At 40.4% G+C, this 72,089-nt stretch overlaps 1 protein-coding gene and 1 long non-coding RNA gene across 2 annotated transcripts; both read right to left on the reverse strand.

The window, feature by feature from the left end:
* Positions 1 to 30,681: 30,681 nt before the first annotated feature.
* On the reverse strand, positions 30,682 to 33,079 carry LOC131705097 (uncharacterized). The gene is made up of 4 exons (XM_059007308.1): positions 32,763 to 33,079; positions 32,036 to 32,335; positions 31,126 to 31,231; positions 30,682 to 30,834 (listed from the first exon to the last, which is right to left on the reverse strand). Exons 1-4 carry the CDS (start codon positions 32,995 to 32,997, stop codon positions 30,810 to 30,812), a joined length of 666 nt encoding a protein of 221 aa, XP_058863291.1. The 5' UTR covers positions 32,998 to 33,079; the 3' UTR covers positions 30,682 to 30,809.
* Positions 33,080 to 51,694: 18,615 nt separating this feature from the next.
* On the reverse strand, positions 51,695 to 52,308 carry LOC117970547 (uncharacterized). The gene is made up of 3 exons (XR_004662904.2): positions 52,193 to 52,308; positions 52,066 to 52,087; positions 51,695 to 51,748 (listed from the first exon to the last, which is right to left on the reverse strand). It is a non-coding gene; the product is annotated as an uncharacterized LOC117970547 (long non-coding RNA).
* Positions 52,309 to 72,089: the final 19,781 nt, after the last annotated feature.

The following is a 72,089-nucleotide window of genomic DNA, read 5'->3' on the forward strand; positions in this document are numbered from 1 at the left end:
CCGTGCCACACATTATATTTTAAATGCACGTGCGTGATGTGCAATCCCGTGCCTAAATACAAATATACACTTTTTAAATACACGTGAAACACAGACCCGTTTATATCCCGTGTACCAATGACTATACACCAACATTTACACACGCAACATACATACACAGAACACAAATGCACACAGGGGCGGGGCGCTTTGCCACATATACCCCCCCTTGTGCGCAGCACACATGGCCTCAACGGCCACCTCCCCCCTTAAAAATCCAGCAGTCCAGGACAAAGTCTCGGGCTGGGAAGGGAGGCTTCAGTGGGCACATGGCTGGCCATGCTGTCAGCACCCCTGCCGGTAGTGGCACGGCTGACAGCCTGTTGGTCCCGTCCTGCAGCGAAAAAGCTGCGGGGGCAGGTGGTCCCCCAACCTCCCCCTTCTTCGTAGCCGGCAGCTCCCTCCTGTGGGGCTCCGGCCACAAGAACTCCTGCAGCGAAACTGCTGCTGGGGAAAGTGGTCTCCAGACCTCGTCCCCCTTCTTTGTAGCCGGTAGCTCCCTTTGGTGGGGCTCCGACCACAGTACTGCCGGCAGCGAAGAAGCTGCAGTGGGAGCAGGTCTCCAGACCTCCCCCACGATCTCCGGCAGCGAAACTGCTGCAGTGGGAGCAGGTCTCCTGACCTCCCCCACGATCTCCGGCAGCGAAACTGCTGCTGGGGTTGGTGGTCTCCAGACCTCCTCCCCCTTCTTTGTGGCCGACAGCTCCCCTTTCTGGGGCTCCGGCCACCGTACTCCCTGCGGAGGTACGGGCAGCAGAGGCAGCTCCTGCTCCTCTGCTCCGGGCGGTGGCGGAGGCAGAGGCAGCTCCAGCTCCTCTGCTCCTGGTGGTGGTGGAGACAGAGGTAGCTCCAGCCCCTCTGCTCCTGGCGGTGGTGGAGGCAGAGGCAGCTCCAGCTCCTCTGCTCCTGGCGGTGGTGGAGGCAGAGGCAGCTCCAGCTCCTCTGCTCCTGGTGGTGGTGGAGGCAGAGGCAGCTCCAGCTCCTCTGCTCCTGGCGGTGGTGGAACCAGCAGGTATTCACCCTCTGCTGGTGGAGGTGGGAGAGGCCAGCAGTCCTCCCACTGCGGTGAAGGTGGAACCAGCAGGTATTCACCCTCTGCTGGTGGAGGTGGGAGGGGCAAGCAGTCCTCCCACTGCGGTGGAGGTGGAACCAGCAGGCATTCACCCTCTGCTGGTGGAGGTGGGACCAGCAGGTATTCACCCTCTGCTGGAAGCTTGGGTCCTAGGGCTGTGGAAGCCCCGACTTCCCTCTCTTCGGGCTGTGGACGCACCGACTCCTCCCTTTTGGGCTGTGGACGCCCCGACTCCTCCCTGTTGGGCTGTGGATGCACCGACTCCTCCCTGTTGGGCTGTGGACGCACCGACTCCTCCCTTTTGGGCTGTGGACGTTCGGGCTCCCCCCACTCAGGCGTAGGACGTTCGGGCTCCTCCCACTCAGGCGTAGGACGTTCGGGCTCCTCCCACTCAGGCGTAGGACGTTCGGGCTCCTCCCACTCAGGCGTAGGACGTTCGGGCTCCTCCCGCTTGGGCTGTGGACGCTCAGGCTCCTCCCGCTTGGGCTGTGGAGGCAAAACCAGCAGGCATTCTTCCTCTGCTGGTGGAGACGGGGACAGCAGGCATTCTTCCTCTGCTGGTGGACCTGCTACCTGGGCTGCTGTTCCACTTATAATTGCCTCCAGGTAGCTGAGGACCAACCCCACACCTTCCTCCCAGGTGCTTACAGTCTGTTCCCTTGCATATGCCTCCCATCGCTCTCTGTCCATAAACTCCAGGAACTGGACGACTACTGGGATAGACTGGGCCTCCAGCCCAGCATTTTCCAGCATCCAGTCCCGCACTTTGATGGCGTCTTCTGCCATTTTTTTTTTATTTTATTATTTTTTTTTAAATCCAAAACTGCGGTTCCTGCTCTGGCCTGAGTCCTGGAGGCGCTGTCGATCCCACGCAGGACACCACGTGTCACAAAGACGGCCGGAGTGGGTGGCGTCAGACCAGAAACAGGAACACAAACGACAGAGAGATGGGGTTTTGGTGAGGCTGAACGCGTGATCGCGTTCAGCATTTAATAAACAGAACAGAAAATAAAAGGTTGGAACAGACAAAAACACTGGACACGGCACTACACGCCAAAATAAATAGACAAACAAAACGGACTACACAGACAAACGGTGCACGGAGACAAACAAACACGGTGAGTGAAAACACGTTAACTACTACTTTTACTTTTACTATTATTATTATTATTTCACCTCCGTCTCCAATCCCGTTCTCCACTCACCGAACACCTAACCACCAGTGAGTGAAAATGTGTCTCTATATATACTGTTGTGCTGGGATTCAATTACTAATTAATTATTCACTTGAATCCCAGCACGTGAATTAATTATGTGCAACCCCGTGCCACACATTATATTTTAAATGCACGTGCGTGATGTGCAATCCCGTGCCTAAATACAAATATACACTTTTTAAATACACGTGAAACACAGACCCGTTTATATCCCGTGTACCAATGACTATACACCAACATTTACACACGCAACATACATACACAGAACACAAATGCACACAGGGGCGGGGCGCTTTGCCACAGTACCATACACTGCGTTAACTGCGTACCGTACGCACTGTGCGTAACTACACTTTAGAATGAGCACAACACTGCTTGCCTCGAACGTTCTAGACGCCTCGCGCAGCGGGAGCGTAAACTGCGTACCCTGCGCTCTGTGCATAACTTTTTGGAAGGAGCAACGAGCACCTGCACGTTATGTGCGCTGTGAATATCGTTCTGCGTACTGGGAACCAAGTACCGTGTGCGTTACGCTCCTACGCTGGCGTTGGATAATATGCAGCCTGTGCCAAGAGAAATCAGGCTATGCGTGCGCCGCGGTACCGCAGCACCAGAGAAGACGCTACGCAAAGTGCGTACCCAGACCGCGTGGTCAACACACACACCTGGTCAGTGCAAAGCGTGTACCAGGGGGGGACAGAGGCCGAAGCCACGGTGGGTGAAGTTTTTGTCAAGTAAAAATTACAGTTTATAAGAAGGAAGAAAAGAGAGAGAGAGAGTACACCGAACGCACATGAACCGACTCACCGCAGCAGTCAGGTTCGGCCGGCGACTCCGCTCGTACGGGGATACGGTAGTACCTAGCCCCGAGGAAGGGAGTGTGGCTGGGTCACTCGACAGCGGGGATACGGCAGGCCTAGCCCCGAGGAGGATACTTGTGTAGCTCTCTATAGGAAAATACAACTAACTCGCGGGTGGCTGCACAGACAGCTGCTCACATACAACAGACAGCAAAGAGAGAGTGGCCAGCCCAGGGGGTGCCGCTGAAAGACAAAAAGACAAAAAACTCAGTCTTTTTCAAGAGTCGTTGATTCCAGAAAAGCGGCAAGCCAGCTTTCAGCACAAATGCTAGGAACTACAACAGACCCGAATGGACTCGAGGACTCTCCCTATCAACATGCTCAGTTCTAGACACAGAGGTCTTACCTTACCATCTTGAGAAGGAAAAAGAGGGAGATCTTCTGGTGAGTGACGGTTTTATACCCTTGGTAGGCGGGACCAAGTGTGTCATCACAGGAAGGGGCCTTCGGCAGCTCTGATATAGAGAGCTCAGTATTACCTACCTCAAGGGCAGGGAATATCTCATACTTAATGTTGGTGGTCGTCTTCGACTTGACAGGGAAATACTGTTTAAAAATGTAACTGTTTATCCAGAAAACATGGATTAGAAACTCTTATTAAGCAGTAATTGTATCTGTTTTATCACCATAGGAGGCTGCGTTGTCCAGTGGTTACAGAAAAGGGCTTAAAATCCCACCTCAGCCACTGACTCATTGTGTGACCCTGAGCAAGTCACTTAACCTCCTTGTGCTCCGTCTTTCGGGTGAGGCATAATTGTAAGTGACTCTGCAGCTGATGCATAGTTCACACACCCTAGTCTCTGTAAGTCGCGTTGGATAAAGGCGTCTGCTAAGTAAACAAATAATAATAATAATAATAATAATAAAGTGGTCTCGGGGTGCACAGGAGTAATTAAACATAGAAGGCAAGATTTTATTCAGCATTATTGCTCAGAGATTGTCAACTTACCTATTAAAGAACTGCTTCATTGACACTTCAATACAAAAAGTGGACATTCCAGGTATCCCAGGATGCTTAGAACACGTCAGTGTGATCTGGCAACAAATTCAATCAGCTAAAAAGTAGAGGAAGGAGCTCCATGTGACATTCCTGGATTTGGCTAATGCATATGGTTCAGTGCCACATGAACTTCTTTGGTCAGCATTTGATTTTTTCAGTGTACCGATGACAATAACAAATTTAATGAAAGCCTACTTTGGAGACTTGCAATTTAGTTTTTCAACTTCAGAATTCAGCACTACATGGCAATGCCTAGAGGTTGGAATAATGGCAGGATGCACCATTTCTCCACTGGCTTTTACCATGGCAATGGAAGTAATCATTAGGGCATCAAAATGAGTAGTAGGAGGAGAGCGCTTGGCTTCTGGAATGCGACTACCACCAAATCGAGCATACATAGATGACATGACAACCATGACTACCATGGTTATTCGGCAAATTAACCAATAACATTGAATAGGCACGAATGCAATTCAAGCCCACTAAATCAAGGAGCATCTCTATAATTAAAAGTAAAGATGTAGATAAAACATTCTTCATTAATGGTGAGGCAATACCAACAGTGTCTGAGAAGCCAGTGAAGAGTCTTGGGAGATGGTACGACGGGGATCTAAAGGACACAGTTCGTGTGGGAGAAGTTAGACAACAAGCAGTGGAAGGGTTGAAGAGCATAGACAGCAGCGCTCTACCAGGCAAACTAAAACTCTGGTGCTTTCAGTTTGGTCTACTGCCGAGGTTGCTGTGGCCACTGACTGTGTATGAGGTTTCTTTTACAACAGTAGAGAAGCTGGAAGCTTTAATCGGTTCATACATCAGGAAATGTTTGGGAGTTCTACGCTGCCTAGGAAAGTGGGACTTTATGGTAAAGGAATACTGCAGCTACCAGTCTCCACTCTAACCGAGGAGTTTAAGTGCGCCAAGGTCAGACTGGAAATGACATTAGTAGAGTCATGCGACAAATGCGTAAGGGAGGCAGCACCTGTATTGAAAACTGGAAGAAAGTGGGCGGCAAAGAAAGCTGTGGAAGATGCAAAGGCTGCCCTTCGAATTGGTGATATCATGGGGCAAGTTCAGCATGGAAGAGGGGGTCTTGGTCTCAGTTCAGCTCCTCCTACATGGCACAAGGCAGCCCCAGCTCAAAGGAGGAAGCTGGAAGTCAATGAGGTGCAAAAGCAGGAGGAGAGGATGAGGTGTATAAAGGCCATTTCCCAGGCCAAGCAGGGAGAATGGATGAGATGGGAGAGTGTGGAACAAAAGCAGGAGGAGAGGATGAGGTGTATAAAGGCCATTTCCCAGGCCAAGCATGGAGAATGGATGAGATGGGAGAGTGTGGAACAACGCAAGATTGGCTGGCAAGACCTATGGTCAATGGAACAGAGCAGGATCAGTTTCCTCATCAGGTCAACATATGATGTTCTCCCATCACCACAGAACCTAAACCTCTGGGTAGGAGAGGATCCCTCATGTCCTTTGTGTTCATCACCTGCAACATTAAGGCACATTTTGACAGGATGTAAGGTGGCTCTTAGCCAAGGACGGTTTACTTGGTGCCATGACCAGGTGGTGTGATGTTTGGCCTTAGCATTGGAAGACAAGCGTAACATGACCAATAAGTTGCCACCTGTTCCATCAAAACATTACAAACAAAAGACAACATTCCTCTGCCCAGGAGAGCAACCGCCAAAAAAAGGTGTTAAAACCAATCCTCGTCCAGGACAACTGGAAGCTGCTAGAGACTGGAAAATGCTGGCAGATGTTGGTCAACGGCTTATTTTTCCACCTGAGATTGCCACCACTAACCTTCGACCAGATATTGTCTTGTGGTCTGGATCAGCACACCTTGTTCACCTGGTAGAGTTAAAAGTGCCATGGGAGGATGCTGTAGATGAGGCATTTGATAGGAAGAAACCACGGTATGCTCAACTAGCCACTGAAGCGGAACAGCGAGGATGGAGAGTTCGGGTTTACCCAGTGGAAGTGGGTTGTCGAGGATTTGTGGCACACTCTACAACCCAGTTTCTCAGAGACGTCGGATTCAGTGGCCAAGAGTTGCGTCACACAGCGAAGAACTTATCTGAAGCAGCAGAGAGGAGCAGCAACTGGCTGTGGTTGAGACGGAAAGATTCTGGCTGGGGATCTTAAGCACAATAGAAAGAAAGAAACGCTGATGTACAGGTAAGTAAGCTGGGCTGAGTTGAGTGGGGGACGGAGGGGGGTGATGCTGGGATGCCAGAATCACCGTCGAGCCCTCTTGAGGTGTCGTGGGCTAGTCGACGAAACACTGAGGATGGAAGGTGCCGACTTGAAGACCCCAGAGATGTATGCTACTTAGCTCAATCCAGATGGTTGTCATGCTGATGCACTGTGGAGGCCGCACTGTGGTTGATCCCCGGAGCCAGCATCGCAGCTGTTGTGTGCTGATGCGCCAGGGAGGCAAAATAAGCTGATCCCTGGAGCCAGCATTAAACTTCAGCCATTAACACCAGACAGAAGGATAGCTACATCATCATATGGAAGGAAGTGCAAATGGATGGAGACACATATGGATCACATTAGTTTACTGTAAAGCTACGTCTTAGTTGGTGCTTATCTTGGCGGGAGCCGAGTTCAAATCAGCATGAAGTTTTAACATCTACTCTCGTGTAATGGAAATCATGGGTCAAAGGTCAAGTATAATCATCTAGAAGGATATGACATTTTGACGTCACTGCTGCAGTATTATCCCGTATGGTTCGGGATGCAAATAGTCCTCATCCATGCATTATATATTTATATTATTGCAGAGTGGGTCACTATACTTAAGTTTGTATTTGGCTGTGGGAACTAAAAGAAAATACATGGAGTGTATTGATGTTAATAATATTCTTAGTTATATATTTAGCCTCTGTAACTCGCTCTCCATCTATTAAAACATTATAATTCTCGTTTTTCAGGTTTTATTTACAGTTTTGGTATGGTTTTGATTAGAAAAAAACAAAACTGTTAAGTATGCAGCATTGTGGCACAATTAATTCCTAGGAAAGTTTCCCTCACTACATCTTAATAACTGAAAGACAACCCGAAAATGTGAGTTTCATTAGAGACCCGTGGGCTAATTACAATTTAAAATTAAATTGGAAAAAAAAAAAAAAAAAAAAAAAAAAAAAAATGAAGCTTGCTTCAAAGAGCATCACTGAGTTTGATAATATATTATGATCCACTGAATAGATAATATAGCCTGATCCACTGAATAAATAAATGAGACATTTCGAATATGAACCAGGGACAGTAAAAGTTATATTGCACCCGATCTGATTGAGATCAGTCGATTGAATGGGACAATATCAAGCACAAATCATCCCACAGGAATGGGCCGGTAGTACCTACTAGCCCTCCCAACAGGTAGAGTAGGTCCGGATCAAGAGCTTTAATGGACGTCGGATGTAGTAGCCGCTAGAGGGCGCTAAAACAATTCTGACATAATATAGGATAATTTTAGTGATTTGCATAACAAATGGTTTGTCGCGCATCTGTGTGTGTATATATATATATATATATATATATATATATATTTTTTTTTTTTTTTTAAATTGTACACAAAAGGTTTCAAAGATTTAAAAAATATATATTTTCAAAACGTTTCAGGCAAAAGCCCTTCTTCAGCAGAGAGAGAGAGAGAGAGAGAAACATGGAAACCCAAGAAAAAGAATCGCCTCGCCTTTGTATCTGCACTGTAAACAGCACGTTGCAAGAAGTCATACAGTGACTCTTTCAATCTTTTCTCAGGCAGAACTGCTTTAGATGCTGTTCCAGCTTTACTGGGAACACACTATGCATTACACTTGCAGTACCTCAGAGTATACTCCCAGGTGCTTGGATTCCTGCAACATTAGAAACCCATACACTGGATGTAAATCCTATCAATACAAATTATTTTCAAAAGCGTTTAATGAACTACAATCATAAAAAGTCATTTTGAGAGTTTTAAGAATTGCGCTATACAGCAAATTTATGGCTTTTATAAAATAAATAATTGTAAATATTTGTAAAATGTTTTTAACAAGGAAATTTATGAGGATATGATGCTTATTGTATTGGGTATTTCAATTATTTTAAAGGGGGATTACATTGGGTACTTTTAATTATTTTGATACTATTAAACATATGTATTGAATACATTCATCTATAATGCAAAGCAGTGCTGCTTTTTGCACATCAAAGTATTCAGTGCTACGAGGGACAGTGCAGTTACACAGAAGTGTGTGCTACATGGCACAGGTGTTTCTAATAATCTGTCCAGTCCCAGTCTTCATTTCCGTCGCCCGCGCGACTCGAACTGCAGACTGGCATACTGCACGTCATCCCGGACCTGCTAGAGGGGAAAACATAGTCGTGTTGCTGTACAGTATATATAGGTCTGTTCAAAATAAGCTGTGTGAGATTACCATGAATTTATATTAATTCATTGTTATTTGATAGGAAAAAAATAATATTTTAGTTAAGATGTAATTGTATGTATGTTACGGTCTGTCTGTCTATATATACAGTACTGTGTAAAAGTTTTAGGCAGGTGTGAAAAAATGCTGTCAAGTAAGAATGCTTTCAAAAATAGACATGTTAATAGTTTATATTTATCAATTAACTAAATGCAAAGTGAGTGAACAGAAGAAACATCTAAATCATATCCTTATTTGGTGTGACCACACTTTGCCTTCAAAACAGCATCAATTCTTCTATGTACACTTGCACAAAGTCAGGGATTTTTTAGGCATATAGTCAGGTGTATAATGAAACAATTATACCAAACAGGTGCTAATGATCATCAATTCAATATGTAGGTTGAAACACAATCATTACCTGAAACAGCTGTGTAGGAGGAATAAAACTGGGTGAGGAACAGCCAAACTCAGCTAACAAGGTGAGGTTGCTGAAGACAGTTTACTGTCAAAAGTCATACACCATGGCAAGATTGAGCACAGCAACAAGACACAAGGTAGTTATACTCCATCAGCAAGGTCTCTCCCAGGCAGAAATTTCAAGGAAGAAAGGGGTTTCCAGATGTGCTGTCCAAGCTCTTTTGAAGAAGCACAAAGAAACGGGCAACGTTGAGGACCGTAGATGCAGTGGTCGGCCAAGGAAACTTACTGCAGCAGATGAAAGACACATCATGCTTACTTCCCTTCGCAATCGAAAGATGTCCAGCAGTGCCATCAGCTCAGAATTGGCAGAAAACAGTGGGATCCTGGTACACCCATCAACTGTCCGGAGAAGTCTGGTCAGAAGTGGCCTTCATGGTAGACTTGTGGCCAAAAAGCCATTCCACCGACATGGAAACAAGGCCAAGCGACTCAACTATGCACAAAAACACAAGAACTGGGGTGCAGAAAAATGGCAGCAGGTGCTCTGGACTGATGAGTCAGAATTTGAAATATTTGACTGTAGCAGAAGGCAGTTTGTTCGCCGAAGGGCTGGAGAGCGGTATACGAATGAGTGTCTGCAGGCAACAGTGAAGCATGGTGGAGGTTTGTCACAAGGTTGGCTGAGTGGTGACACGTCAGACCCGGAAGAAACACACAGACAGATGTGTGGTGATGAGTAATGCTGAGTGCAATGGTGGCATTCAGCGTTTATTAAACGAAATCAAAGGGTTTTAAACACAAAACAGGACACGGCACTGGAGCCAAAATAAACAGGTAAACAAAACGAACTAACACACAAAACAAGCGGACAAACGTTTAAACAAGTACCGTGCTGGCACTTCCAGCACGCTGTAGCAATTGTTATTCTTTACTTTCTTTTTAGTTCTCCTCTCTCTCTCTCTCTCTCTCTCTCTCTCTCTCTCTCTCTCTCTCTCTCTCTCTCTCTCTCTCTCTCTCTCTCTCTCCCGTTCTCCACTCACGAACACCTAACACCGAGTGATTGAAACGTGCATCTATTTATACTGTTGTGCTGGGATTCAATTACTAATTAATTATTCACTTGAATCCCAGCACGTGAATTAATTACGTGCAACCTCGTCCGCGCATATTACTTACTTTAAATGCACGTGCAGTGATGTGCAATCCCGTGCCTAAATACAATTTTACATTTTTAAATACACGTGAAACACAGATCCGTTTATATCCCGTGTACCAATGACTATACACCAACATTAACACACGCACCATACAACACATAACACACAAATGCACACAGGGGTGGGGCGCATTGCCACAAGGTTCCTTGCAAGTTTGGGGCTGCATTTCTGCAAATGGAGTTGGGGATTTGGTCAGAATTAATGGTCTCCTCAATGCTGAGAAGTACAGGCAGATACTTATCCATCATGCAATACCATCAGGGAGGCATCTGATTGGCCCCAAATTTATTATGCAGCATGACAACGACCCCAAACATACAGCGAAAGTCATTAAGAACTATCTTCAGCGTAAAGAAGAACAAGGAGTCCTGGAAGTGATGGTATGGCCCCCACAGAGCCCTGATCTCAACATCATCGAGTCTGTCTGGCATTACATGAAGAGAGAGAAGCAACTGAGGCTGCCTAAATCCACAGAAGAACTGTGGTTAGTTCTCCAAGATGTTTGGGCCAACCTACCTGCCGAGTTCCTTCAAAAACTGTGTGCAAGTGTACCTAGAAGAATTGATGCTGTTTTGAAGGCAAAGGGTGGTCACACCAAATATTAATTTGATGTAGATTGTTCACTCATTTAGCATTTTGTTAATTGATAAATATAAACTATTAACATGTCTATTTTTTAAAGCATTCTTACTTTACAGCATTTTTTCACACCTGCCTAAAACTTTTGCACAGTACTGTGTGTATATATATATATATATATATATATATATATATATATATATATATATATATATATATATATATATGCATGTGTGTTGTATATATGTATTTAGACCTAACAATAAAATGGCGCAATAATAATAATAATAATAATAATAATACTGTACCGCTGCTCTTATCTTCGGTCTGGCGTGCCTTCCTCCAGAACCGGTGTTTTCACGTTGCCCTGTGAAAAATGATCATTTTAAACATCATTTTGATTTTGAACAAACCTAATTAGAAGGCTATGTAAACCAGGAATCGCCAGTGGCTTGTTTGTAATACCTGCTATTTGTTTGTCTGGCGCCCTCCCTGTAACGCGAATCTCGGAATACATCGATCTGTGGGTTCAAAACAAGAATCTACATGGTATCATATTATAAATACTATCCGAAAGGTCTATCAGAAAAGTGAATGTGAACAATATGAACTCTAGCTTCAATATTCATGGAACCTGTGATAAATATTTAAAAAACATACATCTATCAATCGATTAGGATTCAGTCCGTTTAAAAAAAAAATAAAGAAAAAAAAATACTTTGCATTATTTCGTGGTAAATGGGTTATATTTCATAATTGTATAAGTTTACAATATCTAAATAGATACATAAATAAATACATTATTCTGTGTTGGCTGATATTTAAATACATACTTACGGTTCATTTGCCAAATACGCATCTGTTTGGTAAAAAAAAAAAGAAACCAAATATTAATTTACTTATAAATTCTTAGTGGTTTTGCTCTATTTCGAATAGCTTGTTAATAATACACATGAAAAGGTTACCTGGTTTATTCTGTCTTCGATAGCATATTACAAGTGTAATTAACAAAGTAATCAGAAGAAATGAAGCTGCCGCCAGCGACCCATAGAGGAAGAGTGGACCTGCACCGCTCCCTGTAACACAGTTAAACAGGTGAAAAGAGAACCGCGCACCGGTACCAGGGGCGCAACGGGCGGGCTCAGGCGACTCGAATATGCACGCCCAGAGGTTCCGGGAAGCCCGGCACGCCCCGGCACAAATTAAGCACTGATAATAGGTAACGTTACTCTGATGCGATCTGTTACTTTTTACTCTACTGTAAACCGTGGTTGCGCGTTCTCATCCAGCAAGACTGCATAATTGAAAAGCTTATATTAAGTTTACACAATGATGTACTGTATTATTAGCCTCCTATTTCTATGTGTTTCTGGATGTATTGCTGCCTTGTTTATAATATCTCAGGCCCACGATATACCGAGTTTGATTGTGTAGTATTTTTAATAACAGCGCTTACTAACAAATCAGAAATGGTCTTGCGTTTTAATTATATTTATATAGTATTACAAGTAGCAAATAAACACACACACACACACACACACACACACACACACACACACACACACACACACTACAGTACAAGTCTATACATACTAAAACTTCATGTCTTACTTGATGGTGATTTTATTTACAAAACATTACTCCACATTTCAAAGTGTATTAAACAAGACATAACCTAATTTCAGTGTATTTGTTTATTTATTTATATATTTGTTTATGTATTTATGTATTTAACCGGGAGATTTACCCATTGAGACCGAGGCTTCATTTACAAGGGGGTCCTGGAAACAATAAAAAAAGGACAATCGCACAAACAACACAATACAAACATGTGCGGTTCAGACTTAATCAGCTGCATACAGAGGTCAAGCACTGAATCAATAAAACCTCGATCTGTTTGTGAATGTGGGCTGAAGGAGAAGCATTGGCAGCAGAATCTAAGTAATTCACAAATCCGATCTTAAAACCAGAGAAAGAAAGATGATCAGATTCCATCTTCACGATTGGATGTTAATAATCCTACATCTTCGGGAGTTGACATTAAAAGATCATTCTCATGTTAACTGGCTATTCGATAATGTTATTTTATGTATTTATTTAAGTATGAATGGACTGGACTTCGCCGTCTGACTCTGGACTGGACTGGACTGTGGATTTCATTATAAGAGCGATCATCGGAGCGTTCTGTATTCGAAACCAGAAGAGCGAAGTAAATATATAAAACAATAAGAACAACATGCTGGATAATGGGGGGATATATACCACTGTAAACCACTGAGTACATTTTGAAGACTAAAGTTTAGCAGCGTTGTACCAGCCCGTTTATCCTAGCGCATTTGATTAGAAATGCCTACAGTACATTGTATTGACGCGATTTATATCATAAAATCAGAATAGTCCTATTTAGCATTTTCATATGAAGTCCATTCTTAGAACCGTCTGCAGTTCAGTATATCAAAATTGTAATTTGAACCTAAATAAGACATCGACTCTAGACCTGTCGTCTGTGCAACTTATTTTATGTCAGATTTAAAGTTGTAGGTGAACATTCTTCGGCATTCAAGTAAGAGTTAAACAGCGTCAAAGCAGTGTGAATTGGCCAAGTTCACTGTTTGCAGACAGCAGACAGGAAATCGAAACAGATGGGTTTTCATAGCTCTGAATGTTTGTAGATTTACAGAAAACAATATTTGAAACTGCCCACTTTACACGCAGATAAAATAGACTGTTACGCATTTTATATACTGACGTTTACTATTTTTTGTAAAAGTTTTGGGAACCTGAAGTTGCATTAAAGTTGTCTTCATGCTCAAAACTTGCCCAATGTCCACCATGGACACAGTGGAGGAACACGATACTGTATTTACTCCCATGTTAGCCTCTGACCCGCTTGCAACATTTGCCCCACTAAAACAAACAAACGTTTGACGTAATACACTGTAATATATAAATATATACAAACGTATTCAATACCTTCTTTGCCTTCTTTCTTACTTCTTACTACTAACGAGGATCCATTGCCCACGTATATAGCTGAGCTCCTGATCAAAACGCAATAGTAAGTCCCGGAATCGTTCACCTGCGCGTTGTTTAGGTTCAGGGAACAGGTTTTCTCGATTTCGTTGCCTACCAAGCTGCTACCGGGTCTGACACTTTGATAAGTTTCCAGGGTCGTGCTGCTGTTGGACCGCAGTTTGAACCACATGACAATGAAACACTTTCCACTCGTGTCCTCGATATCGCAGGTCAAGTTTACGCTGCTCCCGACCTCGGCTCTGACTAAGGACGGGCATTGGAACAGTCCTGCATCTGCAACTGAAACGAGAAAAAAAGAAAAACAAAGAGCCTACTGTTTATATCTCTAATAATAATAATAATAATAATAATAATAATAATAATAATAATAATAATAATAATTAATTTAGGGCAGAATTCAAAATGTATCAGGTTGCTGATATGCAATATAAAAGGCGATTAGTAACATTCTGCATTTAGGTTAGCCTTATTTTTTGTTAAGGATAACCGAGAATGCTAAATCGGTAAATAAATACAAACAAAATTCAAGTGGAATATAAACCTGAAACACAAATTTGTTGTGCGATGTTAGAATATATACAATAAAGCCACGCTTACCTTGGAGCGTGTAGAATAGCAGAATGAGCCGGAGCAGCATGGTGGGAAGTGCACAGCAAGGCTGGCGAGGATGTTGTGTGTGTTATCCGCACTGCAGACAGTATCAGTGAACAGGGCAAGAAGAGGGGCTGCAATAGACAAGACAGGAAGTGCAGATATTGTATACAGATCCCGCTGCAAGTTCCTTCACTACCACAAGATCACATTTCTATACAGTCTACAGTTAATTATGTCTAAATAAATACATACAACACAAATCTGTATTCCTACAGCAATATTAATATTCAAACAAAATGCTTACCATTATTAATTCTATTCTAAAACTCCACCTGATTCACCTTCAAGCCGTTTTTTTTGTAAAAGATCAAACAAATTAGTGACACTTTTCATTGAAGAAAGTCTGTAAACAGACTCGTATTACTTTAGAGAAGGGCTGTGTGTCTCACTGAGCGCACCAGTGCAGCTCTTTCGATTTAGAAGCGGGTTCGAAAAGACTACAAGTAAATCGGTATCTTTAATGCAGTAAAAATACTAATAAATCGATGTGTTTTAAACACGAGCATAAACACGTGCATCTGTGTATTCTTGCAGTCTACAGACATACCTTTTTATCTCACTTTTATCTCATCTATTCATGGCACTTTTTACGTTTAGATGATCGCTTCGTGGGACATATACTAAGTGTAAGAATGAGCAGCGCCACATCTCATGTTGTCAGACATTTAAGCACAAATAATCACACTGTAGTCATCATCTTCCGGAGCCTTTCTTTTGAAAGACAACTTGTTTATAACAGCAGCTTGCTTGCTGCTTTTTTCCATCCAGCTGAAGAATGACTCGTTGTCCATAAGTTCTGAAATAATAGCTTTTTAAAAAATCAATTCTTTAGATTTTTGTGTACCTGCAGTAACGTTTTTGTGTACCTGCACAGTTTTCAAATTAGACTTTACATTTAGAATCTACACAAACTACTCCACATTGATAAAGTAAAAAAAAATGCATTTAGAATTATAAATAAGTAAGATTTACAGATAAAAACAGATCTATCTCAGTTGCATAAGTATTGAACTCCTTTGCTACTGCAGCCCTAAATCAGCTCAGGTGCAAATGATTTGTTTGAAAGGTCACAAAATGAGTGAAATGGTTTCAGCCTGCGTGTACTCAAAGTGGTTTAACTTGTAGATAATTTCCCTCAGGTATATAAAGACTTTCAAGCTGCAACTCGCATCGTGATCCAACAAAGCAACCATAAAGACCAAGGAGCTTTCGAAACAAGTCAGGGATAAAGTGGTAGAGAGGCACAGAGCAGGAGAAGGGTACAAGAAAATTTCAAAGGCGCGGAGTATCCCTCTCAGCACAGTGAAGGCCATCATTAAGAAGTGGAAGATGCATCATACCACCCAGACTACAGGTTTAACAGGTAACATGAGATAATGAACTACTCCAAGGATCTGGACGAATGGACGTTTATTTAATCGATTCATTAATTAAATGATTTTGAACAGGGTTTGAAACACAGACCTGGAGTGGACGGGTCCGCTTTGGCCGCCCCTCGCTCCAGCGCTTTTGGGAAGGTTTTTATTTTGTGTTTGCTCTGAACGCGAATGCCCTGATATTATAAGCCAACTTTTTTTTTCTAAAAAAAGACAAACCGTTCGTGCAATTTAATGGGAAACTCAAGTTGCATATCTAGCAGAACTCGTCCTGAAACAATGACTATTGTTTAAACTACTAACTTAAAGCAGCGCGCAAACTCCCCCCCCCCATGCAAAAACGCACCGATTCTAACCTCGCATGCACGCACGCTCGAGATATGAAGCATGCATATGCTGACGTGTCATGTTCATATCTGATGAAAGAAAGGAGCCGCCTTCGTGCAGAAATACGCTTCTGTCGATTGCAGTCTAGTGGAAAATCACCTCGCGCTGAGAGAGCTCGTTGCGGGTTTTTGCAGAGACCACGAGTCAGACTGAATACCCCTGTGAAAGCAGAGTGCATTAAACCGCTCCACAGCCTCTATCTAGATACACATGCGCGGACAGAATAACTGAATACACTTGCTGACCGCAACAGAACCACAAGTTAAAAATACACGCGTGCCCAAATGGAAACACTAGAGCAGGGTGCGTATATATATATATATATATATATATATATATATATATATATATATATATATTCGTGTTTGTTTGCTTTTATGAATGTATGAAATGTCCACAACTTGTTTATTTTTTTTTTTTGAGAATATGAATATAAAAAACAGTTATTTTGAGGGACAAAAAATATGAGCAATGAATGCGAGAAACTTTTTTGTCAAAAGACAAATATAGGCAAATATAAGCATTTTTTATTCACTATTCAGTTAACTTTGTATATTATATTCAAGCTGTTTTGAAAACGCTTATGGTATCTTTAAAATCAAACAGTTAAATATAATTTGTGCCGCTTTACGCGTAAAGATCCACACAAGACTCGAGGTGTCCGGTTGCAGCAGCGACTTAGCAAGCCTTTAGAATCTCTTGCCGGATTTGTGTGCTTCAGAACAGGAGGGGATGTCATTGTTATAAAATGATAAGCACATTTGACAACACCGACGCGCTGAAGCCACCATTAAACACGACTATTAGTTAATTGCATTTGGAAATAAAACAGAACCGGAGCAGTCTGTGATGAACGCGCCCCTTTCACTGCTGAACACTTTGTTTAAAGGAGCTGTTTCAGACTGAAAATGAAATACATGAGTGTCTGCAGATTATTATTATTATTATTATTATTATTATTATAGTATTTGGTATACGGTGTACGGTGCTTTTTCCATATGTGTGCGTAAAGTCACTTTAACGTTTCAGAAATATTCCTTCTTTACTTTTCGGTTGTTAGATATTTGTTTTATTATTTTAATTGCATTATAAGTGGGGGAGGGTTGGGAGGGTTGGGTTGGGGGGGGGTGTAACGGTATCGACGCGCACAATAGCCGTTAATTCGGGTTTCAGTGCTTGTGGTTTATTATTTTCCACTGAAGATAAACATCAACACGTGGTCGTTTCAGATGGACACTCGATCGAAGGTGCAAAAACCACCCATGCATTTTTCTTGTTATTTCCTGTCTCAAAACAATAGTTTATATATATATATATATATAGAGAGAGAGAGAGAGAGAGAGAGAGAGAGAGAGAGAGAGAGAGAGAGAGAGAGAGAGAATAATAGATGGGGTTCAGTGAGTTGCAGGAAAACAATTCCATCTAGTGTTTATGTGTTGTCATAAACTACGAGACCATAGTGCATTATATAACTATATACATGTAGTTCCAAATATTGTTTTCACAGCTAAAAACTTACAATTGCTGGTAGGATTCTTCTTTAAATCACATGGCGCAAAACACATTTTTAAACGAGATGCATCCTCAACATTAATCATTTTATTATAAACTCATGCTGCCTGTTTATTATTTTTATTTATTTATTGCCGTTTTTCTTTTTCTCAGTGCAAATCCCGCTTATGATATCGCTCGGGTCGGACAGCCCGTTACAGTCCCCTGTGTCTTCGATTGGAAACTCCAATCTGCCAATCGCCAATCGGCTTCGCTAGTTCCGAGAGCACGCTGTAGTGAGCGAGTTGTTCCCTGATCAATGCAGAGACCCGGGCTCCCAATGCATGGTTACCCGCACCATAGAGACCAATGGAAGCATCACGCTAACAATCTGGGACACGCTAGGAAACAATAGCGGGAGATACTACTGTGCTGAACGCAGTACCAGCTACATGCAATTCTCAAATGGGTCCCGTTGTGATCGTGTCTGGAGGTGAGTTTATACTGCAGCACTGAACGTTCGCTAACACTTTTATATGAAGTGTCTCTGATTACTCTGTGTTTGCATAGCAGATACTTTGTAAATACACGCACACTTATACATAATTACAATGTTATTATGCAGTTATAATGTACTTAATGTGTAAATCTTTTTGCACAATCTATGTAAGTAGACAATGATATCAGAAAATGGTTAGGTTTCAGTTAGGGATAGGGTTATATCATGCACAAAGATTTACACATGAAGTACATTGTAACTATGCATAATAACATTGTAATGATGCTTCAGTACACATGTATTTACTAAGTAACTAATATGTAACTTCTTGAGACAGACCATGTTGACCGTGACATGGTTCAGTTTGTATTAACAATGTACACAATCGTTTTTTTTATTTTCTAATTACACAAAAAAAAATATTCAGTTACTATAGCTAATATTAGATTAAATGACAGATCTGTCAACACTTGCTTAAAATGACATATTAGTTCCAGTGGGGTTACCACTGAATTAAAGCGATTTCTAAGGCTCTGAAACCACCGGCTGATGCTCCCCTCGGAGGTTCTGGGTCTATCCATCTTTCACTAGACTTTACGCAATGTCAAGTCCATATACCACCATGAATTGGGCAGGAAAGGCAGATGTAAAGCGCCTTTTAATTGGATAATTTATTACACGTACTATTTTCTTTAAATTCATTGGTTCTCATTTAATTTGGTCTGATTGGCCAAATTAATACACGTAGTAAATATAATTACTACACAGACTAAAGTCAAAATGAGAAAGTGTACTAAATATTTGAAACGAGTAGTACATACCGCGTTTTTTGACGCAGAAGGGCTTTCATACTGAATCGCCTTGAACCGGTTTTCACAAAATCAGCAGAGCACACGCAGTGACTGGAAAAAGACACGTCTGCACATGCGCACAATGAGCACAAGACAATGAATTGTATGAGGAACTGCTAAAAGATTTTGCCTGAAAGTTTCGCTCCCTACAGTTTTGCATTAGCGCTGTCCTTGGTACTGTTAAAATCGCGGGTCCTGTAAAAACATACATAAGTAATATGTTTTTGTAAATACTGATAAAACCTAATCATTCTATTTATTTTTTTCAAATACATATATATTTTCAGACAGTTCAACAGAGAACACTTCCGTGTCTATACTGGTCCCTGCTGTCTCCGCCAGCGCGCTCGATTTCGAGGGGACGCTGACATTAGTCTGCCCTGGTCCGGGGCCTCTCCTCGCCCGCGGTCCGGTTTCAGTGGTTCATCTCCGGTAACGTCACGGCGGCAGAATCTAAATAGCTTTGAGCATTTTAAGCAGATATGATGATTAATGACACTTAACCCCACGTGTTCACCACATCAGTATATTATGTTGTCATGTCTTTATAATATCAGAGCGGCAGAAAGCAGAGGAAACTGTGAGCCAGTGCTGCAAGATCAATGGACCAGCACCAGTACTGCAAGATCAATTGACCCAGTACCAGTGCTGCAAGTTCAATGGACCAGTACTGCAAGATCAATGGACGAGTACCAGTACTCCAGGATCAATGGACCAGTACGCCAGGATCAATGAACCAGCACCAGTACTGCAGGATCAATGGACCAGTACCAGTACTGCAGGATCAATGGACCAGTACCAGCAGTGCAAGATCAATGGACCAGTAGCAGTGCTGCAAGATCAATGGACCAGAACCAGTGCTGCAGGATCAATGGACCAGTACTCCTAAATCAACCAGCTTTCAGCCTTATTGTTTAGATTCTGCAGTGTCACTGTGCTAAATAAGCCATGCCAGCTAGTTCCAGTATAGGGTTTATAAAGATGTCTGCAAATGTAAACCGCGGTGTTCTGAATGCTGATTTTATTTAAGCTAGAAACATGAATTTGAAAAAATCTGACAATTATTTCTGATTTGCAATCGTATACAAAAACACTGTACCAGATTCTTTACATTTCCACTTTGACCCAAAGAGACTTTTGAGATCCTGAAAGATACTGTTGCAGTTAAACTAAGCTCAATCATCTCTTCAAATCACTGAACTTAAAAATGTCTTTTTAAAAAGGAATAGCTGGCTGGATAGATAGAAAGTGAACATGATGCTGTAGATACTTGTCCAGATTGACTGACTTTATGGTTTCCATTTTTTTAGGTTAATTAATAGTTTTTTTTTAAGGTAGATTTTCTTCTGTTGCTTTGCCTTTATGGACTAATAAAAAAGTGAAATAAACAAAACAAAAAATATATACGTTCTGTTTTATTAGCTTACCTTGTCTAAGTTGTCAGTGGTAATTGAGGGTCTATGAAACCAGACATTTAAGTATTAGGTTTAAGTAACAAGAAATATCTACAACTCAGGCCAAAAGTTTTGCATCACCCTATTTGCTTTATAAAGTCGCATGAAACCTGCTGAATAATATTACATTAACATATATAAACCAATTTTGCTTTACAAAGTTGAATGAAACCTGCTGAATAATGTTACATTAACATATTGAATTACATTCTGCTTTGTAGTTTTCCATATAATTAACGAAAAACTGACAACAATTGAAAAATGTGACATTTCCAAATCTAATAAGAAATACTGTACTACTATTATGGTTTATGGTAGACTTTTGCAATATCATTTTGTAGTTTCTTTGATTACATGATGTAAACTAAAATATCTAAATGACGTTCATATACTTTTTTATTATGTCTCAATCCTAAAATTTGAGGTGATTCAAAACGTTAGGTCATAACTGTAGATTATTGAGTTAAATGTATGAAGTTATTTCTGCAACACCCTTAAACTCTACAAGCACTTAAGTGGAAATCTTAGATGAAATTTACCTTAACCGGCTGGTTTCACAGACCCTGATTAGCGCTAATCTTGAACTATCCAATGTTAACTTCTATAAAGTAGTCCACGATTAGTGCTAATCAAAGTCTGTGAAATCAGTCAAAAATGTTTGTGCAACTGACTGCTGGACCTTAAAACAGGAACTAACGATTGATGTAACTGCAGGGCACAGATAGTGTGTGTCTTTGTCACAGACTGTTATCTCCTCCTACACTCGATCACATTTTGTTTAGGTTGTACATTAAACTGTCTGGCCACTTTATTAAGAATTGCACCTGAATTCAGGTTAGATACCGTTTGCCTTCACATGACGTGGCATAGATTCCACAAGCTCCGGAAGGAGTCTGGGGGATGTTCACGCAATCACTCATTAATATTTCCCACATGACAAGACTCTCTCTCTCTCTCTCTCTCTGTCCCTCCCCTCCGTCCGTCACTGTCTGCAGCCCCAGCTTTCTCTTGCTTTCCCTTTGCCATTGCTGATGCACTCTGATGCCTCCTGGAGTCAGCGTGACCAGCATCACTGCTTCTGCTACTGTATCACCAACATGCACCCCCTTCCATTCCTCTTCCAGTGATCAACATGCACCCCCTTCCATTCCTCTTCCAGTGATCAACATGCACCCCCTTCCATTCCTCTTCCAGTGATCAACATGCACCCCCTTCCATTCCTCTCCTAGTGATCAGCATGCACCCCCTTCCATTAATCTTTCCAGATGCGCAAACTATATACAGTCAGTTTTCTTCAATGTTCACAATTTATTTACAGGCTGTTTGCAGGAATACAAGCCTGTGGTCCTGCTCTGGATTCAAGCGGTGTGCTTTCTGTTTACATCGAATACAGAGAGGGGCGTGTACTTGCAAAGCATTTTCAAAACTATTTCACTGGTAGGATGGGACCAGCAAATCAGATGCTAGTTAATACGAGCAGGAAGAGAAGAGCATGTCCACTGCTTGTGTGGCAGAAATACTGTAAATGGCAAGGCAGGGGGTTCAGTGCAGTTTCATTGATAAACTTAAAGAATGTTATTAACTATGTGCGTTACAAAAATGTAATTATTAAATAAATTATCCAGTATTTATCTTGATGTATATAATGAGGAATGGAATTGATTGAAAAATGAATTTTAAATGTAATCGTAGCAGCCCTATTGCTGGTAGACTGCTTGCAGTCATGCTGCTCCCACAGCTTTATCGTCCTACAGGGATCACATGATCAACTTAACGTCTAATTCAGGGCCAAGCTAAATCCAATCGAGCAGACAGGCCCTAAAAAAGTGACCAGACAGTGTATGTTTATCTGTGTGCTCCAGTATGTTTTTTAAAGGATTTAGAAGAAGCAACTAATCTAGTGAAGTTCAAACATATGTGTGTCATTAACTTGTACTTTGATAGAAAAAAAAAAAAAAAAAAAAGAATTTTACAAAACACGAACTTTTGCATCAGCAAAATGAATTCAACATGTTAAAAACTTTCATTGAAGAAATAAACCAGGTTTACAACAGCTAGGTTAGTCGAGTGTTTGGTTTCCTAAAATCGTGGACTTTTTTGCACACAATTAAATTACTCTAAGGAGGAGCGCCATCTACTGGTACTGGAAATACATTCAATCTCTGCTTTATTAGAGTTTTGCTGCCTGCTAGTGGTCGAGACGGTTACCACAGTTAGAGTGTATTGATACACTCTAAAATTACAGTCAAACATTATTAGTTACAATTGATCTTCATAGAAATCCTGCTATGGGATGTGGTCAGCTGGCTTGACAATATTAAACTATTAAAAAAACAATGAATGTATAATACAAATAACAGTGTTCTGCTTTCTAGAATGCATATTTTAAAAAAAGAGATTATATTTCCTTTTATATAGTACTGCATTTTGTTGTCACCTTGTATGAATTGATGGGGTTGTATGTATTTAGGTGTCTTTTTAAAGATGTTTGTTTTATGACAACTGCTGTCTTAATAATAAAAATAAGAAATGACTCATTTTGAATGCATGCAAGATATTAATAAACTGTAATATCACAGCCTCTTTATCCTTTCGTGTTTGATTTTCAGATACTGTAAACATCATCTTAGCATGACGTCTGCTTTTGCTCAGGGCCGAGTTTGTATCCGTTCCCTGCAGACGGATCTGTGCAGCAAAACGTGTGCTGATTGAAGAAACCCCCTAGCTTGTGTTTCATTCAGTTATCACCGAGACTTGAGAAGCAGTGTAATGCTCACAGTGTCCAGCTGGGGGAGCTGAGAACTAAGGTTGCGTGGAAAAGAAGCAGCTCACACAGATATTGGAGGTTCTCGAATTCAACAGTTTATTGCAAGCAGGGATTCTATACTCAGCAAGTAAACAGTGCCGTCGTCCAGTTCATGCGCTCGGTATATCACCCACCAAATAATATTATTACAAAATAATACCACAGCCTCCACAGAAACCGAGCACAAACAGTGTGTGTGTGTGTGAGAGAGAGAGAGAGAGAGAGAGACTGTGTGTGTGTGTGAGACTGTGTGTGTGTGTGTGTTGCGTGCGTGTGTATGTGTGTGTGTGTGACTGTGTGCACTGATAATTGAAGTCGCATTTTGAACCCACAGATGGATGTATTCTGATTGTATGAATATCATGGAGAGGTGTTTGTTTGCTTACTCTGGTGTTTAACATAGATTTGCGTTACAGGGAGGACGTCAGACAATCAACTGTCAGGACTAAGAAACAAACCACAGGTACGTGATACGACGTTTTACATACCCTGCTAATGAGCTTTTTTTCAAAATAGAAATGATGTTTAAAATCATATTTTTTTCAAAGGGCAATGTGAAAACACGGGTTCTGGCGGAAGGCACGCCAGACCGAAGATAAGATCAGAGGTACAGTATTATTATTATTATTATTATTATTATTATTATTATTATTATTATTATTTTTTTATTTTTTTATTTTTTGTTATTGCGTCATTTTCTCATTAGGTCTAAATACATATACACGTATACAAACACATACATACATAGATACACTTACAGATATTAAAATGTAATTTCACCTTCTCTCTTGGTTTACTTGTAAGCCCTTCTTCCAGCGCGTAATCAGCGTGTAAACCAAGTGAGAATAGGGCCCTAAAATACTCCAATGAAGTAATATGAATTCATGATAATCTCACGCGGCTTCTTTTGAACAGACCTGTATTCCTTTCATATGTCAATACTGTATGACAGAACAGCAAAAAGACGAGAGAAAAAAAAAAGACCGGAGCTGGACAGATTATTAGAAACACCTGTGCCATGTAGCACACACTTCCGTGTAACTGCACTTTCCCTCGTAGCGCTGAATACTTTGATATGCAAATAGCAGCACCGCTTTGCATTATGATATTTGAATGTATCCAATAAATATTTGTAACAATATCAAATAATTAAATGTAATATATGTAACCCCTGCTTTAAAAATAATTGAAATGCACAATAAAAATAATTGTATCCTCATACATTTCATTGTTAAATATATTTTATATATACAGTACTGTGCAAAAGTTTTAGGCAGGTGTGAAAAAATGCTGTAAAGTAAGAATGCTTTCAAAAATAAACATGTTAATAGTTTATATTTATCAATTAACTAAATGCAAAGTGAGTGAACAGAAGAAAAATCTACATCAAATCAATATTTGGTGTGACCACCCTTTGCCTTCAAAACAGCATCAATTCTTCAAGGTACACTTGCACACAATTTTTGAAGGAACTCGGCAGGTAGGTTGGCCCAGACATCTTGGAGACACTAACCACAGTTCTTCTGTGGATTTAGGCAGCCTCAGTTGCTTCTCTCTCTTCATGTAATCCCAGACAGACTCGATGATGTTGAGATCAGGGCTCTGTGGGGGCCATACCATCATTTCCAGGACTCCTTGTTCTTCTTTACGCTGAAGATAGTTCTTAATGACTTTCGCTGTATGTTTGGGGTCGTTGTCATGCTGCAGAATAAATTTGGGGCCAATCAGATGCCTCCCTGATGATATTGCATGATGGATAAGTATCTGCCTGTACTTCTCAGCATTGAGGAGACCATTAATTCTGACCAAATCCCCAACTCCATTTGCAGAAATGCAGCCCCAAACTTGCAAGGAACCTCCACCATGCTTCACTGTTGCCTGCAGACACTCATTCGTGTACCGCTCTCCAGCCCTTCGGCGAACAAACTGCCTTCTGCTACAGCCAAATATTTCATATTTTGACTCATCAGTCCAGAGCACCTGCTGCCATTTTTCTGCACCCCAGTTCCTGTGTTTTCGTGCATAGTTGAGTCGCTTGGCCTTGTTTCCACGTCGGAGGTATGGCTTTTTGGCCGCAAGTTTACCATGAAGGCCACTTCTGACCAGACTTCTCCGGACAGTAGATGGGTGTACCAGGGTCCCACTGTTTTCTGCCAATTCTGAGCTGATGGCACTGCTGGACATCTTCCGATTGCGAAGGGAAGTAAGCATGATGTGTCTTTCATCTGCTGCAGTAAGTTTCCTTGGCCGACCACTGCGTCTACGGTCCTCAACGTTGCCCGTTTCTTTGTGCTTCTTCAAAACAGCTTGGACAGCACATCTGGAAACCCATGTCTGCCTTAAAATTTCTGCCTGGGAGAGACCTTGCTGATGCAGTATAACTACCTTGTGTCTTGTTGCTGTGCTCAGTCTTGCCATGGTGTATGACTTTTGACAGTAAACTGTCTTCAGCAACCTCACCTTGTTAGCTGAGTTTGGCTGTTCCTCACCCAGTTTTATTCCTCCTACACAGCTGTTTCTGTTTCAGTTAATGATTGTGTTTTAACCTACATATTGAATTGATGATCATTAGCACCTGTTTGGTATAATTGTTTAATCATACACCTGACTATATGCCTACAAAATCCCTGACTTTGTGCAAGTGTACCTAAAAGAATTGATGCTGTTTTGAAGGCAAAGGGTGGTCACACCAAATATGGATTTGATTTAGATTTTTCTTCTGTTCACTCACTTTGAATTTAGTTAATTGATAAATATAATCTATTAACATGTCTATTTTTGAAAGCATTATTACTTTACAGCAAATCTGCCAAAATCACTCTGACACTGTGTGCAAAGCTGGTACATACTTACCCCAAAAGACTTAAAGCTGTTATTGCAGCGAAAGGTTGCTCTACCAAATATTAATATGTGGGGGTTGAATACTTATGCAAGCAAGGTATTTCAGTTTTTTATTTTTCTTAAAAATATTTCCCAACATAAAACCAATGTCACCTTACAATAATTGATTTTGAGTTTCAGTGTTTTAAAATAAAATATCAAACAGAACAAAATTTCAATGTACCATTTGTAATTCAGTAATATGAGAGAATTGGTCAGGGGTCTGAATACTTTTGCAAGGCACTGTATATATATATGTGTGTGTATATATATATATATATATATATATATATATATATATATATATATATATATATATATATATATATATAATTATTTATTTTATAAAAGCTGTAGAATTTTCAAAACTGCATTGTATGGGTGTAGTTTATTAAATGCTTTTGCAAATAAGTATATGGGTCTGTCAGTATATAATGTTGCAGGAATCCAGGTACTTGGGAGTATGCTCTGAGATACTGCAAGTGAAATGCACGGTGTGTTCCCAGTAAAGCTGGAATAGCATCTGAAGCAGTTCTGCCTGAGAAAAGATTGAAATAGTGTCCCTCACTATAATGACTTCTTAAACATGTTGTTTGCAATGCAGAGAATAAGGCGAGGAGATTATTTTTCTTGGGTTTGTGTGTATTTCTCAAGCTCCTCTGTAGATACATTCTGAAAGATATGTACAGTAATGTATAATTGTGCTTAGCTTCATGAAAGAAAAACTGCTTAACTGAGCTTTTAATTTACTGACTCAATAGATAGCATTATCATGTGAAGTCAAGACAGTACATAATCCAGTTTCATACATTCAATTGAATGCAATACATTATGTTTTCAAACATGTTTTGTTAAAAAAATAAATGAATCATAAATAGCTTTCTCATGTATTAGAATTCAGCAAAATAAAAATAGACTGTGGTTATAGTTCCCCTAAAAACAACTATCAGCCTTTATTTCTGCGGAAAAAAACGCTTGCTCTCTCTCCATATGATAAATCTTTTGTTATGCAAAACATTATACATGATCCAATGTCCAGTATATTGTGTCAGATTTTTTTTTTTTTACCTTATATACAGGCAAAACTGAAACAGGCTTCCTTCCTTCCTTTATCAGATTTGGTTTGCTCTTCAATGTACTGAATTGCAGGCAGCATTCTGAGCTCATCCTAAAATAGAATGGCTCAAAATTAAAGAGGTAAAAAGAACAGAGACCTTGTACAAAGGAACTGTCATTTTTGCTATTTGCTACAGCAAATGCCACTCCCGATATTCATTGAGAAAGCAAAACCAGTTCATTGGTGTGTTCTGAATTACTATTATGTTCATTTGTAGTTCCACTCGCATGTGCAATGCTGGATAGCTTTCAGGGAGCTGTGGGATCCAGCTCTCCTCTTCCATTAGCATCATAAAAGTGTGGGATTGTAATTCCAACATTGTAGCGTTTTCGGGTTCTTTGGTATAGAAACGGTTGTATTCGTGCTTGTTTTCCGATATTCTTAACCTTTCTCTCTCCCCCCTCTCTCTCTATCTCTCCAAACATACCCCTCTCCCTCACTCTTGTCTTCCCAAATCTCCCGGTCATTTCAACGCACTGTTTTATATCCCCTCGCTCCCCCCCCCCCACCTTACGCAGACCCCCGCTCCCTTTGCCAGAAGGACAAGGTGTGTGTGCGCGTGTGTCTGTGCGTTTGTGGTGTGTGCGTGCGTGTGTGTGTGCGTGTGCGTGTGTGTGTTTGTGTGTGCGTGTGTGTGATCAGAGGCCCGAATTATACTTCAGTTTTTTTTTTTTCCACAAAATTTAATTACTCGAAAACTCCATCTATTAGTACTGGCAAGGAAACAAAACATTTCTGGATTATTAGGGTTTTTCTGCCATCTAGTGGTCTACACAGTTAGATCAGTTGCTGTAATTTATACACTCTGCAATGACAGTCAAACATTCTCATGCGTTACAATTGGTCTTCATGGAAATCCTGCTATAGGATGTGATCATGTGGTCACTATAGACAAGTCGTTCTTTACAGAGGTTTGGCAGTATTAAACGATACAAAAATAATGAATACACAATATAAATAACAGCATTCTACTTTCTAGAATGCATATTTCAAAGATAAAAAATACATTTCCTTTTATATTATACTGATTGTTAGTTGTCACCTATGAATTTATTAGTTTTTAAGTATTTAGGAATAATGTTAAAAATATGTATATTTCATGGCAACTTCAGTCTCTTATCCTTTCGTGTTTGATTTTCAGATACTGTAAACGTCAACTTAGCATCACGTCTGCTTTTGCTCAGGGCCGAGTTTGTATCCGTTCCCTGCAGACAGATCTCTGCAGCAACAGGTGTGCTGATTGAAGAAACCCCTAGTTTGGGTTGCATCCAGTCATCACCGGGACTGGAGGAAGGGATGTAATGCTCACACTGTCCAGCTGGGGGCGCGGAAAACTCACAAACAATATATAATGTAATATAGGCCAACTATAGTTGTGATATTGCTTCGGCTATTTGCAATTGTCTTTTGTAATAATAATAATAATAATAATAATAATAATAATAATAATAATAATAATAATAATAATACTTGGGCCAATATACAGTTGGCATTTTTTGCAAACATGTCACACCTTGTTAGCTGTCACTCATTGACCAGGTGATGGGAATTAGGAAACAGACTTGCCCTGCCCCTTTGCCCTCCTGTTTATTCATTTGTATTATTAACAATGATTTTAGGGGAGGTGATTAAAAAAACGGTTCAAAGCAGGTTTTTTTGCATCCACAAATCAGGTTGTGTCATTTGTTCTTGTTGGGTTTTTAGGGATTTACCATTCCACTACAGAAGAGCTGCATGGATAATTTACATTTTAATTCAATCCCAAATGAAAAGCCTGACACCTGGAATGTATTGTTTATTGGTATTTGATAAGACCGAACTAGAGACCCCCACGCACTATTAAAGCTGTTGCTTTTCACAAAGACCTGCTTTAATAATGCACTGTGATGATGATGAGTGCACACTGGCCAGCGCTGGCAGGGTGTGAGACTGGATTTCCTGTTCTTATGCACTCAGTGCAGTCATGCTGCTCTCTCTGTGCAAACATGTGCTGTGTGTTTCAGCAGCGCATACATGACAACCAAGGACTCGTCTCAGTTGTGGTCAATGCTACATTTTGTTTTTTGATAGATAGATGGGCTGTGGTTATAGTCTCTAATTGTATTTGATGAAGATGAATGTGGATTTAACAATGAAAGCACCCTTTGCACACCAACCACAGAGTTGTTTCCATTACTGCAGCTTTTCTTTGAAAGGTGTTGCTGTTGTAATTTGTATGTTGAGACATATTTCAACCTATTAACATATTGAAAAAAGATGTTTCAGAATTCAACTTAAATCGTTTGCAACAGATTTTAAACACATGCTAGTAGTTGCATCTTTTAATCTTTTAAATGTGTAGTTTTGTGTGCAGGTATGTTTTCAATTCAGTTGGTTAAGAAGTCTTGTTACATACTTAGACTTGGTTTTACAAGAAGAAGAAGAAGAAGAAGAAGAAGAAGAAGAAGAAGAAGAAGAAGAAGAAGAATTCAATACTCAATTATCTATAAATTCTATATTTACAGTGTACAGGTTTTGACATCACACACAGATGTCTGATTTAACCTCTATGGATCACACTGCTTACAGTTCTATATTGTAAATAGCAAAAGGATAAAAAAAAAAACAAGTTGTAATTTTAACAGCTTTGATTATTAAATGCTTATTTTGGACAAAGCAATTCTGTAGCAATATAAATCCTATTAGGCCCTCCATTACAACTTCATCAAACTCAAGCATACACCATCTGTGTGAAAATACAAAAAGGATTCTTGTCAGAATCTTGGGAAGAATTATAATGTTTTTTTTTTTTTTTTTTTAATCGGTCGTATAGAGTATATGTTACAGGTGAAGACCCAATGTAATCACTGTAAAGTGTATTTCTCTAAACATGAGTAAAACTTAAAACTCATCACATTGATTACATGTGTAACTATTGAATGTGCACAAAAAATATTAAATTAAAAAAAAAAAAACATTTAGATTCCAATCATGATCCACAGTGTACAGGTTACACACTCAGGGGTGTCTTTCATAGTAAAACCAGGAATGGGTTTTGGCACGAGGGTTTTGTTTTCTTTCCAGATGTGCAATACATTTCAAACATGTGTGTTTTTTTTCTGTGTGAGTTAGTAAAACATGCAACAACAACAAAGTGTTGAATTCAAGTATTTTATTCATTTTTTTCTTTACTTGTACACAGTGGGAACGAAGCAAACATTTGCAGATTCTTAATTACCAAGCTCTTTACTGTGAAGATAATGAAGTCTACTTGCATATACAAAACATTAAGCACTAGTGTCAAGATCTCAACTGAATGTATGGTCTGGTGCACCTTCAATGCCTTTAATGCACTCTTGTAATACTTTGAGAATGGAAATGAAGTTCAATATGACAGAAGCAAGACTGTATTCAAATAAAGAAAAGGACTTGTTTAGTTAAATGCATTTCCATTGCTTCATCTTTCCTCTTGAAAACGCCGTCTGTGAGGAGAGGATAAATAATTCTGGTCAGATCACAAATAAGCTAAACGCTATTAAACATTTCTCTGTCAAATATGCTTGTATAAAGTATTTTCGTTAACAAAAATAACTTGATATTTAAGAAAGATTCCTCAAATGGATTCCATTTGGAATCAAAAGGTTCTACATAGACCCATTTGCACGCGCTGGAAGGCGGGTTTACGCCTCCTCTGAAAGCCCTTCCAGCGCGTAAACCAAGTGAGAATAGGGCCCAAACTGAACACACTAAACTAAACGTGTCATTGCAATTACCTTTGCTTGTTATAGTTCCAGTGAACTACAGCAAAGTGTATCCACATCGCAACGAGAACACCGGAGATGAAGACATACCGCCAGACCGAAGGAAAGCAATCTGCATCTGAAACACAAGCTAAACAGAGATGCAAAAAGACGATGAAAGGTGATGTTTCTATTCGAATGCAATACCGCTCATAGAAGACTTGGGTAACTACAGTCTGTCACTTTCGTTTAGATATAGGATGCTCCGACATTCTTAATTTCTCGTCCTCACTTGAAGACGGGTGATTTTCAAGCACCGATCTGATTATACTGATGGGTTTCATTCATTCATTTTCTAGCTATTTGTTTTATATTTCGGGAGGGCTTTAAATGTATAACAAAAGTATAAAAACATGGGCTTGTTTCTATATACCAATAGAATGTAGTATCAGGCTAGTTAATCAACATCATACAGAGATCAAACACCCTCAATAAGACCTCTGTTTGTCAATGCGGACTGAAGGAGAAGCAATGAGATTCTAACAATCCCCAAATCCGATTTTAAAACCAGAGAAAGAAAGACGATCGGATTCCATGATATGAAGGACACAGTTCCACGTGTTCGGGAGATGATATACACAAGATAATTCTCATGATAGCGGGTTGTTCGACTCATTGACAATTCCGAATGCGATGTTTGCTGAACATTAGATTACATTTTAAAAAGGTAAATTGATAACTAAACAAACACATTTATAAAAGCTACACCAAATAGATCTATCAAAGTGGCCGCGATTTAAACATTGTTACATTACAGAAATCCGGATATAACTTGGTGCCCTATATCTATACGATATTGTTAGTTTATTTATGTATTTAAGGATACAGGGGAAAAAAAAAAACAATTGATCATTGAAAATGTTAAGGTTTCTAACTCTCTTACCGGTCTTGCTCACGCTTTTGCTCATATTGCGCCCGCTCTCTGTTTCCACTACACACGTGCACACGGCCCCGCTGCTCCAGACCTCGCCCGGAATGGTGATCTGATTCCTGATAAAGTCAGGAGTGGATTCACTGGAATCTCTGGACCCGGAGTCGGTCAGTCCGTGTTCGATGACCCAGTAGACACGAGCCTGCTCGGATACCCCGAACACCAGACACACTAAAGTAGCGGCGCCGCTGGACTGGACTTCGCCGTCTGAAGGGGTGATGATTTCAATATAAGCGCGGTCATCGGAGCGTTCTGTATTTGAAACAATAAGAGCAATGTGAATATATAAGACATTAAGAACAACATGCCGGATAATAACGTGTTGTTGTATATAGTATCAGGTCAGCAAAATGCCCCCCCCCAGAAAAAAAATCTATAACATGGATTAGTTTAGGGAATGATTTAAGCAACCTACACGCTGTTGGTCATAATTTGACTTTATTAGATCATTTTACAGAGATGTATGCTGTTCTTGAAGAAGGATGCACAGTTCACTTCAATCTCAAACCCAGCCCAATGTTCAATATTGACACAGTGGATACACACGATACATTTATTCTCCATGTTAGCCTCCGACCCGCTGCAACATCGCCCCACTGCCCTTAAAGCAAAAACATTTCATCAAAATAACACATTATTTCAGAAACCTTCATACTTATGCAATACCTTTTTTACTTACTTCGTACTACTAACGTGGATCCATTGCCCAAGTATATAGCTGAGCTGCTAATCAAACCGCAATAGTAAGTCCCGGAATCGTTCACCTGCGCGTTGTTTAGGTTCAGGGAACAGGTTTTCTCGATTTCGTCGCCTGCAAAGCTGCCACCGGGTTTGATACTTTGATACGTTTCCAGGGTCGTGATGCTCGTGGACCGCAGTTTGAACCAGATGACAGTGAAACACTTTCCACTCATGTCCTCGATATCGCAGGTCAAGTTTACGCTGCTCCCGACCTCGGCTCTGACTAAGGGCGGGTATTGGAACAGTCCTGCATCTGCAACTGAAACGAGAAAAAAAGAAAAACGAAGAGCCTACTGTTTATATCTCTAATAATAATAATAATAATAATAATAATAATAATAATAATAATAATAATAATGTTTTTTTAGGGCAGAATTCAAAATGTATCAGGATGCTTGTATGCAATATCAAATGCGATTAACAACATTCACTGATAAAGTCCAATTCATTCTGCATTTATAAATGATCTGTATACGTTTTATTAAGGATAACCTAATGCTAAACCTGTAAAAAAAAAAAAAAAAAAAAATTCAATCGTAATAATGGAGTTTCTTTTTGTTTTACAAACAGCAATAACATGGCCAACCAAAATATGTTAAGAATTTACTCGATAAATAAAAGAAAGAAAAATAATCTGACATAAAAATATAAAGTTTGTACATTCTTTTTATTGTTATTATTAAATAATACAAAACTGTAAAGCTGTCATCATTTAATATGTATTTGTATCTGAATGTAATAATAATAACAATACTACTACTACTACTACTACTACTACTACTACTACTACTACTTCTACTACTACTAGTAATAATAATAATAATAATAATAATAATAATAATAATAATAATAATAATAATAATAATAATAATCCAAACTGCAGAAAGTTGTATATTTTGAATAAATAATACATTGCTATCGTATTCTGTATAAATTCTACCGCGCCGTGCAAAAATAATCATATCAGAAACAAACAAACAAAAAAAAAGAATCTACTTGGTAAATGGAAAAAAAATAATTTGACATAAATCTTTGTAATTTCATTTTTTTTAATGAATAAATACAAAAAAAGTGTAAATCTGTCATAGTATCTAAATGTAATAATAATAATAATAATAATAATAATAATAATAATAATAATAATAATAATAATAATAATAATACCTCAAACTGTAGAGAGGTATTTAATCTTTTTGATTAAATAATACATTGAAATCGTATTCTGTATAAATTGTACCGCGCCGTAAAAAAATAAATCATGTAGGTTAAATGAAACTAAAAAAAAACTATAAGTAATAATAATATACAAAAGAGTAATATAAAATGAAACACAGATGTGTTGTGCGATGTTAGAATATAAACAGTAAAGCCACGCTTACCTTGCAGCGTGTAGAATAGCAGAATGAGCCGGAGCAGCATGGTGGACGTTCACAGCAAGGCTGGCGAGGATGTTGTGTGTGTGATCCGCACTGCAGACAGTATCAGTGAACAGGGCAAGAAGAGGGGCTGCAACAGACAAGCCAGGAAGTGCAGATATTGTATACAGTTCCCGGTGCAAGGTCCTTCACTACCACAAGATTACAATTTTATACATAGTCTACAGCTATTTATGGCGAAACAGTTACATAAAACACAAATATATCATATGGCTCTTTAAGAACTCCCAAGTCATCCTTTAACCAGAAAGGTCAATCATAGAGTCGAGTGCAAATCTATAAGAATTAGAACACCCCATTGCTTCTGTATTAGAACACCCCATTGCTTCTGTATTAGAACACCCCATTGCTTCTGTATTAGAACACCCCATTGCTTCTGTGTTAGAACACCCCATTGCTTCTGTATTAGAACACCCCATTGCTTCTTTATTGGAACACCCCATTGCTTTTGTATTAGAACACCCCATTGCTTCTGTATTAGAACACCCCATTGCTTCTGTATTAGAACACCCCATTGCTTCTGTATTAGAACACCCCATTGCTTCTGTATTAGAACACCCCATTGCTTCTGTGTTAGAACACCCCATTGCTTCTGTGTTAGAACACCCCATTGCTTCTGTATTAGAACACCCCATTGCTTCTGTATTAGAACACCCCATTGCTTCTGTATTAGAACACCCCATTGCTTCTGTATTAGAACACCCCATTGCTTCTGTATTATTATTAATTTCTTAGCAGACGCCCTTGTGTAATTGTATGTAAAAATAATGTGATATCTTGTAACAATTGTAAGTCGCCTTGGATAAGGGCGTCTGCTAAGAAATAAATAATAATAATAATACTATCAGCAATTCAGTTATAATAAGTAAACGTGTAGCATGACTTCTGATTTAAACGTTTACAGTGTAAACGCATCGCATCTTTATTTTGCTAACATTGTGTTGGTCAAAAATAAATTCTCACACATTAAATTAGAATGAGCACTGAAGACGAGTCTAAAATCGGTTGCATTAGATCATATTCAATTCCCATGTATTTTGATTTGCAGTGTAAAAGTTAGCTACATAGTCTGTTTAAACATGTTGTTACTATTAAGCAAATAACAAAACAAACAATACATCAGTACATATAAATGTGCATCTTTCCTCTACCATTGTGGGGGTTGTGTTGTGTTGCAGAACGAGCTGCTCTGCACTTTAGATGTTGGTTTATAGCGGTTTCTAGAATCGTGAGTGCTAATACATTGACTGGTCTAGTGAAGGGAGATCTTTTGAAGTTGTTGCAACAAATACTGTTGTTGCATTTAGAAGCGCAATTCTTATAGGTCGCTGTGCGCTTACTGGCTGTACACTTCCGGACACCAGACAACATTTTCCATATCACTTTAAAAAAACGCAGAAACATATATGCGAGTACAGGCCGAAGCAGGTAAGCCACAAAACACGAGAGAAACTAGCGGCCTGCATGTACTGGGTGTGTGAAATAGATTATATATGCAGAAAGAAAAACAGTCCATGGCGTTTCATTTTGGATTTAGTAAACTGAAGTGCAATAAAGGCATTTATTTTTGCCCGGTACCACTAGGAAAAAAAAAATCTGTACTACAAAGTAAATGATTTTCAAAATACATTTAAACCGTGCTACGTAGTATCTACGTAGTGCCTGGTAATTTTACAGTAGTACATACGTAAGGTTTGGTCATTTTACAGGCATGCAGCGTAATTACAAGAATAGCCAACCACCTCCGGCATAACTTTTTTTTTTAAATTTCAGACATGAAATACGCTTTTAAAAAAGTCAAGAATTAAGGCGGGAAAACACTGCCCGATTTTTTCCGATGTTTGACCTGCCCTGGATGCATAAAGTACAGCGGCAAAGGGGCAATGACAATATGCAAAAATATAAGGCTGTAGCAGCACCATTTTGGCAAGAAGGCGATGTGATCGTGAAAACCACATGTGACTGCAAACATGCATACATTCTCTCTCTCTATTTACTAGCCTAGAGAGAGAGAGAGAGAGAGAGAGAGAGAGAGAGAGAGAGAGAGAGAGAGAGAGAGAGAGAGAGAGAGAGAGAGAGAGAGAGAGAGAGAGAGAGAGAGAATGTAAAAAAATAAAAAGGGAAACTGCTGTGTACCATAAGGTGCAAAATAAAAAGAAAAAAAAGAAAAAGGTCATGTAGGTTCACAAAAATATGAATAATTGATAAAAAAAATCAATTAATTTGTTGTCATTTCATTTTCAGCGATCTGATTGGCCAAATTAGTACACGTAATTAGAATTACAACACGTATTAAAGTCAAATGAGAACGTTTACTAAATATTTGAAAGCTGTACTTTAATAACACGTTTTTTGACCCGGATGGCCTTCCATGCTCTAGCAGTTTGTAAGCTCCTGGAACACTATTATTATTTTATTTCTTGGCAGACGCCCTTATCCAGGGCGACTTACAATTGTTACAAGATATCACATTATTTGTACATACAATTACCCATTTATACAGTTGGGTTTTTACTGGAGCAATCTAGGTAGAGTACCTTGCTCAAGGAAACAGCAGCGTCCCCCCACCTGGGATTGAACCCTCAACCCTCCGATCAAGAATACAGAGCCCTAACCACTACTCCACACTGCTGCACTATGGGGTCTTTTGTACCCTGTAAAGGTTTACCATAAGCATAGCAAAGGGTAATAAAGCACGGAGAAGAACAGTTAAGCATCGTAAACATTAGTGAGGTATTGTAATGCAGGGGTACGTTTCCCGATCTCGAAGTGCATCGTATGGTGGTGTCTGATTGGCACCAAGGGGCTTGGGCACGTTTAACTCTTTAAGGACCGCTATCGGAGATAGAGGCAGAACCTCAATCTCCTCCAAAGAAAAACTGGGATATTTTTCTTCTTCAGATAAAGACTTTCTTGCAGCCATTATCGAATTTCAACCAACGGGCCATATGTGGAGTTTTTATAGCGCCAAAGGCCAATTACAGAACGAATGTAGGGGGTTCCAAATATTATATAGGCTATTGGGCTATTATACGTAGAGAATAGAATTATTGGGGTTTAAATTTGATAGCTCTACTTAAGTTTCAAGTGATAATTAAAAGTCCTTAAAACAACATAATAGGTTTCAATATTAACATCTTCACATGGCCATACAGAGGCGTGACCGTAAACTTGCTATATTGAAAGTAATGAGTGAGTGGAGCCACAGGCCACGCCCACAGCTAGATACATACCTGAGAGACTACGTTTAAGAGTAGCCAGCGTGTCAGTAAATTAAGCATTGAGTCAGAATAGGCTTAAAAGAGCTTTATTTGTATCGGTCCACATACGAGATCGCCATGCACGAGAGGGTTACACCTAAATCACACAATTCGGATAAGCACAAATTTACAAAAGCCTCGGTGTCTTTACATTCCCATAAACACAAGAAGACTTTTGAGGTCCTGAAAACTGGTGTTTGTGGATTACAGTTAATCTGAGTAACAGCTTTAAATGTTTGAAACATGTGTTTAAAGTCCTATAGATTGCTGAACAGACAGGCAGTGGACCTATACTGTAGATTAGCCAGACTGACAGACAGACTGCGTTCTATGAAAGCAAGAATCCGTTCTGTAAGCGTTTTTTTATTATTATTTTTAGGTTTAGTATTTCTTCTGTTGCTTTGCTAAAATCCTAATAAAAAAAAGTGAGATAATTTCCAAGTGTGTAAATTTGCAAGTGTGTAAACGTAAATGCACGGTGGTAAATATATTAATTCAGTATTTTTCAAGTTTTAATATCTGTGATATACCCAAGGTTTCACAGACCCCGATTAGCGTACATTTGAGACTAGCTGTTGTTAACCTTGGTATGGAAGCCCATAGTGTGAAACGGGTCTGTGAAACCACACCCATAAGTGTGTTTGAAGTTATGGGTTAAAAAAATATAACTATGATGATTACATTGAATTATGTTAATGTATATTTACACAACTATGAGTCAGTTCGTGAATCAGAGTAAAATGCCACCCTGATCAAGACTCCGGATACCTCCGTAGATGGAGTGGCAGTCAGGGGCACGAATTAACCTACAAACCAAGCCACCTAAAACTAGTTATCCATCCGATCCGATTAGAATCAATCTATTCAATGGGACGTTATCAGGCAAAATCTTCCCATAGGAATGGGCCAGTAGGTACCTACTACCCTCCTAACCACTAACCTCTACCCCTGACCCTAAACCTATTGTCTACCACTAACCTAATCTCTACCCCTAAACATAATCTCTACCCCTAAACCTAATATCTAACCCTAACCCTAACTACGTTATTAAACTAACTGTTACTATGATTTCAGCAACGCTTGTTTACGCCCTCTAGCGGCTACTACTCCCGACGTCCATTAAAGCGCTTGATCCGGACCTGCTCTACCAGTTGGAAGGTTTTGGGGTGATTTTGCTTGATAACGTCCCATTGAATCGAATGATTGTAACTGATTCAGTCAGATTCAGTTGCTATGCTACTGTACAGTTATTCAAATGTGTATTGTAATATACCGTACATGTGGTTAAACTTGAATTGCTTACCTTTATCTTGATACCAAGGATGACTTTGTTATTATTATTATTATTATTATTATTATTATTATTATTATTATTATTTATTAGCAGACACCCTTGTCCAGGGCGACTTATAGTCTTAAAGAAAAATACATTTCAAGAATCACAGTTGATAGATCGGAAAAAATAACAATCCTGCTTCAAAGTGCACATGGTACATTTTTGGGGTACATTTGCACCCCTCTCAGCCTTCAGAGGGTTACAATCAAAGCTATCATTTTTTTCACATACCACAGCTCCTATTTACTCTGGCAGAATATATTGTTGAGAGTTGCTGGAGAGCCAAGGGAGGTGTCCCTATGTAACCCTAAATATGTATTTGTTTAGCCAACAGTAATTTACATGAAACGGTGTATTTATGTGTGTGTGTATAATACATTCATGTCACTGCATGTATCATTGTATCATGTTATATTTCCCATCTATGCTAGAATCTATAATTCATAGATGTTTTGTCTCACTCCATAAAGCTCACAAACAGTTTTTTTTTTAAAACAATTAATAAAATGTAACTGAAGTGGGTAGAGTAAAGACAAAATGAGCCTTACTTCGAATCATTTGATTGTATTTCAATCTAAGATCTAGTAGGGATTCTGTACTTGGATAACTTTAAGTAACTGCTATCATCTAGTGGACATTTTGTGTAACTACAGTTTGTTACAATAGCAATAGTGATGTCATTGAAGCGCAAATGTATTTCCTGTGTTGAATGTGCGGGAGAGGAAGTGCAGGGAGAGTCATTAAGACAGAGCGCCGTTCCATGTTACAGCTGAATGCTGCTCTGTTGGGAGCTGGATGTTGTTCGTGATTGAGAATATAAATTTCTGGAAAGTGGACAGTCTCTTCATCACTGTAAAACATATAAACACCCCATAGTTCCTGAACCTCGCTATATTCCCCACCCTTTCATTGTCACTAACATATCTCCTTCCACACCGCTTCTCTCCACCCCCTCCCTCTTTCTTACAGTTTTGGCGGGAAACGAAATGTAATCGCGTGACATACAAATAAAAACATTAGGTTACCTACTGTAACCCTGGTTCCCTGAAAGAGAAGACGACCACCAACATTAAGTATGGGATATTCCCTGCCCTTGAGGTAGGTAATACTGAGCTCTCTATATCAGAGCTGCCGAAGGCCCCTTCCTGTGATGACGCACTCGGTCCCGCCTACCGAGGGTATAAAACCGTCACTCACCAGAAGATCTCTCTCTTTTTCCGCCGAACCCGTGAGGGCGACCGGAGCGACCTCATGGTTGGTGGTCGTCTTCTCTTTCAGGGAACCAGGGTTACGGTAGGTAACCTAACATTCCCTTTCAAGTCGAAGACGACCACCAAAATTAAGTATGGGATAATGTATACCAGAGCCGTCACGAGGGAGAAGGAACGGCAGTATATGAGGGACGCACAAGCGCTGTCTAACCTAGAGGTTAGCGGTGTGAACGTACACCCTCAAGGACCCTTGTGCTCACAGATGGCACAGCAGGATCTACCACATTAACGCGGTAGAATCTGGTGAAATTATGCGGCATAGCCCAGCTAGCCACAGCACAAATCTCAGAAATCGAAGCGCCCTTAAAAGGGCCCACGATGTAGCCAACCTAGTCGAATGTGCAGCTACTCTACCAGGTGGGGGTAACCCAGCACATATTCATATTCAGTCGACACCGTGTCTGCAATCCAGTGTGACAGGCGCTGCTTAGAGGGGCTGTCCTAGGGTCAGTGTTCCGTGACAGACAAAGAGCTGTTCAGATTGATGTAGCGCTCTTGTCCTAGCACGCAACATCTCAATGCCCGCACTGGGCATAGAAAATTAAATCTCTCATCCTCCGTTGAAGAAACGGAGGTGGATGAAAAGACTCCAGTTCCACAGACTGGTTAATGTGGAAAGCTGTAATCACCTTGGGGAGGAAAGCGGGTTTGGTGCGCAGCGACACTCCACTTCCATCCTCCCACACGCGCATGCAGGAGCTGTGAACAGACAGCACCTGCAGCTCAATGATCCGCTTTACGGAGGTGATAACTAAAGGAAGGCTGTCTTCATAGACAGACACTTCAGCTCAATGGAGTTTAAGAGCTCAAACGGGCCTTCGTGAGAGCCTCTAGCACAATATTAAGGCTCCATTTGGGGAGAACAGTCCTCCTAGGAGGGTGTAATCACCGTGCGCCTTTAAGGAAATGGGTAGCCAAAAATGCGCACCCGGAGACATAGAATCTAAGGGTGCATGGCAAGCAGAGATAGCCACTGAATACACCTGCAAGGTGGAAGGTGACCATCCAGCACCAAGCAGTTCCTGCAGGAACTGCAATATGACTGGCCTAGGGCAAGTGATGGGGTCAAGGTTTCTAGCCAGACACCAAGCTTGAAAATACTTCCACTTATAGGTATACAAAAAACCTAGTGGAGTTCACCCTAGCGCTCTGCATGGTACCCACAACTGGGTCCGATAGCCCTATGGCTAGCCAGCAGTCCCTTACAGGGGCCAGACCCATATCTGGAACCTGCGTGGCTCCGGGTGCCAAAGAGAGCCTTCCACCTGACTGAGGAGATCCAATGAAGTGGAATCTCCCAGGGCTGGCTATGCAACAGCTGGCACAGGGTCGAAAATCACATTCTCTTGGCCACCTGGAGAACTGATGCTTTCTCTAACCTGACTTTTCCTAGAAAAGGGAGCAGCGGTATAGGCGGGAAAGCATACAAAAAACACTTTGGACCACTCGTGGGCTGCTCTCAGTTCCCACGCATTATGTCCAGCGATCCGACCAGGGTCCACGAACTCCTCCACCTGCCCAGACCGGTCCCCCAACAGAGTTGGGTGTGTCTGTCGTCACCAATTGACAGTATCACTCCTATGCTTGTGCCTTCGCTCAGAAGAGAGGCTTGCTTCTACCAGCGTATGGCTTCCCAGCCTAGGCGAGACATGGTCAGCTGACGGTGTCTGTAGCACTTGGGGTGCAGCCTAAGGCACTGAGCCACACTTGGATCGGGCGCTTGTGGAGTAACCCTAGATGGGTGGGTGATGAAGCCGAGGCCATCAGACCCAATAGTTTTTAACACAACACCAATTATACTGTGAACCCTTGCTGAACAAGGCGAGACAGTTGCAAATGGCAGCCACTCTGTTGTCCGACAGGCAGACTTGCACTGTGTGGGCCACTGCTCCTTCCTGCGACTGGGCAGATCAACCAGTCGTTCAGCTAATTCATCACCCTGATCACTTGCAGTCGCAAGGGAGCTAGGATGGCATCCATGCACTTTGAAACGTGCGGGGCTAAGGAGAGGTTGAACCACAGCACAGAAAACTCAGGACGCTCCCCTGTAAGGTGAAGCGGAGATACTTCCTGTGCACTAGATGAATAGCAACGTGGAATCCGCGTTCTTTCAGTCCAGTGTGATAAACCATTCGCCCGGCCAGACAGCCTGCCAAGTACGGAAGATGTCAGCGCGTAACATCTTGGGCAACCACCGGTTCAGGCGGGGTCAGCTCCAGTGCCGGCGCTATTGGCTGAGCTAGGGCCACAGAAAGGGCTTGAGCCTGCTGCCTGGCCAGGCCCAGCATCGCGTACAGCTCAGCCGTGTACTGAAGCACTCAGGCACCAAGGGTGCAGACGCACCGAGGACACTGAGTGAGGTAGAATACAGTACTGGTGCACCGAAGCATCGGGGCACCAAGCACTGAGGTATGGAGCATCTAAACACCGAGGGCGTCGAATGGGGGCGCCCAGCCTTAACTGCGTGAAATCAACACAACCTGGGGTAGCACAAAACATACACCGGGGTGGATACCCAGACTTGAGTGGCTGCGGTAGGCAACCAGGAGAGCAGTACAGGGGAGCGCACAGTGCTGCACCGTGGTGCAGAGCGGCGATAACCTGGTTCTGGACTGCGTGCAGTCACACAACGCGGATAATAATAACTTGGCAGCGCATAGCGTATGCCAGGGTGGAGCACAGGCCCAATGAGCTGCAACCTGTTATTTCTTAACTGCAAAGGCAGTAACAGGTACACACAGGCTTATACCCAGCCATTCAGCTATGGGAGAAACACATTCACCATGCCAGGCAGGTGACCAAGCGCGCCGAGTAGGTGGGCTGAAACAAGCCGGTGGATTCAACTCAACCGTGGGACACAGCAGAGCTGCCGTTTGATACCATACTACATTTTATTTATTTATTTATTTATTTATTTTTCTAAACTGCAAGGCAGTAAAGAAAAAACACATCACACACACACACAACAGCAAGGTTGTGAGGCAGCGCGTGTGACTGCTTTTAAACAGCGCACCGAGTAGGCGGGCTGAGACAAGCCAGCAGAAGCCGCTCAACAGTGGGGCCAGCAGCGCTGGGTCCCGGTGGAAATAACGCTGTATTTTTATTTTATTTTATTTTATTTTAATTTCTAAACTGCAAGGCAGTTAAGAAACGAAAATACACACCCTCCACACAAGCTGCGCGGGTAAAAAATAATAGTTACCCAAGGCAATACGGGTAACGGGTAAATTTTAAGCGCACCGAGAGGGTGGGCTGAGGCAGTCCAGCAGAGTCAATTCCACAGTGGGGCACGGCAGAGCCGGGGGCCGGTGGAGGAACACATGTCTCTTTTTTCTTTTAAACTGCAACATTATTATTATTTTATTCCTTAGCAGACGCCCTTATCCTGGGCGACTTAATAGCAGAGGAAAGCAGAAAACAGTGATCGCTGTAAGGCTTTCAGCAGACTGCAATCGCAAAGCGATGTAGGCTGTTAAGCAGAAAAAAAGAGTAAACACAGCGTAGTAACTGGACAGGGGTGTCTAGCCTGGACTACGTGCAGTCACACGACTGGGGCAGCGCGTAGCTTACCGCGGAGTGAAGCACCTTCTACAGGCAGAAGGCAATGAGGCACCTCGTGCATCGAGCACCCGAGGAGCTATGCGCCCTGACGTACTAAGCACCTGCCTACCGAGCACCATACGTCCTGTGGGTATGATGCGTCGCAGGCCATACTGGGAAGGACCCCGATATGGTGCTGACTCTGTGCATTAGCACTGAGGCACTGCTTGCACTACGTTGAACACTGGTAAGTGTTAACGTAGTGTGTCCACTCACTAGCGTTACAGCAAGGTATGCACACATACCTTGTATGTATGCACACATACATAGAGGCTGTGTGGTCCAGTGGTTAAAGAAAAGGGCTTGTAACCAGGAGGTCCCCGGTTCAAATCCCACCTCTACCACTGACTCATTGTGTGACCCTGAGCAAGTCACTTAACCTCCTTGTGCTCCGTCTTTGAGACGTAATTGTAAGTGACTCTGCAGCTGATGCATAGTTCACACACCCTAGTCTCTGTAAGTCGCCTTCGATAAAGGTGTCTGCTTAATAAACAAATAATAATAATAATAAATAATAATGCTAAGCCCCGTGCGCACCGAGTATCCTGTTTCCACAGATACTGTGCAGCACCGTGAGCTATGTGCCAGGTTGAGCAGTGCTTACGCAATAACCCGTGCGTCCCAAGCGCACTGTGTACTGCATTCGAGATGCTAGGCAGAGAGTCCTGAGACAGGACGTCTGGCTTGTGCATAACACTAAGCACTGCTTTCACTGCGTTTGACCCACAGGTACTAACACAGTGTAAATTTCGCTAGGGCTACAGCTAAGGCTATTAACACCGCTTACCCTTTGCCGGGTACCGTGGGCACAAGTGCACCGTGTACTACGCAGAGTATGGGCACTAGTGTACAACCAACTACACCTGCACCGTGTAACAAATACACTGCGTACAGTGCTTGAGCTGAGCTCAGTGCGCATTGGTATTACCGTGCAGCACCATGAGCAATGCGGTAGTAGAGCAGTACTAACGTGCACCGCACTGCTTGCCTCGAGCGTTCCACACGCCTTGCGCAATGGGTACCATACACTGCGTTAACTGCGTACCGTACGCACTGTGCGTAACTACACTTTAGAACGAGCACAACACTGCTTGCCTCGAACGTTCTAGACGCCTCGCGCAGCGGGAGCGTAAACTGCGTACCCTGTGCTCTGTGCATAACTTTTTGGAAGGAGCAACGAGCACCTGCACGTTATGTGCGCTGTGAATATCGTTCTGCGTACTGGGAACCAAGTACCGTGTGCGTTACGCTCCTACGCTGGCGTTGGATAATATGCAGCCTGTGCCAAGAGAAATCAGGCTATGCGTGCGCTGCGGTACCGCAGCACCAGAGAAGACGCTACGCAAAGTGCGTACCCAGACCGCGTCAGTGCAAAGCGTGTACCAGGGGGGGACAGAGGCCGAAGCCGCAGTGGGTGAAGTTTTTGTCAAGCAAAAATTACAGTTTATAAGAAGGAAGAAAAGAGAGAGAGAGAGAGAGAGAGAGAGAGAGAGAGAGAGAGAGAGAGAGAGAGAGAGAGAGAGAGCACACCGAACGCACATGAACCGACTCACCGCAGTGGTCAGGTTCGGACGGCGACTCCGCTCGTACGGGGATACGGTAGTACCTAGCCCCGAGGAAGGGAGCGCGGCTGGGTCACTCGACAGCGGGGATACGGCAGGCCTAGCCCCGAGGAGGATACTTGTGTAGCTCTCTATAGGAAAATACAACTAACTCGCGGGTGGCTGCACAGACAGCTGCTCACATACAACAGACAGCAAAGAGAGAGTGGCCAGCCCAGGGGGTGCCGCTGAAAGACAAAAAGACAAAAAACTCAGTCTTTTTCAAGAGTCGTTGATTCCAGAAAAGCGGCAAGCCAGCTTTCAGCACAAATGCTAGGAACTACAACAGACCCGAATGGACTCGAGGACTCTCCCTATCAACATGCTCAGTTCTAGACACAGAGGTCTTACCTTACCATCTTGAGAAGGAAAAAGAGGGAGATCTTCTGGTGAGTGACGGTTTTATACCCTTGGTAGGCGGGACCAAGTGTGTCATCACAGGAAGGGGCCTTCGGCAGCTCTGATATAGAGAGCTCAGTATTACCTACCTCAAGGGCAGGGAATATCTCATACTTAATGTTGGTGGTCGTCTTCGACTTGACAGGGAAATACTGTTTAAAAATGTAACTGTGTATCCAGAAAACATGGATTAGAAACTCTTATTAAGCAGTAATTGTATCTGTTTTATCACCATAGGAGGCTGCGTTGTCCAGTGGTTACAGAAAAGGGCTTAAAATCCCACCTCAGCCACTGACTCATTGTGTGACCCTGAGCAAGTCACTTAACCTCCTTGTGCTCCGTCTTTCGGGTGAGGCATAATTGTAAGTGACTCTGCAGCTGATGCATAGTTCACACACCCTAGTCTCTGTAAGTCGCGTTGGATAAAGGCGTCTGCTAAGTAAACAAATAATAATAATAATAATAAAGTGGTCTCGGGGTGCACAGGAGTAATTAAACATAGAAGGCAAGATTTTATTCAGCATTATTGCTCAGAGATTGTCAACTTACCTATTAAAGAACTGCTTCATTGACACTTCAATACAAAAAGTGGACATTCCAGGTATCCCAGGATGCTTAGAACACATCAGTGTGATCTGGCAACAAATTCAATCAGCTAAAAAGTAGAGGAAGGAGCTCCATGTGACATTCCTGGATTTGGCTAATGCATATGGTTCAGTGCCACATGAACTTCTTTGGTCAGCATTTGATTTTTTCAGTGTACCGATGACAATAACAAATTTAATGAAAGCCTACTTTGGAGACTTGCAATTTAGTTTTTCAACTTCAGAATTCAGCACTACATGGCAATGCCTAGAGGTTGGAATAATGGCAGGATGCACCATTTCTCCACTGGCTTTTACCATGGCAATGGAAGTAATCATTAGGGCATCAAAATGAGTAGTAGGAGGAGAGCGCTTGGCTTCTGGAATGCGACTACCACCAAATCGAGCATACATAGATGACATGACAACCATGACTACCATGGTTATTCAGCAAATTAACCAATAACATTGAATAGGCACGAATGCAATTCAAGCCCACTAAATCAAGGAGCATCTCTATAATTAAAAGTAAAGATGTAGATAAAACATTCTTCATTAATGGTGAGACAATACCAACAGTGTCTGAGAAGCCAGTGAAGAGTCTTGGGAGATGGTACGACGGGGATCTAAAGGACACAGTTCGTGTGGGAGAAGTTAGACAACAAGCAGTGGAAGGGTTGAAGAGCATAGACAGCAGCGCTCTACCAGGCAAACTAAAATTCTGGTGCTTTCAGTTTGGTCTACTGCCGAGGTTGCTGTGGCCACTGACTGTGTATGAGGTTTCTTTTACAACAGTAGAGAAGCTGGAAGCTTTAATCGGTTCATACATCAGGAAATGTTTGGGAGTTCTACGCTGCCTAGGAAAGTGGGACTTTATGGTAAAGGAATACTGCAGCTACCAGTCTCCACTCTAACCGAGGAGTTTAAGTGCGCCAAGGTCAGACTGGAAATGACATTAGTAGAGTCATGCGACAAATGCGTAAGGGAGGCAGCACCTGTATTGAAAACTGGAAGAAAGTGGGCGGCAAAGAAAGCTGTGGAAGATGCAAAGGCTGCCCTTCGAATTGGTGATATCATGGGGCAAGTTCAGCATGGAAGAGGGGGTCTTGGTCTCAGTTCAGCTCCTCCTACATGGCACAAGGCAGCCCCAGCTCAAAGGAGGAAGCTGGAAGTCAATGAGGTGCAAAAGCAGGAGGAGAGGATGAGGTGTATAAAGGCCATTTCCCAGGCCAAGCAGGGAGAATGGATGAGATGGGAGAGTGTGGAACAAAAGCAGGAGGAGAGGATGAGGTGTATAAAGGCCATTTCCCAGGCCAAGCAGGGAGAATGGATGAGATGGGAGAGTGTGGAACAACGCAAGATTGGCTGGCAAGACCTATGGTCAATGGAACAGAGCAGGATCAGTTTCCTCATCAGGTCAACATATGATGTTCTCCCATCACCACAGAACCTAAACCTCTGGGTAGGAGAGGATCCCTCATGTCCTTTGTGTTCATCACCTGCAACATTAAGGCACATTTTGACAGGATGTAAGGTGGCTCTTAGCCAAGGACGGTTTACTTGGTGCCATGACCAGGTGGTGTGACGTTTGGCCTTAGCATTGGAAGACAAGCGTAACATGACCAATAAGTTGCCACCTGTTCCATCAAAACATTACAAACAAAAGACAACATTCCTCTGCCCAGGAGAGCAACCGCCAAAAAAAGGTGTTAAAACCAATCCTCGTCCAGGACAACTGGAAGCTGCTAGAGACTGGAAAATGCTGGCAGATGTTGGTCAACGGCTTATTTTTCCACCTGAGATTGCCACCACTAACCTTCGACCAGATATTGTCTTGTGGTCTGGATCAGCACACCTTGTTCACCTGGTAGAGTTAAAAGTGCCATGGGAGGATGCTGTAGATGAGGCATTTGATAGGAAGAAACCACGGTATGCTCAACTAGCCACTGAAGCGGAACAGCGAGGATGGAGAGTTCGGGTTTACCCAGTGGAAGTGGGTTGTCGAGGATTTGTGGCACACTCTACAACCCAGTTTCTCAGAGACGTCGGATTCAGTGGCCAAGAGTTGCGTCACACAGCGAAGAACTTATCTGAAGCAGCAGAGAGGAGCAGCAACTGGCTGTGGTTGAGACGGAAAGATTCTGGCTGGGGATCTTAAGCACAATAGAAAGAAAGAAACGCTGATGTACAGGTAAGTAAGCTGGGCTGAGTTGAGTGGGGGACGGAGGGGGGTGATGCTGGGATGCCAGAATCACCGTCGAGCCCTCTTGAGGTGTCGTGGGCTAGTCGACGAAACACTGAGGATGGAAGGTGCCGACTTGAAGACCCCAGAGATGTATGCTACTTAGCTCAATCCAGATGGTTGTCATGCTGATGCACTGTGGAGGCCGCACTGTGGTTGATCCCCGGAGCCAGCATCGCAGCTGTTGTGTGCTGATGCGCCAGGGAGGCAAAATAAGCTGATCCCTGGAGCCAGCATTAAACTTCAGCCATTAACACCAGACAGAAGGATAGCTACATCATCATATGGAAGGAAGTGCAAATGGATGGAGACACATATGGATCACATTAGTTTACTGTAAAGCTACGTCTTAGTTGGTGCTTATCTTGGCGGGAGCCGAGTTCAAATCAGCATGAAGTTTTAACATCTACTCTTGTGTAATGGAAATCATGGGTCAAAGGTCAAGTATAATCATCTAGAAGGATATGACATTTTGACGTCACTGCTGCAGTATTATCCCGTATGGTTCGGGATGCAAATAGTCCTCATCCATGCATTATATATTTATATTATTGCAGAGTGGGTCACTATACTTAAGTTTGTATTTGGCTGTGGGAACCAAAAGAAAATACATGGAGTGTATTGATGTTAATAATATTCTTAGTTATATATTTAGCCTCTGTAACTCGCTCTCCATCTATTAAAACATTATAATTCTCGTTTTTCAGGTTTTATTTACAGTTTTGGTATGGTTTTGATTAGAAAAAAACAAAACTGTTAAGTATGCAGCATTGTGGCACTATTAATTCCTAGGAAAGTTTCCCTGACTACATCTTAATGACTGAAAGACAACCCGAAAATGTGAGTTTCATTAGAGACCCGTGGGCTAATTACATTTTAGTTAAGATGTAATTGTATGTATGTTACGGTCTGTCTGTCTATATATACAGTACTGTGTAAAAGTTTTAGGCAGGTGTGAAAAAATGCTGTCAAGTAAGAATGCTTTCAAAAATAGACATGTTAATAGATTATATTTATCAATTAACTAAATGCAAAGTGAGTGAACAGAAGAAAAATCTAAATCATATCCTTATTTGGTGTGACCACACTTTGCCTTCAAAACAGCATCAATTCTTCTATGTACACTTGCACAAAGTCAGGGATTTTTTAGGCATATAGTCAGGTGTATAATGAAACAATTATACCAAACAGGTGCTAATGATCATCAATTAAATATGTAGGTTGAAACACAATCATTACCTGAAACAGCTGTGTAGGAGGAATAAAACTGGGTGAGGAACAGCCAAACTCAGCTAACAAGGTGAGGTTGCTGAAGACAGTTTACTGTCAAAAGTCATACACCATGGCAAGATTGAGCACAGCAACAAGACACGAGGTAACAGTGAAGCATGGTGGAGGTTTGTCACAAGGTTGGCTGAGTGGTGACACGTCAGACCCGGAAGAAACACACAGACAGACGGTGGTGATGAGTAATGCTGAGTGCAATGGTGGCATTCAGCGTTTATTAAACGAAATCAAAGGGTTTTAAAAACAAAACAGGACACGGCACTGGAGCCAAAATAAACAGGTAAACAAAACGAACTAACACACAAAACAAGCGGACAAACGTTTAAACAAGTACCGTGCTGGCACTTCCAGCACGCTGTAGCAATTGTTATTCTTTACTTTCTTTTTAGTTCTCCTCTCTCCCTCCCTCTCCCTCTCCCTCTCCCTCTCCCTCTCCCTCTCTCTCTCTCCCTCCCTCTCTCTCTCTCTCTCTCTCTCTCTCTCTCTCTCTCTCTCTCTCTCTCTCTCTCTCTCTCTCTCTCTCTCTCTCTCTCTCTCTCCCGTTCTCCACTCATGAACACCTAACACGAGTGATTGAAACGTGCATCTATTTATACTGTTGTGCTGGGAATCAATTACTAATTAATTATTCACTTGAATCCCAGCACGTGAATTAATTACGTGCAACCTCGTCCGCGCATATTACTTACTTTAAATGCACGTGCAGTGATGTGCAATCCCGTGCCTAAATACAATTTTACATTTTTAAATACACGTGAAACACAGATCCGTTTATATCCCATGTACCAATGACTATACACCAACATTAACACACGCACCATACAACACATAACACACAAATGCACACAGGGGTGGGGCGCATTGCCACAAGGTTCCTTGCAAGTTTGGGGCTGCATTTCTGCAAATGGAGTTGGGGATTTGGTCAGAATTAATGGTCTCCTCAATGCTGAGAAGTACAGGCAGATACTTATCCATCATGCAATACCATCAGGGAGGCATCTGATTGGCCCCAAATTTATTATGCAGCATGACAACGACCCCAAACATACAGCGAAAATCATTAAGAACTATCTTCAGCGTAAAGAAGAACAAGGAGTCCTGGAAGTGATGGTATGGCCCCCACAGAGCCCTGATCTCAACATCATCGAGTCTGTCTGGCATTACATGAAGAGAGAGAAGCAGCTGAGGCTGCCTAAATCCACAGAAGAACTGTGGTTAGTTCTCCAAGATGTTTGGGCCAACCTACCTGCCGAGTTCCTTCAAAAACTGTGTGCAAGTGTACCTAGAAGAATTGATGCTGTTTTGAAGGCAAAGGGTGGTCACACCAAATATTAATTTGATGTAGATTGTTCACTCATTTTGCATTTTGTTAATTGATAAATATAAACTATTAACATGTCTATTTTTGAAAGCATTCTTACTTTACAGCATTTTTTTACACCTGCCTAAAACTTTTGCACAGTACTGTGTGTATATAAATATATATATATGTATATATATATATATATATATATATATATATATATATATATATATATATATATATATATATATATATATATATATATATATATATATGCATGTGTGTTGTATATATGTATATAGACCTATCAATAAAATGGCGCAAAAATAATAATAATAATAATAATAATAATAATAATAATAATAATAATAATAATAATAATAATAATGTACCGCTGCTGTTATCTTCGGTCTGGCGTGCCTTCCTCCAGAACCGGTGTTTTCACGTTGCCCTGTGAAAAATGATCATTTTAAACATCATTTTGATTTTGAACAAACCTAATTAGAAGTCAATGTAAACCAGGAATCGCCAGTGGCTTGTTTGTTATACCTGCTATTTGTTTGTCTGGCGCCCTCCCTGTAACGCGAATCTCGGAATACATCGATCTGTGGGTTCAAAACAAGAATCTATATGGTATCATATTATAAATACTATCCGAAAGGTCTATCAGAAAAGTGAATGTGAACAATATGAACTCTGCCTTCAATATTCATGGAACCTGTGATAAATAGTTAAAACACATACATCTATCAATCGATTAGGATTCAGTCCGTTTAAAAAAAAAATAAAGAAAAAAAAAATACTTCGCATTATTTCGTGGTAAATGGATTATATTTCATAATTGTATAAGTTTACAATATCTAAATAGATACATAAATAAATACATTATTCTGTGTTGGCTGATATTTAAATACATACTTACGGTTCATTTGCCAAATACGCATCTGTTTGGTAAAAAAAAAAGAAACCAAATATTAATTTACTTATAAATTCTTAGTGGTTTTGCTCTATTTCGAATAGCTTGTTAATAATACAGATGAAAAGGTTACCTGGTTTATTCTGTCTTCGATAGCATATTACCAGTGTAATTAACAGAGTAATCAGAAGAAATGAAGCTGCCGCCAGCGACCCATAGAGGAAGAGTGGACACGCACCGCTCCCTGTAACACAGTTAAACTGGTGAAAAGAGAACCGCGCACCGGTACCAGGGGCGCAACGGGCGGGCTCAGGCGACTCTAATATGCACGCCCAGAGGTTCCGGGAAGCCCGGCACGCCCCGGCACAAATTAAGCACTGATAATAGGTAACGTTACTCTTATGCGATCTGTTACTTTTTACCCTACTGTAAACCGTGATTGCCCGTTCTCATCCAGCAAGACTGCATAATTGAAAAGCTTATATTAAGTTTACACAATGATGTACTATATTATTAGCCTCCTATTTCTATGTGTTTCTGGATGTATTGCTGCCTTGTTTATAATATCTCAGACCCATGATATACCGAGTTTGATTGTGAAGTATTTGTGATTTGTTTTTCTTCTGTGGGTCTCTCTATATTGTGGCCCCTGATGTATTGCGGTTTTATAGAGGACCCCCCTCCACGCGCGCGATATATGCGAGTGTGTGGTGTATTTTCTGGACCTCTGAAACTTGGCAGGTAACATGAGCCCCCCCCCCTCCCCCCCCCCTCAAGGAAAATCCTGGTTGCGCCCCTGACTGGATGCGACGCCTTCAGAATTCTGATCATTTTCAAGCTTCTTTCAGGTTCTTCGGTCACGCTTTATTTTAACGGGCGCTTGTTTTAGTTTAATAACAGCGCTTACTAACAAATCAGAAATGGTCTTGCGTTTTAATTATATTTATATAGTATTACAAGTAGCAAATAAACACACACACACACACTACAGTACAAGTCTATACATACTAAAACTTCATTCTTACTTGATGGTGATTTTATTTACAAAACATTACTCCACATTTCAAAGTGTATTAAACAAGACATAACCTAATTTCAGTGTATTTATTTATTTATATATTTGTTTATGTATTTATGTATTTAACCGGGAGATTTACCCATTGAGACCGATGCTTCATTTACAAGGGGGTCCTGGAAACAATAACAAAGGACAATCGCACAAACAACACAATACAAACATGTGCGGTTCAGACTTAATCAGCTGCATACAGAGGTCAAGCACTGAATCAATAAAACCTCGATCAGTTTGTGAATGTGGGCTGAAGGAGAAGCATTGGCAGAAGAGTCTAAGTAATTCACAAATCCGATCTTAAAACCAGAGAAAGAAAGATGATCAGATTCCATCTTCACGATTGGATGTTAATAATCCTACATCTTTGGGAGTTGACATTAAAAGATCATTCTCATGTTAACTGGCTAATCGATAATGTTATTTTATGTATTTATTTAAGTATGAATGGACTGGACTTCGTCGTCTGACTCTGGACTGGACTGTGGATTTCATTATAAGAGCGATCATCGGAGCGTTCTGTTTTCGAAACCAGAAGAGCGATGTAAATATATAAAACATTAAGATCAACATGTTGGATAATGGGGGGGGGGGGTAAACCACTGTAAACCACTGAGTACATTTTGAAGACTAAAGTTTAGCAGCGTTGTACTAGCCCGTTTATCCTAGCGCATTTGATTAGAAATGCCTACAGTACATTGTATTGACGCGATTTATATCATAAAACCAGAATAGTCCTATTTAGCATTTTCATATGGAGTCCATTCTTAGAACCGTCTGCAGTTCAGTATATCAAAATTGTAATTTGAACCTAAATAAGACATCGACTCTAGACCTGTCGTCTGTGCAACTTCTTTTATGTCAGATTTAAAGTTGTAGGTGAACATTCTTCGGCATTCAAGTAAGAGTTAAACAACGTCAAAGCAGTGTGAATTGGTCAAGTTCACTGTTTGCAGACAGCAGACGGGAAATCGAAACAGATTTTCATAGCTCTGAATGTTTGTAGATTTACAGAAAACAATATTTGAAACTGCCCACTTTACACACAGATAAAATTGACTGTTACGCATTTTATATACTGACGTTTACTATTTTTTGTAAAAGTTTTGGAAACCTGAAGTTGCATTAAAGTTGTCTTCATGCTCAAAACCTGCCCAATGTCCACCATGGACACAGTGGAGGAACACGACACTGTATTTACTCCCATGTTAGCCTCTGAGCCTCTTGCAACATTTGCCCCACTAAAACAAACAAACGTTTGATGTAATACACTGTAATATATAAATATATACAAACGTATTCAATGCCTTCTTTGCCTTCTTTCTTACTTCTTACTAATAACGAGGATCCATTGCCCACGTATATAGCTGAGCTCTTGATCAAAACGCAATAGTAAGTCCCGGAATCGTTCACCTGCGTGTTGTTTAGGTTCAGGGAACAGGTTTTCTCGATTTCGTTGCCTACCAAGCTGCTACCGGGTGTGACACTTTGATAAGTTTCCATAGTCGGGCTACTGTTGGACCGCAGTTTGAACCAGATGACACTGAAACACTTTCCACTCGTGTCCTCGATATCGCAGGTCAAGTTTACGCTGCTCCCGACCTCGGCTCTGACTAAGGGCGGGCATTGGAACAGTCCTGCATCTGCAACTGAAACGAGAAAAAAGAAAAACAAAGAGCCTACTGTTTATATATCTAATAATAATAATAATAATAATAATAATAATAATAATAATAATAATAATAATAATAATAATAATAATTAATTTAGGGCAAAATTCAAAATGTATCAGGTTGTTGATATGCAATATAAAAGGCGATTAATAACATTCTGCATTTAGGTTAGCCTTATTTTTTGTTAAGGATAACCGAGAATGCTAAATCGGTAAATAAATACAAACAAAATTCAAGTGGAATATAAACCTGAAACACACATTTGTTGTGCGATGTTAGAATATAAACAGTAAAGCCACGCTTACCTTGCAGCGTGTAGAATAGCAGAATGAGCCGGAGCAGCATGGTGGGAAGTGCACAGCAAGGCTGGCGAGGATGTTGTGTGTGTGATCCGCACTGCAGACAGTATCAGTGACCAGGGCAAGAAGAGGGGCTGCAACAGACAAGCCAGGAAGTGCAAATATTGTATACAGATCCCGCTGCAAGGTCCTTCACTACCACAAGATCACATTTCTATACAGTCTACAGTTAATTATGTCTAAATACATACATACAACACAAATCAGTATTCCTACTTAGATTCAACTTCAAGCCGTTTTTTTTTGTTAAAGATCAAACAAATTAGTGACACTTTTCATTGAAGAAAGTCTGTAAACAGACTCGTATTACTTTAGAGAAGGGCTGTGTGTCTCACTGAGCGCACCAGTGCAGCTCTTTCGATTTAGAAGCGGGTTTGAAAAGACTACAAGTGAATCGGTATCTTTAATGCAGTCAAAATACTAATAAATCGATGTGTTTTAAACACGAGCATAAACACGTGCATCTGTGTATTCTTGCAGTCTACAGACATACCTTTTTATCTCACTTTTATCTCATCTATTCATGTCACTTTTTACGTTTAGATGATCGCTTCGTGGGATATATACTAAGTGTAAGAATGAACAGCGCCACATCTCATGTTGTCAGACATTTAAGCACAAATAATCACACTGTAGTCATCATCTTCCAGAGCCTTTCTTTTGAAAGACAACTTGTTTATAACAGCAGCTTGCTTGCTGCTTTTTTCCATCCAGCTGAAGAAGGAATCGTTGTCCATAAGTTCTGAAATAATAGCTTTTTAAAAAATCAATTCTTTAGATTTTGGTGTACCTACAGTAACGTTTTTGTGTACCTGCACAGTTTTCAAATTAGACTTTACATTTAGAATCTACACAAACTTCTCCACATTGATAAAGTAAAACAATGCATTTAGAAATATAAATAAGTAAGATTTACAGATAAAAACAGATTAATCTCAGTTGCATAAGTATTCAACTCCTTTGCTACTGCAGCCCTAAATCAGCTCAGGTGCAAATGATTTGTTTGAAAGGTCAGAAAATGAGTGAAATGGTTTCAGCTTGTCTGTATTCAAAGTGGTTTAACTTGTAGATAATTTCCCTCAGGTATATAAAGACTTTCAAGCTGCAACTCGCATAGTGATCCAACAAAGCAACCATGAAGACCAAGGAGCTTTTGAAACAAGTCCGAGATAAAGTGGTAGAGAGGCACAGAGCAGGAGAAGGGTACAAGAAAATTTCAAAGGCGCGGAGTATCCCTCTCAGCACAGTGAAGACCATCATTAAGAAGTGGAAGATGCATCATACCACCCAGACTACAGGTTTAACAGGTAACATGAGATAATGAACTACTCCAAGGATCTGGACGAATGGACGTTTATTTAATCGATTCACTAATTAAACGATTTAGAACAGGGTTTGGAACACAGACCCGGAGTGAACGGGTCCGCTGTGGCCGCCCCTCGCTCCAGCGCGTTTGGGAAGGTTTTTATTTTGTGTTTGCTCTGAACGCGAATGCCCTGATATTATAAGCCAACTTTTTTTTTCTAAAAAAAGACAAACCTTTCGTGCAATTTAATGGGAAACTCAAGTTGCATATCTAGCAGAACTCGTCCTGAAACAATGACTATTGTTTTAACTATTAACTTAAAGCAGCGCGCAAACCCCCCCCCCCATGCAAAAATGCACTGATTCTAACCTCGCATGCACGCACGCTCGAGATATGAATCATGCATATGCTGACGTGCCATGTTCATATCTGATGAAAGAAAGGAGCCGCCTTCGTGCAGAAATACCCTTCTGTCGATTGCAGTCTAGTGGAAAATCACCTCGCGCTGAGAGAGCTCGTTGCGGGTTTTTGCTGAGACCACGAGTCAGACTGAATACGCGTGTGAAAGCAGACTGCATTAAACCGCTCCACAGCCTCTATCTAGATACACATGCGCAGACAGAATAACTGAATACACCTGCTGACCGCAACAGAACCACGAGTTAAAAATACACGCGTGCCCACATGGAAACACTAGAGCAGGGTGCGTAAAATATATATATATATATATATATATATATATATATATATATATATATATATATATATATATATATTCGTGTGTGTTTGTTTGCTTTTATGAATGTATGAAATGTCCACAACTTGTTTATTTTTTTTTTGAGAATATGAATATAAAAAAACACAGTTATTTTGAGGGACAAAAAATATGAGCAATGAATGCGAGAAACTTTTTTGTCAAAAGAAATTGTGCATTGCAGAATTTGCAAATATAAGCATTTTTATTCACTATTCAGTTAACTTTATATATTATATTCAAGCTGTTTTGAAAACGCTTATGGTATCTTTAAAATCAAACAGTTCAATATAATTTGTGCCGCTTTACGCGTAAAGATCCACACAAGACTCGAGGTGTCCGGTTGCAGCAGCGACTTAGCGAGCCTTTAGAATCTCTTGCCGGATTTGTGTGCTTCAAAACAGGAGGGGATGTCATTGTTATAAAACGATAAGCACATTTGACAACACCGACGCGCTGAAGCCACCATTAAACACGATCCAGACTATTAGTTAATTGCATTTGGAAATAAAACATAACCGGAGCAGTCTTTGATGAACGCGTCCCTTTCACTGCTGAACACTTTGTTTAAAGGAGCTGTTTCAGACTGAAAATGAAATACATGAGTGTCTGCAGATTATTATTATTATTATTATAGTATTTGGTATACGGTGTACGGTGCTTTTTCCAAATGTGTGCGTAAAGTCTCTTTAACGTTTCAGATATATTCCTTCTTTACTTTTCGGTTGTTAGATATTTGTTTTATTATTTGAATTGCATTATAAGTGGGGGAGGGGTGTAACGGTATCGACGCGCACAATAGCCGTTAATTCGGGTTTCAGTGCTTGTGGTTTATTATTTTCCACTGAAGATAAACATCAGCACGTGGTCGTTTCAGATGGACAATCGATCGAAGGTGCAAAAACCACCCATGCATTTTTTTTCTTGTTATTTCCTGTCTCAAAACAATAGTTATTTATATATATATATATATATATATTCTCTAGAGAGAGAGAGAGAATAATAGATGGGGTTCAGTGAGTTGCAGGAAAACAATTCCATCTAGGGTATATGTGGCGTCATAAACTACGAGACCATAGTGTATTATATAACTATATACATGTAGTTGTTTTCACAGCTAAAAACGTACAATTGCTGGTAGGATTCTTCTTTAAATCGCATGGCGCAATACACATTTTTAAACGAGATGCATCCTCAACATTAATCATTTTATTATAAACTCATGCTGCCTGTTTATTATTTTTATTTATTTATTGCAGTTTTTCTTTTTCTTTTTCTCAGTGCAAATCCCGCTTATGATATCGCTCGGGTCGGACAGCCCGTTACAGTCCCCTGTGTCTTCGATTGGAAACTCCAATCTGCCAATCGCCAATCGGCTTCGCTAGTTCCGAGAGCACGCTGTAGTGAGCGAGTTGTTCCCTGATCAATGCAGAGACCCGGGCTCCCAGTGCATGGTTACCCGCACCATAGAGACCAATGGAACCATCACGCTAACAATCTGGGACACGCTAGGAAACAATAGCGGGAGATACTACTGTGCTGAACGCAGTACCAGTTACATGCAGTTCTCAAATGGGTCCCGTTGTGATCGTGTCTGGAGGTGAGTTTATACTGCAGCACTGAACGTTCGCTAACACTTTTATATGAAGTGTCTCTGATTACTCTGTGTTTGCATAGCAGATACTTTGCAAATACACGCACACTTATACATAATTACAATGTTATTATGCAGTTATAATGTACCTAATGTGTAAATCTTTTTGCACAATCTATGTAAGTAGACAATGATATTAGAAAATGGTTAGGTTTCAGTTAGGGATAGGGTTATATCATGCACAAAGATTTACACATGAAGTACATTGTAACTATGCATAATAACATTGTAATGATGCTTCAGTACACATGTATTTACTAAGTAACTAATATGTAACTTCTTGAGACAGACCATGTTGACCATGACACGGTTCAGTTTGTATTAACAATGTACACAATCGTTTTTTATTTTCTAATTACACAAAAAAAATATTCAGTTACTATAGCTAATATTAGATTAAATGACAGATCTGTCAACACTTGCTTAAAATTACATATTAGTTCCAGTGGGGTTACCACTGAATTAAAGCGATTTCTAAGGCTCTGAAACCACCGGCTGATGCTCCCCTCGGAGGTTCCGGGTCTATCCATCTTTCACTAGACTTTACGCAATGTCAAGTCCATATACCACCATGAATTGGGCAGGAAAGGCAGATGTAAAGCGCCTTTTAATTGGATAATTTATTACACGTACTATTTTCTTTAAATTCATTGGTTCTCATTTAATTTGGTCTGATTGGCCAAATTAATACGCGTAGTAAATATAATTACTACACAGACTAAAGTCAAAATGAGAAAGTGTACTAAATATTTGAAACGAGTAGTACATACCGCGTTTTTTGACGCAGAAGGGCTTTCATACTGAATCGCCGTGAACCGGTTTTCACAAAATCAGCAGAGCACACGCAGTGACAGGAAAAGACACGTCTGCACATGCGCACAATGAGCACAAGACAATGAATTCTATGAGGAACTGCTAAAAGATTTTGCCTGAAAGTTTCGCTCCCTACAGTTTTGCATTAGCGCTGTCCTTGGTACTGTTAAAATCGCGGGTCCTGTAAAAACATACATAAGTAATATGTTTTTGTAAATACTGATAAAACCTAATCATTCTATTTATTTTTTCAAATACATATATATTTTCAGACAGTTCAACAGAGAACACTTCCGTGTCTATACTGGTCCCTGCTGTCTCCGCCAGCGCGCTCGATTTCGAGGGGACGCTGACATTAGTCTGCCCTGGTCCGGGGCCTCTCCTCGCCCGTGGTCCGGTTTCAGTGGTTCATCTCCGGTAACGTCACGGCGGCAGAATCTAAATAGATTTGAGCACTTTAAGCAGATATGATGATTAATGACACTTAACCCCACGTGTTCACCACATAAGTATTTTATGTTGTCATGTCTTTATAATATCAGAGCGGCAGAAAGCAGAGGAAACTGTGAGCCAGTGCTGCAAGATCAATGGACCAGCACCAGTGCTGCAAGATCAATGGACCAGGACCAGTACTGCAAGATCAATTGACCCAGTACCAGTGCTGCAAGTTCAATGGACCAGTACTGCAAGATCAATGGACCAGTACCAGTACTCCAGGATCAATGGACCAGTACGCCAGGATCAATGAACCAGCACCAGTACTGCAGGATCAATGGACCAGTACCAGTACTGCAGGATCAATGGACCAGTACCAGCAGTGCAAGATCAATGGACCAGTAGCAGTGCTGCAAGATCAATGGACCAGAACCAGTGCTGCAGGATCAATGGACCAGTACTCCTAAATCAACCAGCTTTCAGCCTTATTGTTTAGATTCTGCAGTGTCACTGTGCTAAATAAGCCATGCCAGCTAGTTCCAGTATAGGGTTTATAAAGATGTCTGCAAATGTAAACCGCGGTGTTCTGAATGCTGATTTTATTTAAGCTAGAAACATGAATTTGAAAAAATCTGACAATTATTTCTGATTTGCAATCGTATACAAAAACACTGTACCAGATTCTTTACATTTCCACTTTGACCCAAAGAGACTTTTGAGATCCTGAAAGATACTGTTGCAGTTAAACTAAGCTCAAGCATCTCTTTAAATCACTGAACTTAAAAATGTCTTTTTAAAAAGGAATAGCTGGCTGGATAGATAGAAAGTGAACATGATGCTGTAGATACTTGTCCAGATTGACTGACTTTATGGTTTCCATTTTTTTAGGTTAATTAATAGTTTTTTTTAAGGTAGATTTTCTTCTGTTGCTTTGCCTTTATGGACTAATAAAGTGAAATAAACAAAACAAAAATATATACATTTTGTTTTATTAGCTTACATGTCTAAGTTGTCAGTGGTAATTGAGGGTATATGAAACCAGACATTTAAGTATTAGGTTTAAGTAACAAGAAATATCTACAACTCAGGCCAAAAGTTTTGCATCACCCTATTTGCTTTATAAAGTCGCATGAAACCTGCTGAATAATATTACATTAACATATATAAACCAATTTTGCTTTACAAAGTTGAATGAAACCTGCTGAATAATGTTACATTAACATATTGAATTACATTCTGCTTTGTAGTTTTCCATATAATTAACGAAAAACTGACAACAATTGAAAAATGTGACATTTCCAAATCTAATAAGAAATACTGTACTACTATTATGGTTTATGGTAGACTTTTGCAATATCATTTTGTAGTTTCTTTGATTACATGATATAAACTAAAATATCTAAATGACGTTCATATACTTTATTTATTATGTCTCAATCCTAAAATTTGAGGTGATTCAAAACGTTAGGTCATAACTGTAGATTATTGAGTTAAATGTATGAAGTTATTTCTGCAACACCCATAAACTCTACAAGCACTTAAGTGGAAATCTTAGATGAAATTTACCTTAACCGGCTGGTTTCACAGACCCTGATTAGCGCTAATCTTGAACTATCCAATGTTAACTTCTATAAGGTAGTCCACGATTAGTGCTAATCAAAGTCTGTGAAATCAGTCAAAATTGTTTGTGCAACTGACTGCTGGACCTTAAAACAGGAACTAACGATTGATGTAACTGCAGGGCACATATAGCGTGTGTCTTTGTCACAGACTGTTATCTCCTCCTACACTCGATCACATTTTGTTTAGGTTGTACATTAAACTGTCTGGCCACTTTATTAAGAATTGCACCTGAATTCAGGTTAGATACCGTTTGCCTTCACATGACGTGGCATAGATTCCACAAGCTCCGGAAGGAGTCTGGGGGATGTTCACGCAATCACTCATTAATATTTCTCACATGACAAGACTCTCTCTCTCTCTGTTCCTCCCCTCCATCCGTCACTGTCTGCAGCCCCAGCTTTCTCTTGCTTTCCCTTTGCCATTGCCGATGCACTCTGATGCCTCCTGGAGTCAGCCTGACCAGCATCACTGCTTCTGCTAATGTATCACCAACATGCACCCCCTTCCATTCCTCTTCCAGTGATCAACATGCACCCCCTTCCATTCCTCTTCCAGTGATCAACATGCACCCCCTTCCATTCCTCTCCTAGTGATCAACATGCACCCCCTTCCATTAATCTTTCCAGATGCGCAAACTATATACAGTCAGTTTTCTTCAATGTTCACAATTTATTTACAGGCTGTTTGCAAGAATACAAGCCTGTCGTCCTGCTCTGGATTCAAGCGGTGTGCTTTCTGTTTACATCGAATACAGAGAGGGGCGTGTACTTGCAAAGCATTTTCAAAACTATTTCGCTGGTAGGATGGGACCAGCAAATCAGATGCTAGTTAACACGAGCAGGAAGAGAAGAGCACGCCCACTGCTTGTGTGGCAGAAATACTGTAAATAGCAAGGCAGAGGGTTGAGTGCAGTTTCATTGATACACTTAAAGAATGTTATTAACTATGTGCGTTACAAAAATGTAATTATTAAATAAATTATCCAGTATTTATCTTGATGTATATAATGAGGAATGGAATTGATTGAAAAATGAATTTTAAATGTAATCGTAGCAGCCCTATTGCTGGTAGACTCCCACAGCTTTATAGTCCTACAGGGATCACATGATCAACTTAACGTCTAATTCAGGGCCAGGCTAAATCCAATCGAGCAGACAGGCCCTAATAAAGTGACCAGACAGTGTATGTTTCTCTGTGTGCTCCAGTATGTTTTTTACAGGATTTAGAAGCAGCAACTAATCTAGTGAAGTTCAAACCTATGTGTGTCATTAACTTGTACTTTGATTAAAAAAAAAAAAAAAAGATTTTTACAAAACATGAACTTTTGCATCAGCCCAATGAATTCAACATGTTAAAAACTTTTATTGAAGAAAATAAACCAGGTTTACAACAGCCAGGTTAGTCGAGTGTTTGGTTTCCTAAAATCGTGGACTTTTTTGCACACAATTAAATTACTCTAAGGAGGAGCGCCATCTACTGATACTGGAAATACATTCAATCTCTGCTATATTAGAGTTTTGCTGCCTGCTAGTGGTCGAGACGGTTACCACAGTTAGAGTGTATTGATACACTCTAAAATTACAGTCAAACATTATTAGTTACAATTGATCTTCATAGAAATCCTGCTATGGGATGTGGTCAGCTGGCTTGACAATATTAAACTATTAAAAAACAATGAATGTATAATACAAATAACAGTATTCTGCTTTCTAGAATGCATATTTTAAAAAAATAGATTATATTTCCTTTTATATAGTACTGCATTTTGTTGTCACCTTGAATGAATTGATGGGTTTTTATGTATTTAGGTGTCTTTTTAAAGATGTTTGTTTTATGACAACTGCTGCCTTAATAATAAAAATAAGAAATGACTCATTTTGAATGCATGCAAGATATTAATAAACTGTAATATCACAGCCTCTTTATCCTTTCGTGTTTGATTTTCAGATACTGTAAACGTCATCTTAGCATGACGTCTGCTTTTGCTCAGGGCCGAGTTTGTATCCGTTCCCTGCAGACAGATCTCTGCAGCAACACGTGTGCTGATTGAAGAAACCCCTAGTTTGGGTTGCATTCAGTCATCACCGGGACTGGAGGAAGGGATGTAATGCTCACACTGTCCAGCTGGGGGCGCGGAAAACTCACAAACAATATATAATATAATATAGGCCAAATATAGTTGTGATATTGCTTCGGCTATTTGCAATTGTCTTTTGTAATAATAATAATAATAATAATAATAATAATAATAATAATAATAATAATAATAATACTTGGGCCAATACAATTACAGTTGGCATTTTTTGCAAACATGTCACACCTTGTTAGCTGTCACTCATTGACCAGGTGATAGGAATTAGGAAACAGACTTGCCCCGCCCCTTTGCCCTCCTGTTTATTCATTTGCATTATTAACAATGATGTTAGGGGAGGTGATTAAAAAAACGGTTCAAAGCAGTTTTTTTTGCATCCACCAATCAGGTTGTGTCATTTGTTTTTGTTGGGTTTTTAAGGGATTTACCATTCCACTACAGGAGAGCTGCATGGATAATTTACATTTTTATTCAATCCCAAATGAAAAGCCTGGCACCTGGAATGTATCGTTTATTGGTATTTGATAAGACCACACTAGAGACCCCCACACACCACACACTATTAAAGCTGTTGTTTTTCATAAAGACCTGCTTTAATGATGCACTGTGGTGATGATGAGTGCACACTGGCCAGCGCTGGCAGGGTGTGAAAGACTGGCTTTCCTGTTTTTATGCACTCAGCGCAGTCATGCTGCTCTCTCTGTACAAACATGTGTTGTGTGTTTCAGCAGCGCATACATGAAATCCAAGGGCTCATCTCAGTTGTGGTCAATGCGCTGCGTTTTGTTTTTTGATAGATAGATGGGCTGTGGTTATAGTCTCGAATTGTGTTTGATGAAGATCAATGTGGATTTAAACAATGATGCACCCTTTGCACACCAACCACAGAGTTGTTTCCATTACTGCAGCTTTTCTTTGAAAGGTGTTGCTGTTGTAATTTGTATGTTGAGACTTATTTCAACTTATTAATATATTGAAAAAAGATGTTTCAGAATTCAACTTAAATCGTTTGCAACAGATTTTAAACACATGCTAGTAGTTGCATCTTTTAATCTTTTAAATTTGTAGTTTTGTGTGGAGGTATGTTTTCAATTCAGTTGGTTAAGAAGTCTTGTTACATTCTTAGACTTGGTTTTACAAGAAGAAGAAGAAGAAGAAGAAGAAGAAGAAGAAGAGGAGGAGGAAGAAGAATAATTTAATACTCAATTATCTTTAAATTCTATATTTTACAGTGTACAGGTTTTGACATCACACACAGATGTCTGATTTAACCTCTTTGGATCACACTGCTTACAGTTCTATAATGTAAATAGCAAAAGGATAAAAAAAAAACTGTTGTAATTTTAACAGCTTTGATTATTAAATGCTTATCTTGGACAAAACAATTCTGTAGCAATATAAATCCTATTAGGCCCTCCATTACAACTTCATCAAACTCAGGCATACCCCATCTGTGTGAAAATACAAAAATGATTCTGGTCAGAATCTTGGGAAGAATTATAATGTTTTTTTTTTTAATCGGTTGTATAGAGTATATGTTACAGGTGAAGACCCAATGTAATCACTGCAAAATGTATTTCTCTCTTAAAATGAGTAAGACTTAAAACTCATCACATTGATTACATGTGTAACTATTGAATGTGCACAAAAAATATTAAATTAAAAAAAAAAAAACATTTAGATTCCAAACATGATCCACAGTGTACAGGTTACACGCTCAGGGGTGTCTTTCATAGTAAAACCAGGAATGGGTTTTGGCACGAGGGTTTTGTTTTCTTTCTAGATGTTCAATACATTTCAAAGATGTGTTTTTTTCTGTCTGAGTTAGTATTTTTTTTTCTTTACTTGTACACAGTGGGAACGATGCAAACATTTGCAGATTCTTAATTACCAAGCTCTTTACTGTGAAGATAATGAAGTCTACTTGCATATACAAAATATTAAGCACTAGTGTCTAGATCTCAATTGAATGTATGTTCTGGTGCATCTTCAATGCCTTTAATGCACTCTTGTAATACTTTGAGAATGGAAGTGAAGTTCAATATGACAGAAGCAAGGCTGTATTCAAATAAAGAAAAGGACTTGTTCAGTTAAATGCATTTCCATTGCTTCATCTTTCCTCTTGAAAACGCCGTCTGTGAGGAGAGGATAAATAATTCTGGTCAGATCACAAATAAACTAAACGCTATAAAACATTTCCCTGTCAAATATGCTTGTATAAAGTATTTTCGTTAACAAAAATAACATGATATTTAAGAAAGATTACTCCATTAGAATCCTAGCGCGTTTAGGTTCTATCGAATGGATTCCATTTGGAATCAAAAGGTTCTACATAGACCCATTTGCACGCGCTGGATGGCGGGTTTACGCCCCCTATGAAAGCCCTTCTTCTAGCGCGTAAACCAAGTGAGAATAGTAACTGAACGCACTAAACTAAACGTGTCATTGCAATTACCTTTGCTTCTTATTGTTCCAGCGAACTACAGCAAAGTGTATCCACATCGCAACGAGAACCCCGAAGATGAAGACATACCGCCAGACCGAAGGAAAGCAATCTGCATCTGAAACACAAGCTAAACAGAGATGCAAAAAGACGATGAAAGGTGATGTTTCTATTCGAATGCAATACCGCTCATAGAAGACTCGGGTAACTACAGTCTGTCACTTTCGGTTAGATATAGGATGCTCCGACATTCTTAATCTCTCGTCCTCACTTGAAGACGGGTGATTTTCAAGCACCGATCTGATTATACTGATGGGTTTCATGAATTCATTTTCTAGCTATTTGTTTTATATTTCGGGAGGGCTTTAAATGTATAACAAAAGTATAAAAACATGGGCTTGTTTCTATATACCAATAGAATGTAGTAACAGGCTAGTTAATCAACAGCATACAGAGATCAAACACCCTCAATAAGACCTCTGATGTTGTAATCTAATGTTGCTGAACATTAGATTACATTTTAAAAAGGTAAAATGATAATTAAACAAACACTTTTATAAAAGCTACACCAAATAGATCTATCAAAGTGGCCGCGATTTAAACCTTGTTACATTATAGAAATCTGGATATACCTTGGTGCCCTATATCTATACAATAATGTTATTTTATTTTTGTATTTAAGGATACAGGGGGGAAAAAAGTCATTGATCATTGAACATGTTCATGTTTATAACTCTTACCGGTCATGCTCACGTTTTTGCTCATATTGCGCCCGCTCTCTGTTTCCACTACCCACGTGCACACGGAACCGCCACCCGATACGCATGCCAGCGTCAGTGACACACTGTCGCTGGAGATGAAAAGCGCTCAGTGCCTACTGACCACCGGCGTAGATTTAGCTAGGGACGGTAGGGACATGTCCCTACCAAGGTCAAGGGACCGTTGAATTGTCCCTACCAATAATTTTGATAAATCTGAAACGTCTTTTCTCATGTTATTTTATCCGCTCCACAAAGGGTTAAATCTCTCAAGATCCCCCTCGTTGCTCCTCCCTCCTCCAAAAAACAAAAACAAACAAAAAAAAAACGCTAATTTGATTGGCTTAGGCACTATGTTCTCAACCTGGGATTTGTAGGTGTTTGGTGGGGTTTTGGGGTGTAATCAGCAGACAAGAAAACTACAAATTCCATAATGCATCACTGTAACACGGACTAAGTGCGCGCGGGTGACGTCAGCGACCAAGCAGAGTGTTCTGTTTTTATTGAGGCACGAAAGTGAACAAGGACTCGGGAGTTAAAGGTGATTCTCTGGGTTTAAAATAAGGAACATTCTAGTCAATCTTAAACGGTGTATATTGTGCCACATTTTTCACATTTATTTTAAAAAAATAAGAACAAATGTACTCAGTTAAATTCTATATTTAGTTTGTGTTTGTTGGTTAATGCGTTGTCACATTATTTCAATCCTCCTCCTTCCTCCCTTTGTAACTAACTTACTCCTTGCTTGATATTTTTGTATCGTGTGTGTAAAAAGCGAACACGAACATATATTTGATTGAATGGACAGTGTGACTATCCAGGCGGCTAAATAAACGCTCTATATTATATAGGTAGTCATAAAAAAATATATATTAAAAAGTCAAATTAACCGGGGGGAGGAGATATAAAAATAAATTTCAGTGGGGCGTGAGTAAAAAAGGTTGAGACCCGCTGGCTAAGGCTGGACTCTGGAAAGACGCTCATCTGAAGCTGCCGCTTGCCGGTCAGTCTGATAATGAGTGTGAGCCACTGACTGAATGAAAGCCAGGTGCCGGGGCTGAAGGTATTGTCAGCTCGTCAGCAACATAGTTTGAGAATAAACCTACCTACCTACCTAATGGGTAGGTAAGTAGGTTTATTACGTTAGCGACCCATTGCTAGCTGCTAACCCCACGTCCTTGGTGGCTAGCTAGCTTGTTTCACAGCTAAATCATTATGTGTGTGTGTGTGTGTGTGTGTGTGTGTGTGTGTGTGTGTGTGTGTGAGAGAGAGAGAGAGAGTGCGTGAGCATGTTTTGATATCGTCAACCAACTAACGTTAGCTAATCACTTCAGTTTGGCTTTAGGTGACTAAAGCATAATGGCAGCCAAAAAAATAAAGATGGACATAAGGAAGTTTTTTTTTTTTTACAAAAAGTCAAAGTGTAAGTAGGAAGATGTTATTAAAGTAATAAACACAATTGATACTGATTCTCATAGCAAATGTAAAAATAATTTACTAATGAAGTTAGCAGTCATACTTTCTCTCTAACAGCATGCATCAATTTATCATTTTATCAGGCGAGTGAAGCAGTGCAACCTGGTAAAAGCAGTACAGAGGCAGGTGGAGCAACAGGGTCGCAGGTGAGGTCTGTAATGGCTTAGTGATTATAACAGTGAAAGTGTTAGACTCAGTTTTGAGATATATTATTGTTTGAGGCACATTGTGATATGATAGTAGGCTAATGTTGTATAGTAATACTCAGCAAATAAAGTTAGCATAGCCATATATTTTCTCTCTATATGGCATGCATTAATTTATTATTTTATCAGGTGAATGAAGCAATGCACCCAGGTAAGAGCAGCAGCACAGACACAGGAGAGGTAGGCAGAGCACGTGAGCGGGTAATGGTAGCTTACAGTAAGGCTGGGATAGGTTATAATTCAGGTTATTAGTAATTCTATAGCAGGGATGTCAAACCAGCTTCCAGGAGGGCCACTTTATCATAGTGTTTTAAGTGTATACCAGCCAACTTCATGTCAATCAGATTATCCTCGATTCATTCATTTTAAGCCACCAGAAGTGACCATTTAACAGCTGTCTTCTAAAAAATGTCTTCCCGGGGGGTCACGCCCCTGAACCCCCCTAGCGACCGCGACTCCACCCCCCTAAAAAATTGTGTCCCCACCAATGTTCAAACCAAACCTACGCCCTTGCTACTGGCGCTGGTGTATAACACCTGTAATATGTTAAACCAGCGCTCAGTGCCGCACCGCCGCGGACCAGCAGCCAATTGCAAGCTAGCAAGCAAATATAGAAAGTGTCACATGACAAGTGTTCGTGTGGTGTTTTAGCTTTCTGAAATCATCTTCAGAAACTGTATTTTTATTTTTGATGGCGCACATTGTAAGTGATATTCTGGAAGACGAGACTCCCCTTTCAAAGCGCGTCGAAACAAGCAATCAGCAGCGACAGTGCTTCCGGGCAGCTTTTGTCGAAATTCTCTTTTTATATTTATTTTCCGTTAACTTTAGTTTATGGATAATCTTGTTTGCTTTTAAACCAATTAAATTATTACAAAAACGACAATTCTATAGTCCATTCATTTTAATTCCGTACATGGTCTTGTTGTACTAGTGCTAAAATATACACTACCTTTTTTCTTTATATATTTACTTGAAACTTTGCTTAATATATGTCAGCACTGTGCTTGCACCGAGAGCGCGTCTGCCGGTGAAAATAAAAATACTGCTAAAAACAAAACAGTATTCGGTTCAACAGAGACAGTTAGTAACTTAAAAACAAATAAGCTAAATGCTCCGTGTCTGTCTGTGTAGTTTGAAATTTGAATGTTCCGCCCCTGCTTGCTCTGCGACGCTCAGCCAATAGGCAGGGATGGGACGTTGTAAAAAATTGTGGGAAATGTCGTTTTAAGACCTTGAAATATACCTTTGCTTCTATGCCTGATCCCACATTTCCCACAATTCTTTTCAAGCTTTGAGAGCTGAAAACAATGAAAAAGTTATAATTACGCAAAGAATCAGTTCAATTAAGGGTCTAGTTAAGTAACTGAGAGCTCAGTTGGCATAAAAACCAGCAGACACAGTGGGTCCTCCAGACCGGTTTGGGAGCCACTACGTTTGATGATGCCCACAGATACAACTTTTCAAGCTATTTATCTATGAAGTTTGACCTTTTTGACACATTTTAATTACATTATATCTATGTATGCAAAATGTATTCTCTCAAATCCGCATTATTCAGCATCCCATAGCTTTTACACTTCCTACAGACAAGTAAATTACAGAAGCTAATACTTCTACCCAACGTGTCTTACCTGCTATAGGTATTATTTGATCGTTCCGTTTCCATTGGCTCTTTTATTATTATTATTATTATTATTATTATTATTATTATTATTATTATTATTATTATTATTATTTATTTCTAAGCAGACGCCCTTATCCAGGGTGACTTACAATCGCAAGCAAATACAAATACATTGAAGTGTTACAATACAATTCATACAATAAGAGCAAGAAATACAATAATTTTTTCAAGTGTGACAAACCACAATTCAATAATACAGCAGATAATAGTGAAAGTTACATCAGGATATGATTAAATAGTGATAGTTACATCAGGATATGATTAAGTACAAAATACTACAGGTTAAACACTTGGCAGATTACAATATTCTGAAGTACATGATTAAATGCAGTAAATGCAGTAAAATCTACAAATTGTTTTAAATTAATTACAAATAAAAAACAGAAAATAATTGATTGCATAAGTACTCACCCCCTTGAGTCACTATTTGGTAGAGGCACCTTTGGCAGCAATTACAGCCATGAGTCTATTTGGATAAGTCTCTACCAGCTTTTCACATCTGGACACTGCAATTTTTGCCGTTCTTTTTTGCAAAATTGCTCAAGCTCCATCAAGTTGCATGGGGACCTTTGGTGAACAGCAATTTTCAACTCTTTCCACATATTCTCAATTGGATTGAGGTCCGGACTTTGACTGGGCCACTCCAGGACATTGACCTTTTTTGTTTTTAAGCCACTCTAGTGTGGCTTTGGCTGCATGTTCGGGGTCATTGTCCTGCTGGAAGATGAATCTTCTCCCAGGTCCCAGGTCTCTTGCAGACTTCAGCATGTTTTCCTCCAGGATTTCTCAGTATTTTGCTGCATCTATTTTGCCCTCTATCTTCACAAGCTTTCCAGGCCCTACTCAGAGAAGCATCCCCATAGCAAGATGCTGCCACCACCACGCACCAAACATAGCACTTAGCGTTGAGGCTAAAAAGCTCTATTTTGGTCTCATCAGACCATAGAATCTTCTTCCACTTGGTCTCAGAGTCTCCCACATGCCTTCTGGCAAACTCTAGCCGAGATCTGAAGTTAGTTTTTTTTCTTTTTGCCACTCTCCCATAAAGACCAGTTTTGTGAAGCACCCGGGCTATTGTTGCCGTATGCACAGTGTCTCCCAGCTCAGCTGTGGAAGACTGTAACTCCATTAGAGTTGCCATAGGCCTCTTGATGGCCTCCCTGACTAGTGCCCTTCTCGCCGAGATACTAGTTTTGAGGATGGCCTGTTCTAGACAGATTCACAGTCATATGCCATATATTCTCTCCATTTCTTAATAATGGACTTTACTGTGCTCCTGGGGATATTCAATGCCTTGGAAATGTTCTTATATCCTACCCCTGATTGGTGCTTTTGAAGAAACTTATTCCAGATTTTCTTTGAATGTTTCTTCGTCTTCATGATGTAGTTTTTGTTAGGAAATGTATTAACCAACTGTGGGACCTCCCATAGACAGTTGTATTTAACCTCAAATCATGTGAAACACCTTAATTGCACACAGGTGGACTCCACTCAACTAATTATGTGACTTCTAAAGACAATTGGTTGCACCAGAGCTTATTTAGGTGTGTCATAGCAAAGGGGGTGAATACTTACAAAATCAATTATTTTCTGTTTTATATTTGTAATTAATTTAGAACAATTTGTAGATTTTATTTTTCACTTTGACATTATGGACTTTTTTGTGTTGATCAGTGGCAAAA

The sequence above is a fragment of the Acipenser ruthenus genome, chromosome 35 (assembly GCF_902713425.1).
Source record: "Acipenser ruthenus chromosome 35, fAciRut3.2 maternal haplotype, whole genome shotgun sequence".
NCBI classification, from domain to species: domain Eukaryota; kingdom Metazoa; phylum Chordata; class Actinopteri; order Acipenseriformes; family Acipenseridae; genus Acipenser; species Acipenser ruthenus.

Excerpts from the sequence above, each read along its gene's own strand:
- LOC131705097 (XM_059007308.1), bottom strand. The coding sequence starts at position 32,997 with ATGAGTGGAAAGTGTTTCACTGTCATCTGGTTCAAACTGCGGTCCACG. Across the intron at positions 32,336-32,762 it reads ATCCACGTTAGTAGTACGAA|AACGCTCCGATGACCGCGCT; the intron begins GTAAGTAAAAAA and ends TTTCAAATACAG. Across the intron at positions 30,835-31,125 it reads TGGAACTATAACAAGCAAAG|ACGGCGTTTTCAAGAGGAAA; the intron begins GTAATTGCAATG and ends CTCTCCTCACAG.